The sequence below is a fragment of the Xyrauchen texanus genome, chromosome 16 (assembly GCF_025860055.1).
Source record: "Xyrauchen texanus isolate HMW12.3.18 chromosome 16, RBS_HiC_50CHRs, whole genome shotgun sequence".
NCBI lineage: Eukaryota > Metazoa > Chordata > Actinopteri > Cypriniformes > Catostomidae > Xyrauchen > Xyrauchen texanus.
Genome location: NC_068291.1, coordinates 4,799,359 through 4,871,447, shown reverse-complemented (window position 1 = coordinate 4,871,447; position 72,089 = coordinate 4,799,359). Strand labels below are relative to the sequence as shown.

The 72,089-nt window shown below is 40.4% G+C and overlaps 3 protein-coding genes across 4 annotated transcripts in view; all 3 read right to left on the bottom strand.

The window, feature by feature from the left end:
• LOC127656899 (cytochrome c oxidase subunit 7A2, mitochondrial) overlaps positions 1 to 4,144 on the bottom strand; it is a 6,353-nt gene extending 2,209 nt beyond the window's left edge. Inside the window, exons 1-3 of the mRNA XM_052145431.1 lie at positions 4,004 to 4,144; positions 2,459 to 2,548; positions 544 to 628 (exon numbers count right to left, since the gene is read on the bottom strand). Of these exons, the coding sequence (XP_052001391.1) occupies positions 544 to 628; positions 2,459 to 2,548; positions 4,004 to 4,021 (193 nt within the window). The 5' untranslated portion in view covers positions 4,022 to 4,144. The remainder of the gene's footprint in view (positions 1 to 543; positions 629 to 2,458; positions 2,549 to 4,003) is intronic.
• A 17,885-nt stretch (positions 4,145 to 22,029) lies between these two features.
• tmem30aa (transmembrane protein 30Aa) lies at positions 22,030 to 48,100 on the bottom strand. Its single transcript, XM_052146110.1, has 7 exons — positions 47,642 to 48,100; positions 43,523 to 43,642; positions 39,988 to 40,095; positions 39,160 to 39,247; positions 38,884 to 39,030; positions 38,385 to 38,597; positions 22,030 to 22,838 (listed from the first exon to the last, which is right to left on the bottom strand). Exons 1-7 carry the CDS (start codon positions 47,888 to 47,890, stop codon positions 22,645 to 22,647), a joined length of 1,119 nt encoding a protein of 372 aa, XP_052002070.1. The 5' UTR covers positions 47,891 to 48,100; the 3' UTR covers positions 22,030 to 22,644.
• Positions 48,101 to 63,518: 15,418 nt separating this feature from the next.
• LOC127657220 (filamin-A-interacting protein 1-like) overlaps positions 63,519 to 72,089 on the bottom strand; it is a 36,203-nt gene continuing 27,632 nt past the window's right edge. Inside the window, exons 5-6 of one of the 2 annotated variants that reach the window (XM_052145918.1) lie at positions 65,711 to 68,513; positions 63,519 to 63,733 (exon numbers count right to left, since the gene is read on the bottom strand). In XM_052145918.1, coding sequence (XP_052001878.1) covers positions 63,524 to 63,733; positions 65,711 to 68,513 — 3,013 coding nt within the window. In that variant the 3' untranslated portion in view covers positions 63,519 to 63,523. The remainder of the gene's footprint in view (positions 63,734 to 65,710; positions 68,514 to 72,089) is intronic. The other variant, XM_052145919.1, reaches the window with a different exon arrangement.

Below are 72,089 nucleotides of genomic sequence, written 5' to 3'. Positions count from 1 at the left end.
GATTCCCTCAATGTACAATCACACACACGCAAACATGAGGGACTGTTGATATTTTACAGTTGTGTTTATAAATGGGTATAGTTTATAATGTATGTTCTTTTCCCACTGTACTCTCAGAAATGTTTTGTTGACTTTTTGTTGGGTTCCATCCTATGACGTTTGTTATCCAGTCTGTTCACGCACATGCGCATCTGTTGGAACGCAGCATATGTGTTTACATGACCACATAAGTAGCTTTCTCCAGGAGAAACTTAAGTGTGTTAAACCGCTTTCTCTTAATCCCTTAAACACCATAAAGAAATGGGCGCTCTTGTTTACATGATGTTTCAGAATGGCCACTTTCAGCAAAAACCCTGAAATAAACCGCTTTCTTAAGTGCATGTAAACGTGGTCAATGAGCCAGAAACAGAATATAGAAAACTGTGATATTTACAAAAGATGGTGGTAACAAAGCAATATTGAAGCAATGTAAGAGTATTTAAGTTAACCAAGAAAAACTAAATAAAAGACTGCCAAAGTGGCAATCCAAATGTATAAGCTTACCAAAGACAGTAAGGGCCATTGTTGCCCTATACAAGAGAGCATCTCTAGCGCCTCCCTTCAAATGAACTGGCATACCGTTGTCTTCCTGGAAAACAAAATGAAACAGCATATCAGTGTTTGATACCTCAGCACTTGCTTTATGAGGGCCACAAGTGTAAATTTCCACCAAGCACTTGTGTGTGTGAACATGAGTAAGCGGGAGGGCCTCATTCTTGAAATACGAGCAGAATGAATGTGTAAATAATTCATAATTCGATTGTTGCACTGAACTTACACAAATTAGTTCTGATCATGTTTCATGAATAAGGACGAAGGAAGAAAAAAATCTTCTGTATTTGCAACTTTAAGAAAGTCAGAAAACCCCTAAACTGCCATAGATCTGATTCAGTACTAGATTATACAACTCATTTTTTGGAAAATCATTGAGATGCAGTGCAGGGACAAATTATTTTAATTAAAAGTCTAATTGGTTTTATAGTCTGTTACATAAGACTTAAATGTAAAGTCTGTAGTACTATGGGTAAAAAAAAAAAGAAAAGAAAAATATTTCATGATATTGTGATAATTAGGGATGTCCCAATACAGATACTGGTATCGGGTCTGATACCGTCCTTATGTATTTGTACTCGATAAAAACTCTCTTACGTAAAAATGCAAATTATGAAATTTAGCGCATGAAATTAATATCATGTTATGTCCTTGTGTGATTATTGAACTGCAAAGGCGCGAGAACCACTTAATCACGACCACGAGGCGGCTACCCCATGTGACTCTACTCTCCTTAGCAACCGGGCCAATTGGGTTGCTTAGGAGACCTGGTTGGAGTCACTCAGCACACCCTGGATTCAAACTCACGACTTCAGGGGTGTAGTTAGCGTCAGTACTCGCTAAGCTAGCCAAGCTAAATAATAAAAAAAGAAACTTGTATTAATTTTTCACAAGTTTTTGACTCACTTTTCATGTAAATGTAGGCTATATGCCTATATCTTCATGTATATCTTTATCAACCAAAACTTTTAATAATATCGGTATATATATATATATATATATATATATATATATATATATATATATATTTTTTTTTTTTTTTTTTTGCTTATTGCCCACTGCTATCACATGGATATTTAATAAAACTATTTACTGATTTTTTTTGCATTTCAGACAGAGGCCCAGAGACAGTTTGAAAAAGGTAATTTAGTACTAATGACTGTTTTTGTGCAACAGCCTTAACTGACATTATAAGCATTCATCAAGAAAAATAATTAAATTAAAAAGCATGACATGACTCCTTTAATTGATCTATTTTTATTTAATTAAAGTTTGAATGAATTCATAAATAAAATTAATTAATCGAATTAGACACCATTTTGATGAAAAAATTGAAATAAACTGCTGATATGGAATTCAGAAACAACAAAAAAAAAAAACAGGTGTCAGTGAGTATGAAAAATGGTATCGGGACATCCCTAATGATAATACAGAAAATTATCAAAACAGCCACCCTTAATTTGGCTCCAGACTGCCTTAAGCTGAATATACCATCATCAAAGCTAGTGCTAACGCAGTTACAAAATAAGTGAAGCTTTGCACTAGATGTTTATTTTGATGCTTTTTCTATATGAGCATTACAACACATGCAATGATTAGTAATTACAGCCTATTATTCAAGTGAAACCTAATAGCGTATCATTTCGTACTTATCTGTTCATCCACAATACCAGTCCAGAACCTGGGAACAAATTGCAATCTTTAACATTAACTGTACATTAGCAGTACCATTAGCAAGTGCCAAAAAGAACAAAATGATAGCAGAATATGGCAAAGTGAACTTCGGATTTAGGCCATTAATGATCAAAGGAATTAATTTGACTCAATATCTAATTACATTAGATCAGAACTGGTCTAGAGGACTGACCTGATAAAGCTTCTGCTTTGCCGGGACTTTATTCTCCAGCTGTCTGGGTGTACTACTGGTTATGGTCCGTCTGGTAACCTGGTGCAGGGTCTACAAGACAAAATGGTAACCGTTTTAATGATTTCATGATCACAAGCGTCAGTGTTAATGCCAATGGCATAAATTTTGCCAAAGGTGTGTATTTTGGGGGAATTTTGATATTTCAAGTCAAGTGTCAAGTCAAGTGGTTTTTATTGTCGTTTCAACCATATACAGTTAGTACAGTACACAGCAAAACGAGACAACGTTCCTCCAGGACCATGGTGCTACATAAAAACAACTAAGGACCAACACAGGACCACATGAGACAACACAACGAAATAAAATACCTACATAAAAACAAAAATAAAATACCTATATAAAAACAACCTCAGTTTCAATAATACATCTATAATTTCAACCTCAGTTTCAATAATACATCTATAATACACTGTGTACACAAAATAGTTACAATCTGGAACTTCAGGACAAAAATATCCCCATTAAAACGGCAATATTTGATCCCAGTGCCTTTAAAGAATAAAATTCTGAATTCTATGATATTATGCTTTCATTCCAGAGCCCTGACTTCAAAATTTACATTTTTTATATTTTCCATCAGATGGCACCATTTTTCTCATGTTTAGCCTATGGAGCAAATACATGTTTTTTCATATTTTCTGTTTGCTGTATTATAATGCACTACAGGCCAACTGAATAAATGATGCAACTAAAATTGTGTGGGTGTGTTGGTATGTTTTTTTAGTGTGTGTGTGTAAAACTAACAGTGGCAATATGTAAACAAACTAGCATTTAAAGGGTTAAAATCCTGAAAATTAATGAATATTTGTTAGTTTGAAAACTTTAACACATTGAAAGTGGAAAATACTCTTCATATGTAATATTATTATGGCAGTTTTTTGACACAGACATTTTTGTCCTCCAAGGACCTCTGAGTAACTTTTTTTAAATTGATGCACAAGGGTTTAATCTCCTAAAGAAGCTTAAAAATAACAAAAAACACAATTTGAATAAATAATGAAAGGATAATTTTTTATTTCACTTTTGAGAATTGAAAAACAAACACATCCCAAAGAATGTTTAATGCTAGAACCTTTATCTGGGTCAGAATGACACCTCTGGCATAAAATGTATTATTATCTGACATAAACATAAACCCAATAGACATTCATCTATAATAATAACGACAATATAGTAACGATGGTAAACATCATCGCACTGTCGAGCTCTCAAATAAACGTACTTTAGTTTCACCAGTACCTCTTTAGCTCAATAATTGCATCAACTCGCATATCACAGCAATAATAAAAAAATATATATATTTGTGTGTTTTAATAGTTAAAACTAATAAACAACTTCTGTGTTGAGGAGGTCATCAGAGCAGCTGCTCATAGGCTAACTGTGTTTCTCTGCTTTGAACAGAAATTATCAAGCCGCACTATGAAAACACATTCAACTTCCTCTAAATAAGTGTTATGAGAACAAAAATAAATGCTAAAATCTCACCCTTAAGTGTCTAAACATTGTGATAATTTCTCCTTCAGATCACAATGCTCAAGAAGCTACACCAGCACAAGGACACTGGAAAATGTCACTTCCTTCTGCTCGGTTTGAGGCTGATTAAGCCTCGAGAGGCGCATTACTGCCACCTACTGGTCAATAGCGCGCAACAGTGTGGGAATTTCCAGAGACCATTTAGCAGATAGTCCACATGTATTAAAATTAATGGGAGAAATCGGAAAACCCAACTGCCAACGGATGCAGAAAGGATGTCCCGCCTAAAAGAGCTAATCACCTTTTAGATACAGACATCCCCTGTCAATCAACTCCATAATACGGGAAATTTACGTTTTCCGATGTAAAGAGGCACAATTTATTATACTAGTGTTGTCATATTTTACTGCTAATTTGAAATATGTTCTTTGATCGTAATCTTGGCCAACCGTTTTGGAGATTTCAATCTTTCCCCATTCAAGTAGATAGGAGCTGCACTTTCATGACTGGAAATAGCTTCCCACGGGCGTTCCAAAAATGGGCGCCAGACTTGCTAGAAAGAGCAGTCCTCTCTGAGTGCAGACTTTGGTAACGTAAGCGAGTGCAGACCGATGGGGCGCTAGTCAGCAAGTCCATGAGGGTGCATGAGTGGTAAAAGTGTGCATTTAGTACAGACTTCAATCAGATGACGCATTCTTTACATTAGGTTTTTATATACATAGAGTTTTAAAAAAATATATATTTGAAAAAGTAATGACATTGATAGATAGATGGCAAAAATGTGTTATGCATCGTATGCAATGCATAGGGGCACCATCAATAATACTTTTTAACCCTTATGTGACCTTCGGGACATTTTTGTCTTTTTCATTTGAGTTTTTTTTTTCCCCGATCATTTTGGTGTTAATGCCAATGGCATAACTTTTGCCAAAGGTGTGTATGTTGGGGGGAATTTTGATATTTCAACCTCAGTTCCTATTAGTGTTAACTATTAACAAATTTTTTTTATTTAGTCTTTGTCCTGTGTCAAATGTCCTTGTTAGTTTTTTATCACATTTAGTCAAGCTTATTCAGTTTTTTTTTTTAGTCAAGTTTTAGCAAAGTCTGAGCATTTTAGTCTTATCTTAGTCAAAGAAAACCCTCAGTATTTTAGTCTAGATTTAGTCAATGAAAACTGTTGTCATTTTAGTAATATCTTTGTCACATTTAGACAGGTGAATCCAAGTGCTGCACTATAAGTAAATCATTGCAATGATTTTAATTGAACACAAACCCTGAGTATCCAAAAAATAAAACTGGACAATCAAAACTAGGTGGTACGTTATGCTGGTTATGCAGGCATATTACTGCAGACAACTTTTTGAGGTATATTTTTGTAGGCAATTTATATCATATTCAAATTCATTTTGATGCAAAATCATATTCATTTTGGATGGTAATGTGAAGGACAAATAAACACAGCATTGTCACCACGCCAAATAAGTCATTGGTCTATACTCAATCTTACGTTACCTTTGCCGCTCATTTTCAGCTATTTCACAACAATTTGCTAGCCTATTAGCTTAATGAAAGCTTTAGCTATAAAACACAGCCTACATAATATAATGCCACAGCCTTGTCCTAATATAGTGTATTACGTTGTCTAATATAGTTGTCACTAGTTGTCTTAATATAACTTTAAAAAAAAAAAAAAACAACTGTTAGATAATTTTGTCATCCAATGTATTTCATTTATTTTGTTGATCTGCAATCCCCGTCTCGATACGGCTCAGCTGAGGGAAGAAAGAAATGACACAGACACTCAATGGTATCAAATCCCTCTTCAACGTTTATTGTTCAGCATTCAGTTATATGGTCCAGAAAAACCACATTCCACTGGACCCTCACCAATGAAATAGTTCTTTACCTTATATGGGGGTGACATACATGTTTGATCTACGTGTGAAACGTGAAAGTAGAGTGAAAATACAGATTTCTTAGAACATCTTTAGAACAGGGAGCAGCTGCAGCTACCCAACAAAAGAAGTTTTAAAGAGGCCTTCATTATTCCACATTACATCACCAGAGAAGTTGTTGAGAATCATTAATTATTCCACAACAACAACAACCAAACATTACCACCAAGACGTTAACCTACCTCAATTTCTTTTTGTGGTTAACCTTAATACTATCGTCTCGAACTGTTGCTGTCATTATTTTATCGCAGCGCCGTTTTGTGGTCCGCATTCTGCATAACGCAGTTGCTAATTTTTGCTTATCGCGGCCGATTCCACACGTTTCGCGGCCAACACACCGGCCCGCTCGGTTCTCCCAATGGTCAGTCATATCAAAGCAAATCACTTTATTGTCACACGACCATATACACAAGTGCAACAGTAGGTGAAAGACTTGTGTGCAGTTCCGAGCAACATAGTAGTCATGACAGTGACGAGACATGTACCAATTACAATAAACAACATATTTACACAACTCAATTTACATATCAAATGTACACATACTTACACAACACAATATAATATACAATGTACAGTAAACAATACACACAATATAGAGTGCATATACAAAAAAAATACAAAATAAAAGTATATATATATATATATATATATATATATATATATATATATATATATATATATATATATATATATATATAAACTTATATATATATATATATGCTGTAGTTATATTGTTGAGAATATAATTATGACAGTCCAGAGATAATAGATTAATAAAGTGCAGTGCTGGTGTATTGATCATGAGAGATCAAGTGTTCAGAAGTCTGATTTCTTGGGGGAAGAAACTGTCATGTGATCGGCTGGTGCGGGTCCTGATGCTGCGATATCGCCTGGCTGATGGTAGCAGTGAGAGCAGCCCATGACTCGGGTGGCTGGAGTGTCTGGTGATCCTCTGAGCTTTTTTCACACACCGCCTGTTATAGATGTCCTGGAGGGAGGGAAGCTCACCTCCGATGATGTTTCTGGCAGTTCGCACCACCCTTTGCAGGTCTTTGCGGTTGTGGGCAGTGCTATTGCCATACTAGGCGGTGATGCAGCCAGTCAGGATGCTCTCTACAGTGCTGGTGTAGAACCGTGTGATGTGGTGGTTCATTCCAAACTTCCTCAGCCGTCTCAGGAAGAAGAGGCGCTGGTGAGCATTCTTCACAATGGCCTCAGTGTGGACGGACCATGTGAGTTCCTCAGTGATGTGGACACAGAGGAACTTGAAGCTGCTGACTCTCTCCACCGGTGCTCCATTGATGGTGATGGGGCTGTGTTCTCTGGCTTTCTTCCTGAAGTCCACTACAAGCTCCTTGGTCTTACTGACGTTGAGGGAGAGGTTGTGCTCCTGACACCAGCATGTCAGAGTGTGCACCTCCTCTCTGTAGGCTGTTTTATCATTGTCAGTGATCAGACCTACCACCGTCATATCGTCAGCAAACTTTATGATGGCATTAGAGCTATGTGTTGCTACAGTCACGTGTGTATAGGGAATGCAGGAGTGGGCTGAGAACACAGCCCTACGGGGCTCCAGTGTTGAGGGTCAGTGATGAGATGTTGCTGCCCATACTAACCAACTGATGTCTGCCTGACAGGAAATCCAGGATCCAGCTGCACAGCGAGCTGTTTAAGCCCAGAGCCCGGAGTTTCTCATCAAGCTTGGAGGGCACTATGGTGTTGAATGCTGAGCTGTAGTCTACAAACAGCATTCTCACATATGTGTTCCTTATTTCCAGATGGGAGAGAGCAGTGTGTATTGTAAATGCAATGGCATCATCAGTGGAGCGGTTGTTGCGGTAGGTAAACTGCAATGGGTCCAGAGAGGTGGGCAGCACAGAGAAGATGTGATCTCTGATTAGCCTCTCATAGCATTTGCTGATGATGGGGGTCAGAGCAACATGATGTCAGTCATTTAAACAAGTGATTTTTGATTGCTTTTCTATAGGCACAATGGTGGACATTATGAAGCATGTGGGGACTACAGACAGGGAGAGGGACAGGTTGAAAATGTCCATAAAAACACCAGCCAGTTGGTTCGCGCACGCTCTGATGACGTGGCCCGGAATGCCGTCTGGACCCATGGCTTTACGGATGTTCACCAGTCAGAAGGATTGGGTTACATCCGCAACAGAGACAGAGAGTGAACCATCCTCTGTAGCGTCGGCCGCGAGGGCTCTCTCCACGAGGGTGGTGTTATTTTCCTCAAAACGAGCATAAAATGTATTAAGCTCATCCGGGAGAGAGGCAGCGGTGTTCACGGTGGAGTTTTTATTCCCTTTGTAGTCTGTGATGATGTTAATTCCCTGCCACATACTTCTAGAGTCGGTGGTGTTGAACTGTCCCTTAATTTTGTCCCTGTACTGGCGTTTGACTGCCCTGATAGTGTTACGGAGGGCATAACTGGCTTGTTTATGCTCCTCCGCATTCCCAGAATTAAAAGCGGAGGTCCGCGCATTAAGTGCCGCGCGAACATCACCGTTAACCCATGGTTTCTGGTTGGGGTAGATCCGTATTGTTTTGGTCGGAACAGCGCCCTCTATGCACTTCCTGATGAAACACGTTACGCTATCAGCGTAAACCTCGATGTCCTCATAAGCAGGCAGAAGCAGAACAGATCAGTGATCTGATTTGCCAAATGGTGGGCGGGGGAGGGATTTGTAGTCATCCCGGAAAGGAGAATAGCCATGATCCAAAACCCGGGCCCTTTGCGTGTTGAAGCTGATGTGTTGGTGGTATTTTGGTGCTATTGTTTTAAAATTGGCTTTGTTAAAGTCCCCGGTAACAATGAACGCGGCCTCAGGGTTGCGGTTTCCTGCTCACTTATACTCCCATACAGTTCCTTGAGTGCCTGGTCTGTGTCGACTTGTGGGGGGGGTGGGGGGTGGGGCACAGTGATAATGACCGCTGTGAATTCCCTCGGTAGCCAGAATGGTCGACACAGAAGCATGAGAAATTCCAGATCAGGAGAGCAAAAAGACTTGATAAAATGTACATTCCTCTGATCACACCATGATTTGTTGATCATAAAACATACACCACCACCTCTGATTTTACCTGAGAGGTCTTTCGCTCTGTCCTTTTGGTGCACAGAGAAACCCGCGGGTACGATGGCCGAGTCTGGAATCTCTGCAGACATCCAGGTTTCTGTAAGGCAGATAACGCAGCAATCCCTCGTCTCTCGTTGGAAAGAGATCTGCGCGCTCAGCGCTTGTTGTCCAGAGACTGAACATTTGCCAGTAGTATATTGGGTAGCGGGGGTCGATCTTACTCTGATGAGAAGGAACTTTATGATTAAATCATCCTTGCCTATAGAGCTGCCGGCTTCATGTGCGTGATGCGCAGTTATAGTTGCCACATACACTTTGAGCATTGACGGGGTGAGTCCTGCCCCTAATCACTCTTGAAGATATATGAGAATTTCATGTATGGGGCAGTTTACTAGGACTTTGCCATGTGAGAGACACTAATCAGTGAACACCTTCCATTTAAGTGCAAAGAGGCATACCGTGGACAGCGCTCTGGCCTATAAATGTCTGAACACAGGGCCACACATGCAGGTTCCACATCTGGGGCTGGGGATGCCAGATTGTGTCTTGTGCCTGAGAGAGGAGATCCTTCCTCAGCGGTATTTCCCATGGCGAGCTGATCAGCATTTCGAACATTTCCGGAAACCATGGCTGGTTTGGTGCAACTAATTCCTTGTCCTCTCAGACTTTACATATGACAGAGTGAATCAGGCATACTGGGGGAAATGCATATTTGCATTTCGCTGGCCATTTGTGTACCATTGTGCCCGCTCCCAGCAGGGCTTGGGACTTCAAGTAACAGAGGGGACAGTGGGTATTCTCCACTGAGGCAAATAGATCGATTTCTGCTTTACCAAATATTTTCCAAATCCTCAATACAGTTTGAGGATGAAGTCTCCTGAATTCCGGCTTGGCGGTTTATATATGCCACAACTGTCATGTTGTTTGAGCAAACCAGGACGACAGTTCATTATTTCTGACTGAAAAGCCTTTAAGGCTAGAAATACAGCCGATAGGTCCACGTGCTGCATGACAACTTGCTTACAAAAATCTGTTTCTGAGTAATAATTTTGAATAGGCGCTTTGTGAGTGCATGATTTAAATGTCTCAGATCCAGGATCGTCCAAAGTTCGCAGTCTTTCTTTGGAACAAGTAAATAACGGCTGTAAAAACCTATTTGTGCTAGACTATTTGGCACAATGTCTATCATGTTTTTCATGAAGAGATTGTGTATTTCGGCTCGTAACACTGGAGCGTCTTCGGGTGAAACCGTGGAAGACGGAACGCCATTGAAACGAGGTGGTCAGTGTACAAATTAGATCGTATAACCATGTTCAATCGTTTTTTGCACCCATTCTGAAATACATAGGGCTCACCATGCATCTGTGTAACGGGACAGAGTACAATTGTGTTTGTTTACCATATGATATAATTTGTCACTCACGATAGGGAAGCGGTTGCACATATTGTGTGTGCTTTGAAGAGGAAAAGGGCTCTTTACTGAGAATGTGTGAGCATCTCGGGCATTTGCAATGAATGCTATTTTTTTTTTTTACACTTATTGCATTTATTTGAGTGGAAGACACAGAAACAACATTTTGAACAATATTGTGAACAACAATATTCCTTTCCTGGCAAACTGTAGTGGGTAGACGGGAAACAATGTTTTGTGTCACCAACCAAGCCTTTTTTGGAGCAGACCCGGGGAGAACTTAAAGGGCCAGTGGTGGCTCAGCGGTTAAGACTCTGGGTTACTGACCAAAAGGTCAGGGTTCAAGCACCGCCAAGATACCACTGTTGGGCCCTTGAGCAAGGCCCTTGACCCTATCTGCTCCAGGGGTGCTGTTTCATGGCTGACCCTGCGCTCTGACCCCAGCTTATTTGGGATATGCAAAAACAACTGCATTTCATTGGCTCTGTACCTGTACTCTGCATAATGACAATAAAGTTGAATCTCAATCTTATCTGCTTTCCTCTTCAGAGGGTTGTGCCTGTCAGGAGAGATTTTGCTGTGCGTGCTGATACGCAGGTGCCGGTATGGGGCTTTTAGTCAGGCGCTAACTCGAAACAGAGCAAGGTCGTTCCATGTCTCATAGCTGCTGAATCACGACATAATGCTCAGCAAATTTAATCACAGAGTCGCTAAAGAGGCCGGCTGGAGACACTGGAGCATCCAACAGATTGGCCTTTTCCTTATCACTCATTTCTGTGAGGGTCAGCCATATATGTTGATCCAGAACTACCAGGTTGCCCATGGACTTGCCGATGATGACTTCATTGTATGCACATTGCATCTACTCACCCCCACAGACATTTCTGTGCCACCACAGACTGATCACTTGCCCCTGCCTGGCCACCATTTTGAAAAACTCCTGGCTCCGCCCCTGGGTATGCAGCGCTAAGTCTGTAGCGGGGCGGAACTCTTTGAATCTCTCTGGTTCGAAGCCGTGCTCGTCAATTTGCCTGAGGAGCTTGGCTTGAAACACCTGGAGCACCACCATTGTGTGGAGTGCTGATCCAGCTTGTCCTGCCACTGAGTAAGCTTTTCACTTCGGACACTGATTGGAAGGATGTATGGTGCATGACTTCCACTCCCTGTTACTCGCTGGGCAGAGGTGTGCCGCTACTGCCTCTTCCACAGGGGGTAATTGGGCATAACCGTTTTCTTCAGATTTGCAGGACGCTGCCATTTGACAGCATCTGGACGGCAGGAACCATTTGTTGTGGGGTATGCAGCCCTTTTTTGAAAACATTGCATACCCTTCAACAAATGTGTAGTTGCACCCCTGGGTAAAGGAACACACTGTAAACTCAATATAATAATAATATTATCTTTATTCCGGTTTCTATATCCCAACCTGTCCCAAAACGCACACACTTTTGAATATTGTACATCTGTGTGCCTCTAATCTCCCTGTCCCACATTTTTTCTTTTGCCTCAACCTTACTTACAGTAACGTGAATGGGTGTTGTGATAAAATGTGTCCGCCCATGAAATTGAGTACCCATCTGACTTCATAGTGATTCCATTGTCTCACATAATAGTATATAACCAAAACTATAGATTGTGAAATAAAACATTTCTTGTTCTGTGTTTTTCATTTAGCCTAGAATTTGCAAGCTATCTGCTACAGAATAACTGAACCACAATATTACAAAATATATTACATATTTACACACATTACAATTTATAGGCACACCAGCAATTATGAGGAAAATGCTGTCAATGACATTTCTGTGCAGTCTAAATATATACATATATTAATATTTTCCCCAAAACGGATTATCCTAAACATTACTTGATGAAACATGTATGTTTTGTTCTACAACATAACATACAAACTTTCATACATCAAACATGAATTTTGAAGCCGCTGTGCATTTGAAAGAAAAAAGTATGTAATTCAATACGTCAAATTCAATTTTGAGGTATTGTTTATTTTATGTTATAGAACAAAACATCCATGTATCATCAAGTAATGTTTACCACAGGCCTTATTTTACTCATAAGTTCAAAAACCCCATATTAAATACCCACAGGAAAATCCCAAGGGAACCCATGGTGAATTCTCTTTCAGGTTTTGGACTACAAGCTGAACAGCTCTACAGATGAATTGATATTCAACGACAACTTTTTAAAGACATTTAAAGACAGACCAACCGTAAACTCAGAGGTTGTTCGTCGATGGTATATGCCTTTGTTAAAGCCATCAGTCCATGTTATTTAAACTTTATTGTTTAAAAATCTTGTTTGATTTTTATAGAAACAACTACATTACCCATGGTCCAGCAGAGACAGATCTACTAATCAGAGAACCTGTAACATATTGTAGCTGGCAATGGCAATGATGAAGACGATGATGATGAAATGAAGAACCCAAGTGCAGTTTAATAATCCATGTGAAAACCAAAAACCCTAACTATAAACATGAATAAAACATAACATGAACATGAACTTGGTAGTTGTTTGATGTTAGTTTGTGTAGCAATTTTCAAGTTCATGTCAAGTTTAAGCCTTGCCTACCAAGTTCATGTTCATGTTTATGTTATAAAAGGTAAACATTAAATACATGACATGGGTAGCAAGACAACCAATGAACAGACAGAACTATAAACAAGATAACAAGACAATAAAAGATGAACCAATAACAATAAACACATTTTATTACTAATAAACAGAGTAGGAACCAATGAGAACAAAACACATGAAACATGGCAGGAACAGGATAATCACATGACTAGACAAGGAAGTGAACAAATTTCAAAATAAAAGACATGAAATCAAAACATGGCCTCTGCCCAAGGAAGATGCAGTGTACCAACATGGAAACGTTTCAGTGGACATATGTGTCTCTGGGGCAGCGGTTGCAGATCCCTGAACGGGGTCATGGGAACCTTGGGCATGTAGCCCGGTCGGGGTTAGTCCAACTCCAGACCGAGAAATGAGATGCTCTGAACCGGGAGGAGCTTGCTCTTATCCCAGTCCGACTGAGTTGTGAGAGCACCAGGGCTCTGTGTGCACACAACACATCGCAAGAGTGAGCTAAGATTAGCCAGTCGTTGAAATAGTTGAGGATGCGAATGCCCACTTCCCTTAGCGGGGCAAGAGCTGCCTCTGCGACCTTCGTGAAGATGCAAGGGGACAAGGACTGGCCGAAGGGGAGGACTTTGTACTGGTATGCCCGACCCTCGAATGCAAACTGCAGGAAGGGTCTGTGTTGTGGTATAATTGAGACGTGGAAGTACACGTCCTTCAGGTCTACCGCCGTAAAACAATATTGATGCTGGACGCTCGCTAGAATGTGCCTTTGCGTCAGCATCTTGAACGGGAGACTGTGTAAAGCCCGGTTCAGTACTCGCAGGTCCAAGATTCGCCACAACCCACCGCCTTTTTTTGGTACAATGAAATAGGGGCTGTAAAACCCATTCTTCATGTCGGCCAGAGGGACAGGCTCTATCGCACGCTTCCACAGAAGGGTAGCAATTTCCGCGTCCAAGCTCGTGAATCACCGAGGGTGAAGCCCGGCCGAGGCTTTCGTGTCCGACTGGATGAACCCGCTCTCCGATGCTGCGCTCGAGAGCTCATCACCTTCACGTGCACTGAACAAGAGGTCGAACTCACCCCAAGACACACTAACTTTAGCAAACGAGCATGCCGGGGAATGGGAGGTTCGTGCTAGCCACGCTGGCCTCATACCTGAAGGTAGAAGGACCGAGGCGGGAAGCCGCTTGGGTGGCGTGCTTTCTTACAAAAGTGAGCCGTGTACGCAACGTTGCTATGGTCATGTGCTCGCAAAGAGGACATGACGCATCCACGAAGGATGTCTCTTCGTGGGCAGTGCCCAGCCACGAAAGACAGCGATCGTGGCTGTCTGAAGGTGAGAGATAATGATTGCACCCAGGAATAACACACAAACGGAAGGGCATCTTTAAAAAGACATTTTTAGGAATTATACTCTTTTAGAATATACTTTTAGTTTGTTCTGCCAAAGCACCCAGGGGTGATCTCTGCAGTGCACCAGTGCAGAGAGGGGGAGAAGCCACTGTAATGCACCGTCAGAATCCAGCAGAAGTGAATGGAAGCTTTGGGAATTCAGCTCGCTTATTTCTCAATGAAATAGCGACCGCTAGCCTCCAAAGAGAAAATCTGAATGAGCGGTAGCCACGCCCCTTCTTTATACCCCTATGTTTGGGGGAGTGGCAAGCAAATACCACTCGCCAATTCCCATTGGTCTTTTATATAAGACCAGAAGGTGTCTTGGGCTCCCAAGAGTGACCCCTAATGTCACTACATCGACACAATGTTGAGTGAGTGACAGATAGGGAAACCAGTTTATTCAATTTGATTCTCAAGTGAAATTGTGTAAAACAGGGTTGTTTGCCCTAGTCTAAGTTGTGTTGATATATTCTGTCCATTGTTCCCCATAATAATTTGTGTGTGTGCTTAACCACTAGTTAGTTTCACATCCCACTTAACAAATATTACTTATAACCTCTATCACTGTACTCTTGTTTTCTGTGCAGTACTGCTGATGCTAATCCTTTTCTTATAACATTTTTTGCTGCCCTGTCAGCCATGTTATTCCCATTGCTTTATTGGTGACTACCTAAATATAAATCCACATCACAGCCTGGATCCCTCGACCAGTACAACAGATGTTAAAGGGATAGTTCACCCAAAATGAAAGTTCTCTCATCCTTTACTCACCCTCATACCATCCCAGATGTGTATGACTTACTATCATCTGCAGAACACAAAGAATTTTAAAAGGATGTCTTAGCCCTATAGTTCCAAACAATGCAAGTAAATGGTGACCAAAATTTGGAAGCTCTTAAAAGCACATAAATGCAGCATAAATGTAATCTATAAGACTCTAGTGGTTTAATCCATATCTTGTGAAGTGATCCAATTGGTTTTGGGTCAGAACAGACCAAACTGTAATATTTTTCACTGTGCATCTTGCCATATGAGGAACAGAATCCCATCACGCCAACTACACAACATCATTTCCCAGAGAGGAAACATGGCACCACAGTCATGTGGGATGGCGATGGACATGAGTATGCCGCAGTGAGTGATCCTCATGTTGGCCAGGAGGAGAGCACTCATAACGAATATATGAACATTAGTCACATAGTATGAATTAACTCCTTATGAATCCAGTAGGGAAGGGAGTTTATTTATAATGAAAGTGCTTGTAACTTTATGGTAAACTATAATGGCAGGAATGCAGGCAGTTGTGTAAATGATGGGGAGACAATACTTAAAGGGAAGGGCATAAGTATGTACAGAACTGTGCAAAAGTCTTTTCACATAACATTTTTCACAAAAACATTTGTCTTAAGATGGTTATTTTTATCTGCTACTTTAGTGTGTCAATAGGGAAATATACATTTTCTACTCCAAAACATTATTTTTGCAAATAGAATAGAAGAACAGGGAGCCCTGCAATAGATGGAATGGCCCTCACAGAGCCCCCTACTGACCATCCGGTCAGTCTGGGATTACACGAAGAGACAGAAGTAACTGAGGCAGCCAAAATAAATAAAAGAATGGTGGCGAATTTTCCAAGAAGCTTGGAACATCCTATCTGCCAACAACCAAGAAAAACTGTGTTTAGGTGTAATTAGGAGAATTGGTGCTGTTTTTAAGGCAAGTGTTCCCACAAGTAGCTCTTTTTCTGTTTACTGGACTTTGTATGATGTTAATTGATTAATGAAAACTATTTATGTCATTATTTTTTTAAGAAATCTCCACTTTTTCACAAGTGCCTAAAACTTTTGCACAGTACTGCATATTTGGCTAATGAACAGCAAGTGCTCTAAACAGAGAGGACTTGTGAAGAAAGAGATGATAAATCTAGGTTGAAAAACCTTGCAAATGTGTTTTGAGATGAATATCATGCTGCAAAACATGCCTTGTAAGGACAAACGATTCGTCCATGCACATGAGGCGGCCATGCCTCTAGTTGAGTGTGCTTTAACACCAATTGGGCAAGTCTTACCCTGTGACTGATAAGCCAGTGTAACTGGATTGACAATCCAATGAAAGAGCCTTTTTTCCTCCCCTTTTTTTCCCCAATTTGGAATGCCCAATTCCTAATGCGCTCAAAGTCCTCGTGGTGGCGTAGTGATTCACCTCAATCTGGGTAGCAGAGGATGAATCTCAGCTGCCTCCACGTCTGAGACGTCAATCCGTGCATCTTATCATGTGGCTTGTTGAGCAAGTTACTGCAGACGTGTGTGGAGGCTTCACACTATTCTCCGCAGCATCCACGCACATCTCACCACGCGCACCACCGAGAGCGAACCACATTATAGCAAACACAAGGTGGTTACCCCATGTGAATATACCCTCCCTAACAACCGGGCCAGTTTGGTTGCTTAGGAGACCTGGTGGGAGTCACTCAGCACACCCTGGATTCAAACTCACGACTCCAGAGGTGGTAGTCAGCATCTTTTCTCGCTAAGCTACCCATGCCCCCAGTGAGAGCGCCTTTGCTTGGAGAAGGACATTCCTTTTGTGCATCCTCCATAGCATATAAAGAGCTGATCATCAGAGCCTGAACTGGTAAGTATGCTCAATGTATGCATGTGGTGCCCGCACAGGGCATAACAAATGCAATGATTGTTGCTCATTCATATTTAATGGAGGTGGGAAGAAGGCCTGAAGGTCAACCACCTGCGCTTTGAAGGGTGTGGTTAGGACCTTGGGTACATAGCCTTTCTTGGGTTTGACAGTGGCTCTCGAAAGACCGGGGCCAAACTCCAGACATGAATTGTCGACTAATATTGAATGTAGGTCACCTACTCGTTTTACTGAGTCCAGCGGCAACAGTAGTGTGGTCTTAACGGAGAGCATGCGCAAATCAACAGTGTCTAAAGGCTCGGGGGGCTGTGAGAGCTTTTAGGACTAAAGTTAAGTCCCAAGTCAGAACTGTTTCCGGCTGAGTTGGGTTTAATCGCCTTGCTCCCTTAAGGAACTTTATGATAAAATCATCCTTGCCTATAGCGGCACAGATATAGTTGCCACATACACTTCCGAGCATTGACAGGGTGAGTCCTGCGGCTAATCGATCTTGAAGAAATATTAGAATTTCATGTATGGGGCAGTTTACTAGGTCCTTGCCATGTAAGAGACACAAATCAGTGAACACCTTCCATTTTAATGAATAGAAGCGTACCATGGACAGTGCTCTGGCCTGTCAAAAGGTGTTCATGACTGAACGTGTCAGTTCTTGCACATGTAGTGTTACACAGCTGGGCCTGGGGATGCCAGTTTGTGCCTTGTGCCTGAGAGAGGAGATCCCTCCTCAGTGGTATTTCCCATAGTGAGCTGTACAGCATTTCCAGAACCATGGCTGGTTGGGCCATTTCGGCGCAACTAATAGAACTGTTTCCTTGTCCTCTAGGACTTTGCATATGACAGAGTGAATCAGGCATACCATGGGAAACCCATATTTGCATTTCGCCCTTCATTTGTGTGCCATTGCATCAGTTCCCAGCAGGGCTTGGGACTTTGAGTACCAGAGGGGACAGTGGACATTCTCCACAAATCGATTGATTTCTGCTTTGCCCAATGTTTCCCAAATCCTGAATACAGTTTGAGGATAAAGTCTCCATTAGCCCGGTATCACACCTTGGCATGACAGTATGGACATATGTTGCTCACAGGGAGAGGAGATGATGTTCGCTCCATAGAAGGAGGTGATGTGTCAGTCTCAACAGTGGTGGTGAATGAACAGTAACAGCCAATCATCGAGGTAGTTCAAGATGCGTATGCCACTCAGTCTCAGAGGGGCAAGAACCGCATCGATGCACTTCGTGAATGTGCAAGGAGCCAGAGACAGTCCAAAAGGCAGGACTTTGAATTGATACGCTGTTCCCTCGAATGCGAATCTCAAAAACATCCTGTGATGTCATACAATTTGGATATGAAAATACGCATCCTTCAGATCTATCAACGCAAACCAATTGCGTGGGTGTACATGCGATAAGATCCCTTTCTGAGTAATCATTTTGAATGGGCGCTTTATAAGTGCACGATTTATATGTCTCAGATCCAGGATTGGCCGAAGTCCGCCATCTTTCTTTGGAACAAGAAAATAACTGCTGTAAAACCCTTTTTCTGCTTGACAATTTGGCATAATCTCTATCACATTTTTCCACATGAGATTGTGTCTTTGGCTGAAACCGTGGAAGACTGAAAGGCATTGAAAGGGGTGGCCGGCATTCAAATTGGATCGTGTAACCATGGTCGATCGTTTTTTGCACCAATTCTGAAACACCTGTTAGACCTCGCCATCTATCTGCGTAATGGGACAGAGGGCAATTTGGTTTGATCACCATCTGATATCACTATAGGAGGGCATTTGCACATAATATGTGTACTTTGAAGAGGAAAAGGACTCTTTTTTGAGAATGTATGAGCATCTTGTGCATTTGCAACGAGTGCTGTATTCTTAATTGCATTTTGTATAGCATTTTTTATTTCATAGGACACAGAAACAACATTTTACAAAACATTGACGAACAGCAGTGGGGAGATAATCTAGCCTTCTTCGGAGCACCGGAGGGAACCACAGGCTCCGTTTTCAGCTTCAAAGCATTGCATCCATCAGGAGTGCTTCCGCTGCGTGGGGGAGTTCCTTCCATCGGCGCAAGGCGGGCGCTGGTATGGCTGCGTCCCTCTGGGCAACGGCTTGGTGGGCTCACCGGTGGCTCGGCGGCGGCAGGTGCTGGCACTGAGGTAGTGGACATTTTTTTAGCTGGGCGCTGGCTTGAAATAGAGTGAGGGCAAGCCGTCTGTGCTATGCTCCATTTGGGCATAAAGTGTCTTATAACTTGTAACAGCTGCTGAGTCGCGACGTAACGCTCAGCAAATTACCACACCACAAAAGAGGCTGGCTGGACACACTAGACCATCTCTGTGAGGGTCAGCCATATATGCCACTCCAGAACAACCAGGTTGCCCATGGACTTGCAGATGGCCTGCGCCGTGACTTCCGTGGAGTTCAGCGCTAAGTCCGTAGTGGCCCATAGCTCTTTGAAAGTCTCCGGATCAAAGGTTTGCTCATCCATTTGTTTGAGTTTTATTTTGTTTGAGGAGCTTTGCTTGGAATACCTGGAGCACTGCCATTGCATGGAGTGCTGATCCAGCTTGTCCTGCCACTGAGTAGACTTTTGCCACCAGTGTGGAGGTCTGTCTACATGGCTTACAAAGATGTATAGGGCATGATTTCCGCACCCTGTAAGACAGAGATGTGCCACTAGTGCCTCCTCCACAGGGGGTAATTGGGTAAAGCCTTTCTTTTCCCCGTGGTCCACGTTCATGAGAATGGCGTCACAGTGCATGTTTGCTGAGAGGGGCGCGTCCCAGGACTTACAAAGTTCGCACTGCAGGGAAGCAGAGCATTTCTCGCTGCCGTGAAGATTCCGCCCGCAGACTCATGTATATCGACCGCTAGAAGGTAGAGGGGTTCTAGACAAGAGATGATCACTGTCTTGAAGGAAGAAATTCGGAGGAAATGGTGTCTGTGCACCTGTGTTTAGTTGTTTTAGACAGTTTCGAGCAAAAACAGGCAGGGCTCAAACACCAGCCAATATTCGAATATTGGCATTATTGTAGACAGGTTTCAATTAGGTCTTGTAAGAAGGCTCTCCCCATATGCGTTGATACAAGTATATTGAGTCGTAAGGGAAACACAGACCTGCCAACCATGGGAAAATATTTTGAGTACCACAAAGTGTAACACTAAGTTCACCTGCTTTTGCACCACTTCACATTGCACACGGTCATTTCCCTACTCACCACCATATCATCAAGTTATCGAACATATAAATCGGCTATGAAGAAAACAATAAAATCATATATTCTTGAGAAGAACTCTTTTAATATTTTACAAACTTGCACTGCACTGGGCTACATTATAATATACAGTGAAAGTCAAAAGTTTCAGTACACCTGCTTAAAACAATTTTTTTCATGATTAATATTTAATTGTATGATGAATGCTTATACAAATTGATAACCATAATTGCATTCAATTATTTAATAAAAATGGAAATAATGTATTTTTTTATATTGTAATATATGTTTTCATTTTAAAGTATTTACAAAAACTTGTGTTGTAATGTAAAAAAAACCCCACTGTAAACACTGTCAATTATGAATAAAACCCAAATATCTGTTCAGGATTTATTTAATAATTATATAATTGAATCTGCTTATATAGTCACACATATGTTGGAACAGGCCTAATGGAAAAATATGTAGCCTATTCAATTAAAATCTAGGAATGTAGGACTTTTTAACTTGAGGTTTAGCCAAATTATTACCTGAAGCTCCTTGGATGTCAAAATCGTAATTGCACAATGTGCAAAATGCTTGATTTGGCAGTTTTGAGGGGCGGAGGCATGGCCATTGCTCCTGATTCTTTGTAAGGAACTTCTGAGGAACTTTTGTTTCTTTTTAGGTCTGTTGCTTTATCTCTCCCTGTCAGTGTCCTCCTCATCTGACGTCATAATTATTTTAATTGCAAGGCACACACACACCTCCCGGTAATGTCGTTGGTTAAAAAGTACACCTAGTTTGAGCTTTGTCAGTCTCTTAAAGCATTGGAGGGTGTAAGGAACACCAAAGCAATAAAGACTATAGATTGTTGTAAAGCCTTGAAATATTATCCTTATTAAGGATTTTTGTATTTATTTTGTAATTAGAGATATGATTTTGATTTTAATACCCCCATGTATATAGTTCTTAATTTTGGTGTTGTTTATTTTATTTATTTGTAATATATTGTATTAATATTATTGTAATTTTTACTGATTTTCTTGCAATTATTGTTATTATCATTTTGTATATGATTATTGTGTGATTTTGATACTAAATAAAAAAAATATAAAAAAAACAAACACACCTCCCGGTAACTTTCTAGATAACGTTATTTAAGCGGCACATGCGCTCAGTTTTTTTCATCATGACATGATCTGCTCCTCTCATTACGGTGACGGGTTTGGCTCCTATAAAAATTATGAGTACGGTACTATGGAAAATCAGGGTTAACAATCTGTGACAAACAGACCATATAACTTTACGTTACATTGCCAGCATAAATGCCTAGTGAACAAGCAAGCTAACTTGCAAATGACGTAACGATAGGCTAAAGTTATTAATGTTAAATATTTAAATGTTCTCACCCAAAACAGATTAGATTGCTTCAGAAGACGGATTAAACCACTGGAGTTTTATAGATTACTTTTATGCAGCCTTTGTGCTTTTTGGAGCTTCACAGTTTTAATCAACATTCACTTGCACTGTATGGACCTACAGAGCTGAGATATTCTTCTAAAATGCTTCTTTTGTGTTCTGCAGAAAAAAAGAAAGTCATCACATCTGGGATGGCATGAGGGCAAGTAAATGATGAGAGAATTTTCATTTTTGGGTGAACTATCCCTTTGACAGACCATTTGTATCTCGTGTACATTTTAAAATCACCACAGCACAACCACAGGGTTCATGCTTTTTGTTGTTTATTCTCATGACTTTGGCCCAACAACACACATGTACAGCATTAAGATGGATAAAGAATTTCTTACCAAATACTAAACACACACTTATCTTTTCTTTTTTAAAATACACATTTGGTATAATATTTTCAAAAAATAAACACATTAGCGTTAATCTCCATACATAGACACTCACAGTATAGCATTGCAAACAATACATTCAGATAACCGCTGCTGATTTAAGAGTCAAACTATATATCTTATTATTAAAAACTCATGATTTATGATTGTACCATACCATCAGCAATAATACCCAAATAGAGTTTCTCTGTATGACATCATCATCAAATTGCTCGATAATCATCATACCGTCCTCACCACACAGCACTTCATGTAGAAAGAGCAACTGAGTTAAATATCAAGCTGTAGTGTGGAGGGATTCAATGCTTAAAACGGATCATTAAAATACCAGTGCATAAACAATACATTTGCAAGTAGTCCCTCTGGCTACCTATCTTCCAGCATGAGATATGACAGATTATATATAAACTGTAACTGTGTGACTCATGCTTGTATATCTCACATCAGTGTATAGGTGTAGATTGCAGGGTGCTGATATCTGTTAATTTGGGATGTCAGCATTGTTGTTGCGGTTCCCGTATTTATGGTGAATAATCAGCAGCACCACTCCCAGGAAGAAACACACGGAGCCCACCGTGATGTAGGCGATGCCCAGGAAAGGGTTTTTCCCTCCCATCCAGGAAATCGTGCTGAGAATCATACGCTTGCGGCCATCAAAGCTGCGCACCGGGTAATCTGGGGTCACGTAATTAAAGAAATCTTGAGGTACAGTTTGATGTTGAATTTCAACACACTACTGCTTCTATTGTAAAACATAAACAATGTGCCAAATGATGCTCTAAACACCATGCATTCAGCCATGTAATGTATGAATTTTCAAAGTGTAGTTTAGTCCCAAATGGAACACTTAATGGTTTTTTACTACATGGAAGCATTCGCTATTTAACAGCTGCCAGAAGTGACGTTTCAAACACATGCAATATGTTGCAGCTAGCTTCACCGCGATTCAACCTCAGCTCAACAATTGCATCTCAAACAATGGAAATATTCACAGAGTGTGAGGGGATGTTAAAGCATTCAACTCACATTTGGCGCGCACTTCACTGAAGTTTCGCTAGTTGCTACATTTTTCATAATTAGCGGTGCTTGCAAAGCATCACTATTGTAATCTCACATACTTATTAGTGGTGCTTGCAAAGCATCACTATTGTAATCTCACATACTTATTATACTTTTTATTAGTGGTGCTTGCAAAGCATCACTATTGTAATCTCACATACTTATTAGTGGTGCTTGCAAAGCATCACTATTGTAATCTCACATACTTATTTTTATTTTTCTTTTTTTAGTGGTGCTTGCAAAGCATCACTATTGTAATCTCACATACTTATTTTTATTTTTATTTTTCTTTTTTTTATTATTATTCTATCTCCGTACAAAACTTCGGCACCTAACTCGTCCCGCACCGTTTGGCGTAGACCCACGAATGAAGTATCAAATCGAACGGCCTATTGAGGACACGTGTGCTATGACTTTTATAAGCGATCGGGGGTACGGTATTTGCCCCAGGGGCAAAAAAGCGGCCGAAAAATCCCATAGACTTAACATTGAGACAAACTTTGACGCGTCACAGCTCCAAGCGAGGATTTCGTAGAAACGTGTGATTTGCCACATTTGAAGAGGCTGGCAGGCTCTGTAAGAGCATACCTCAATATGGGGTAAAAGTTGCACCCCTGGGGGGCAGGAGCTGCCCAAAAATGCCCCAATTGACTTATAATGGTGTAGGACGGCCCATGAAATGAAAAGGCATAGGGATTTGTATTGAACATAGCTCTGGATCACAGTGTCATAGAGACGAGGGGGTGGGCTCATTTTACTCAGACAACCAATCAGTCTCTCTGGATCATTGTGAAGCTATCAAGCCACGCCCTAGCAACCATTAAGAGCACCTTAGCAACAAGTCCCATAGACTTCTATTGAAAAAGATCAAAGGGATATCTCCGGATAGAAGTGTCATAGAAACACAAGGGTGGTCTCGTTTGACTCGGGACAGCAAACAGCCAATCATGCATCACTTCAACACTTCCTAGCCCCTCCCTAGCAACCATTGTCGAGCACCTTAACAACCAAAATCCATAGAGGGATATCTTCCATTCTGAATGTCACAGAGGCATGGGAGTTGGTTTATATCATTCATACTGACAAGCAGCCTTTGGAGATTCATGATTGGCAGCTGCCAAGCCACTCCCTAGCAACTACACAGAGTACCCTAGCAACCGTTTAGCAGTAACTATATCTCTGCACCAGAAAATCAGAGAGACTTCTGGGTTGATTTATTTCAATCAGGATGGCAAGGAGACTTGATAAGTATCACTATGTTAACTGCCTAGCAACCAGATGGGGTTACCCTAGCAACCGAGTAACAAATCACATATCTCTGCATCAGAAAAACGTAGAGACTTCCGGGTTGACTTATTTCAATCAGGATGGCAAGGACACTTCATTAGTATCACTATGGTAACTGCCTAGCAACCAGATGGGCTTACCCTAGCAACCGAGTAACAAATCACATATCTCTGCATCACAAAAACATAGAGACTTCCGGGTTGACTTATTTCAATCAGGATGGCAAGGAGACTTCATTAGTATCACTATGGTAACTGCCTAGCAACCAGATGGGCTTACCCTAGCAACCGAGTAACAAATCACATATCTCTGCATCAGAAAAACGTAGAGACTTCCGGGTTGACTTATTTCAATCAGGATGGCAAGGACACTTGATTAGTATCACTATGGTAACTGCCTAGCAACCAGATGGGGTTACCCTAGCAACCGAGTAACAAATCACATATCTCTGCATCACAAAAACGTAGAGACTTCCGGGTTGACTTATTTCAATCAGGATGGCAAGGAGACTTCATTAGTATCACTATGGTAACTGCCTAGCAACCAGATGGGGTTACCCTAGCAACCGAGTAACAAATCACATATCTCTGCATCAGAAAAACGTAGAGACTTCCGGGTTGACTTATTTCAATCAGGATGGCAAGGACACTTGATTAGTATCACTATGGTAACTGCCTAGCAACCAGATGGGGTTACCCTAGCAACCGAGTAAACAAATCACATATCTCTGCATCACAAAAACAGTAGAGACTTCCGGGTTGATTTATTTCAATCAGGATGGCAAGGACACTTGATTAGTATCACTATGGTAACTGCCTAGCAACCAGATGGAGTTACCCTAGCAACCGAGCAACAAATCACATATCTCTGCACCAGAACACACTACAGACTTCCGGGTTGACTTATTTCACTCAGGATGGAAAGGAGCCATGTATTGTATTACCTTGGTAACTGCATAGCAACCACACGGGCTTACCCTAGCAACCGAGTAACAAATCACATATTTCTGCACCAGAAAATCGTACAGACTTCTGGGTTCATTTATTTATGACCATAATTTTTGTTCTTTTCCAGTTACAACATGCTGTTTCACGAGTTTTGCCACGGCAAGCACCACTCACATTTTCTTCAGGAAATGTACCTATCTAGTTAGTGGTGCTTGCAAAGCATCACTATTGTAATCTCACATACTTATTTTTATTTTTATACTTTTTATTATTCTATCTCCAGTACAAAACTTCGGCACCTAACTCGTCCCGCACCGTTTGGCGTAGACCCACGAATGAGGTGTCAAATCGAACGGCCTATTGAGGACACGTGTGCTATGACTTTTATAAGCGTATCGGGGTACAGTAATTGCCCCAGGGGCAAAAAAGCGCCGAAAAATCCCATAGACTTAACATTGCGACAAACTTTGACGCGTCACAGCTCCGAGCGAGGATTTCGCAGAAACGTGTGATTTGCCATATTTGAAGAGGCTGGCAGGCTCTGTAAGAGCATACCTCAAAATGGGGTAAAAGTTGCACCCCTGGGGGGCAGGAGCTGCCCAAAAATGCCCCAATAGACTTATAATGGTGTAGGACGGCCCATGAAATGAAAAGGCATAGGGATTTGTATTGAACATAGCTCTGGATCACAGTGTCATAGAGACGAGGGGTGGGCTCATTTTACTCAGACAACCAATCAGTCTCTCTGGATCATTGTGAAGCTATCAAGCCACGCCCTAGCAACCATTAAGAGCACCTTAGCAACAAGTCCCATAGACTTCTATTGAAAAAGATCAAAGGGATATCTCCGGATAGAAGTGTCATAGAAACACAAGGGTGGTCTCGTTTGACTCGGGACAGCAAACAGCCAATCATGCATCACTTCAACACTTCCTAGCCCCTCCCTAGCAACCATTGTCGAGCACCTTAACAACCAAAATCCATAGAGGGATATCTTCCATTCTGAATGTCACAGAGGCATGGGAGTTGGTTTATATCATTCATACTGACAAGCAGCCTTTGGAGATTCATGATTGCCAGCTGCCATGCCACTCCCTAGCAACTACATAGAGTACCCTAGCAACCGAGTAACAAATCACATATCTCTGCACCAGAAAATCAGTACAGACTTCTGGGTTGATTTATTTCAACCAGGATGGCAAGGAGACTTCATTAGTATCACTATGGTAACTGCCTAGCAACCAGATGGGGTTACCCTAGCAACCGAGTAACAAATCACATATCTCTGCACCAGAAAATACTACAGACTTCCGGGTTGACTTATTTCACTCAGGATGGAAAGGAGCCATGTATTGTATTACCTTGGTAACTGCATAGCAACCACATGGGCTTACCCTAGCAACCGAGTAACAAATCACATATTTCTGCACCAGAAATTCGTACAGACTTTTGGGTTGATTTATTTATGACCATAATTTTTGTTCTTTTCAAGCATGCTATTTGACGAGTTTTGCCACGGCAAGCACCACTCACATTTTCTTCAGGAAATGTACCTATCTAGTTTTTATTTTTATTATTCTTATCTCTCGTACAAAACTTCGGCACCTAACTCGTCCCGCACCGTTTGGCGTAGACCCACGAATGAGGTGTCAAATCGAACGGCCTATTGAGGACACGTGTGCTATGACTTTTATAAGCGATCGGGGTACGGTAATTGCCCCAGGGGCAAAAAAGCGGCCGAAAAATCCCATAGACTTAACATTGCGACAAACTTTGACGCGTCACAGCTCCGAGCGAGGATTTCGCAGAAACGTGTGATTTGCCATATTTGAAGAGGCTGGCAGGCTCTGTAAGAGCATACCTCAAAATGGGGTAAAAGTTGCACCCCTGGGGGCAGGAGCTGCCCAAAAATGCCCCAATTGACTTACAATGGTGTAGGACGGCCCATGAAATGAAATGGCATTGGGATTTGTATTCAACATAGCTCTGGATCACAGTGTCATAGAGACAATGGGGCGGGCTCATTTTACTCAGACGACCAATCAGTATCTCAGGATCATTTTGCATCTATCAAGCCACGCCCTAGCAACAATTTAGAGCACCTTAGCAACAAGTCCCATAGACTTCTAATGAAAGACATCAAAGGGATATCTCCGGATAGAAGTGTCATAGAAACACAAGGGTGGTCTCGTTTCACTCGGGGCAGCAAACAGCCAATCATGAATCACCTCAACACTTCCTAGCCCCTCCCTAGCAACCATTGTCGAGCACCTTAGCAACCAAAATCCATAGAGGATATCTTCCATTCTGAATGTCACAGAGGCATGGGAGTTGGTTTATATCATTCATACTGACAAGCAGCCTTTGGAGATTAATGATTGGCAGCTGCCAAGCCACTCCCTAGCAACTAAACAGAGTACCCTAGCAACCATTTAGCAGTAACTATATCTCTGCACCAGAAAATCAGAGAAACTTCTGGGTTGATTTATTTCAATCAGGATGGCAAGGAGACTTCATTAGTATCACTAAGGTAACTGCCTAGCAACCAGATGGGGTTACCCTAGCAACCGAGTAACAAATCACATATCTCTGCATCAGAAAAACGTAGAGACTTCCGGGTTGACTTATTTCAATCAGGATGGCAAGGACACTTGATTACTATCACTATGATTACTGCCTAGCAACCAGATGGGGTTACCCTAGCAACCGAGTAACAAATCACATATCTCTGCACCAGAAAATAGTACTGACTTCCGGGTTGATTTATTTCACTCAGGATGGCAAGGACACTTGATTACTATCACTATGGTAACTGCCTAGCAACCAGATGGGGTTACCCTAGCAACCGAGAAACAAATCACATATCTCGGCACCAGAAAAGAGTACAGACTTCCAGGTTGATTTATTTCAATCAGGATGGCAAGGAGACTTCATTAGTATCACTAAGGTAACTGCCTAGCAACCAGATGGGGTTACCCTAGCAACCGAGTAACAAATCACATATCTCTGCATCAGAAAAACGTAGAGACTTCCGGGTTGACTTATTTCAATCAGGATGGCAAGGACACTTGATTACTATCACTATGATTACTGCCTAGCAACCAGATGGGGTTACCCTAGCAACCGAGTAACAAATCACATATCTCTGCACCAGAAAATAGTACTGACTTCCGGGTTGATTTATTTCACTCAGGATGGCAAGGACACTTGATTACTATCACTATGGTAACTGCCTAGCAACCAGATGGGGTTACCCTAGCAACCGAGAAACAAATCACATATCTCGGCACCAGAAAAGAGTACAGACTTCCAGGTTGATTTATTTCAACCAGGATGGCAAGGACACTTCATTAGTATCAATATGGTAACTGCCTAGCAACCACATGGGGTTACCCTAGCAACCGAGTAACAAATCACATATCTCTGCATCAGAAAAACGTAGATACTTCTGGGTTGACTTATTTCAATCAGGATGGCAAGGACACTTGATTACTATCACTATGGTAACTGCCTAGCAACCAGATGGGGTTACCCTAGCAACCGAGTAACAAATCACATATCTCTGCACCAGAAAACAGTACTGACTTCCGGGTTGATTTATTTCACTCAGGATCGCAAGGACACTTGATTACTATCACTATGGTAACTGCCTAGCAACCAGATGGGGTTACCCTAGCAACCGAGAAACAAATCACATATCTCGGCACCAGAAAAGAGTACAGACTTCCGGGTTGATTTATTTCAACCAGGATGGCAAGGACACTTCATTAGTATCAATATGGTAACTGCCTAGCAACCAGATGGGGTTACCCTAGCAACCGAGTAACAAATCACATATCTCTGCACCAGAAAACAGTAGTGACTTCCGGGTTGACTTATTTCACTCAGGATGGCAAGGAGACTTCATTAGTATCACTATGGTAACTGCCTAGCAACCATATGGGGTTACCCTAGCAACCGAGTAACAAATCACATATCTCTGCATCACAAAAACGTAGAGACTTCCGGGTTGACTTATTTCAATCAGGATGGCAAGGAGACTTCATTAGTATCACTATGGTAACTGCCTAGCAACCAGATGGGGTTACCCTAGCAACCGACTAGCAAATCACATATCTCTTAATCACAATAACGTAGAGAGTTCCGGGTTGACTTATTTCAATCAGGATGGCAAGGAGACTTCATAAGTATCACTATGGTAACTGCCTAGCAACCAGATGGGGTTACCCTAGCAACCGACTAACAAATAACATATCTCTGCATCACAAAAACGTAGAGACTTCCGGGTTGACTTATTTCACTCAGGATGGAAAGGAGCCATGTATTGTATTACCTTGGTAACTGCATAGCAACCACATGGGCTTACCCTAGCAACCGAGTAACAAATCACATATTTCTGCACCAGAAAATCATACAGACTTCTGGGTTGATTTATTCATGACCATAATTTTTGCTCTTTTCAAGTTACAACATGCTGTTTGACGAGTTTTGCCACGGCAAGCACCACTCACATTTTCTTCAGGAAATGTCCCCATCTAGTTATACTTTTTATTTTTATTTTTATTTTTATATCTCTTAACAAAACTTCGGCACCTAACTCGTCCCGCACCGTTTGGCGTAGACCCACGAATGAGGTGTCAAATCGAACGGCCTATTGAGGACACGTGTGCTATGACTTTTATAAGCGATCGGGGTACGGTATTTGCCCCAGGGGCAAAAAAGCGGCCGAAAAATCCCATAGACTTAACATTGAGACAAACTTTGACGCGTCACAGCTCCAAGCGAGGATTTCGTAGAAACGTGTGATTTGCCACATTTGAAGAGGCTGGCAGGCTCTGTAAGAGCATACCTCAATATGGGGTAAAAGTTGCACCCCTGGGGGGCAGGAGCTGCCCAAAAATGCCCCAATTGACTTATAATGGTGTAGGACGGCCCATGAAATGAAAAGGCATAGGGATTTGTATTGAACATAGCTCTGGATCACAGTGTCATAGAGACGAGGGGGTGGGCTCATTTTACTCAGACAACCAATCAGTCTCTCAGGATCATTGTGAAGCTATCAAGCCACGCCCTAGCAACCATTAAGAGCACCTTAGCAACAAGTCCCATAGACTTCTATTGAAACAGATCAAAGGGATATCTCCGGATAGAAGTGTCATAGAAACACAAGGGTGGTCTCGTTTGACTCGGGACAGCAAACAGCCAATCATGCATCACATCAACACTTCCTAGCCCCTCCCTAGCAACCATTGTCGAGCACCTTAACAACCAAAATCCATAGAGGGATATCTTCCATTCTGAATGTCACAGAGGCATGGGAGTTGGTTTATATCATTCATACTGACAAGCAGCCTTTGGAGATTCATGATTGGCAGCTGCCAAGCCACTCCCTAGCAACTACACAGAGTACCCTAGCAACCGTTTAGCAGTAACTATATCTCTGCACCAGAAAATCAGAGAGACTTCTGGGTTGATTTATTTCAATCAGGATGGCAAGGAGACTTGATTAGTATCACTATGGTAACTGCCTAGCAACCAGATGGGGTTACCCTAGCAACCGAGTAACAAATCACATATCTCTGCACTAGAAAACAGTAGAGACTTCCGGGTTGACTTATTTTACTCAGGATGGCAAGGAGACTTCATTAGTATCACTATGGTAACTGCCTAGCAACCATATGGGGTTACCCTAGCAACCAAGTAACAAATCACATATCTCTGCATCAGAAAAACGTAGAGACTTCTGGGTTGGTTTATTTCAATCAGGATGGCAAGGACACTTGATTAGTATCACTATGGTAACTGCCTAACAACCACATGGGGTTACCCTAGCAACCGAATAACAAATCACATATCTCTGCATCAGAAAAACGTACAGACTTCTGGGTTGATTTATTTCAATCAGGATGGCAAGGACACTTGATAAGTATCACTATGGTAACTGCCTAGCAACCAGATGGGGTTACCCTAGCAACCGAGCAACAAATCACATATCTCTGCACCAGAAAACACTACAGACTTCCGGGTTGACTTATTTCACTCAGGATGGAAAGGAGCCATGTATTGTATTACCTTGGTAACTGCATAGCAACCACATGGGCTTACCCTAGCAACCGAGTAACAAATCACATATTTCTGCACCAGAAAATCGTACAGACTTCTGGGTTGATTTATTTATGACCATAATTTTTGTTCTTTTCAAGTTACAACATGCTGTTTCGACGAGTTTTGCCACGGCAAGCACCACTCACATTTTCTTCAGGAAATGTACCTATCTAGTTTTTATTTTTATTATATCTCTTAACAAAACTTCGGCACCTAACTCGTCCCGCACCGTTTGGCGTAGACCCACGAATGAGGTATCAAATCGAACGGCCTATTGAGGACACGTGTGCTATGACTTTTATAAGCTGATCGGGGTACGGTATTTGCCCCAGGGGCAAAAAAGCGGCCGAAAAATCCCATAGACTTAACATTGAGACAAACTTTGACGCGTCACAGCTCCAAGCGAGGATTTCGTAGAAACGTGTGATTTGCCACATTTGAAGAGGCTGGCAGGCTCTGTAAGAGCATACCTCAATATGGGGTAAAAGTTGCACCCCTGGGGGGCAGGAGCTGCCCAAAAATGCCCCAATTGACTTATAATGGTGTAGGACGGCCCATGAAATGAAAAGGCATAGGGATTTGTATTGAACATAGCTCTGGATCACAGTGTCATAGAGACGAGGGGGTGGGCTCATTTTACTCAGACAACCAATCAGTCTCTCTGGATCATTGTGAAGCTATCAAGCCACGCCCTAGCAACCATTAAGAGCACCTTAGCAACAAGTCCCATAGACTTCTAATGAAAGAGATCAAAGGGATATCTCCGGATAGAAGTGTCATAGAAACACAAGGGTGGTCTCGTTTGACTCGGGACAGCAAACAGCCAATCATGCATCACTTCAACACTTCCTAGCCCCTCCCTAGCAACCATTGTCGAGCACCTTAACAACCAAAATCCATAGAGGGATATCTTCCATTCTGAATGTCACAGAGGCATGGGAGTTGGTTTATATCATTCATACTGACAAGCAGCCTTTGGAGATTCATGATTGGCAGCTGCCAAGCCACTCCCTAGCAACTACACAGAGTACCCTAGCAACCGTTTAGCAGTAACTATATCTCTGCACCAGAAAATCAGAGAGACTTCTGGGTTGATTTATTTCAATCAGGATGGCAAGGACACTTGATAAGTATCACTATGGTAACTGCCTAGCAACCAGATGGGGTTACCCTAGCAACCGAGTAACAAATCACATATCTCTGCATCAGAAAAACGTAGAGACTTCCGGGTTGACTTATTTCAATCAGGATGGCAAGGACACTTCATTAGTATCACTATGGTAACTGCCTAGCAACCAGATGGGCTTACCCTAGCAACCGAGTAACAAATCACATATCTCTGCATCACAAAAACATAGAGACTTCCGGGCTTGACTTATTTCAATCAGGATGGCAAGGAGACTTGATTAGTATCACTATGGTAACTGCCTAGCAACCACATGGGGTTACCCTAGCAACCAAGTAACAAATCACATATCTCTGCACCAGAACATCATACAGACTTCTGGTTGACTGATTTATTCAGGTATAAGGACCTTGACAAATATTACTATGGTAACTGCTAGCAACCAGATGGGTTACCTAGCAGCAGTAGAAACACATATTTCAGCAGTTATAAATGCTATTTGCCAGTCTTGTCAGCAAGCACCACTCACATTTTCTTCAGGAAATGTACCTATCTAGTTATTTTTATTTTTATTTTTATATCTCCGTACAAAACTTCGGCACCTAACTCGTCCCGCACCGTTTGGCGTAGACCCACGAATGAGGTGTCAAATCGAACGGCCTATTGAGGACACGTGTGCTATGACTTTTATAAGCTATCGGGGGTACGGTATTTGCCCCAGGGGCAAAAAAGCAGCCGAAAAATCCCATAGACTTAACATTGCGTCAAACTTTGACGCATCACAGCTCCGAGCGAGGATTTAGCAGAAACGTGTGATTTGCTACATTTGAAGAGGCTGGCAGGCTCTGTGGGGGCACCCCTGGGGGGCAGGAGCTGCCCAAAGTTGCCCCCATTGACTTACAATGGTGTAGGACGGCCCATGAAATGAAATTGCATGGTGATTTTGTATTGAACATAGCTCTGGATCACAGTGTCATAGAGACAAGGGGGCAGGATCATTTTACTCAGACGACCAATCAGTCAATCAGGATCATTGTGAAGCTATCAAGCCACGCCCTAGCAACAATTTAAAGCACCTTAGCAACAAGTCCCATAGACTTCTAATGAAACACATCCAAGGAATATCTCCGGATAAAAGTGTCATAGAAACACAAGGGTGGTCTCGTTTGACTCGGGGCAGCAAACAGCCAATCATGAATCACCTCAACACTTCCTAGCCCCTCCCTAGCAACCATTGTCCAGCACCTTAGCAACCAAAATCCATACAGGGATATCTTCCATTCTGAATGTCACAGAGGCATGGGAGTTGGTTTATATCATTCATACTGACAAGCAGCCTTTGGAGATTCATGATTGGCAGCTGCCAAGCCACTCCCTAGCAACTAAACACAGTACCCTAGCAACAGAGTAACAAATCACATATCTCTGCATCAGAAAAACATAGAGACTTCCGGGTTGACTTATTTCAATCAGGATGGCAAGGACACTTGATTATTATCAACTATGGTAACTGCCTAGCAACCAGATGGGGTTACCCTAGCAACCGAGTAACAAATCACATATCTCTGCATCACAAAAACGTAGAGACTTCCGGGTTGACTTATTTCAATCAGGATGGCAAGGAGACTTCATTAGTATCACTATGGTAACTGCCTAGCAACCAGATGGAGTTACCCTAGCAACCAAGTAACAAATCACATATCTCTGCATCACAAAAACGTAGAGACTTCCGGGTTGACTTATTTCAATCAGGATGGCAAGGAGACTTCATTAGTATCACTATGGTAACTGCCTAGCAACCAGATGGGGTTACCCTAGCAACCCACTAACAAATCACATATCTCTGCATCACAAAAACGTAGAGACTTCCGGGTTGACTTATTACAATCAGGATGGCAAAGAGACTTGATTAGTATCACTATGGTAACTGCCTAGCAACCAGATGGGGTTACCCTAGCAACCGAGTAACTAATCACATATCTCTGCATCAGAAAAACATAGAGGCTTCCGGGTTGACTTAATTCAATCAGGATGGCAAGGACACTTCATTTGTATCACTATGGTAACTGCCTAGCAACCAGATGGGCTTACCCTAGCAACCGAGTAGCAAATCACATATCTCTGCATCACAAAAACATAGAGACTTCCGGGTTGACTTATTTCAATCAGCATGGCAAGGAGACTTCATTAGTATCACTATGGTAACTGCCTAGCAACCAGATGGGGTTACCCTAGCAACCAAGTAACAAATCACATATCTCTGCATCAGAAAAACGTAGAGATTTCTGGGTTGGTTTATTTCACTCAGGATGGCAAGGAGACTTCATAAGTATCACTATGGTAACTGCCTAGCAACCACATGGGGTTACCCTTGCAACCGAGTAACAAATCACATATCTCTGCATCAGAAAAACATAGGGATTTCTGGGTTGGTTTATTTCAATCAGGATGGCAAAGACACTTGATTATAATCACTATGGTAACTGCCTAGCAACAAGGAGGGGTTACCCTAGCAACCAAATAACAAATCACATATCTCTGGATCAGAACATCGTAGAGACTTCCTGGTTGACTGATTTTACTCTGGATAGCAAGGACACTTGATAAGTATCACTATGGTAACTGCCTAGCAACCACATGGGGTTACCCTAGCAACCGAGTAACAAATCACATATCTCTGCATCAGAAAAACATAGGGACTTCTGGGTTGGTTTATTTCAATCAGGATGGCAAAGACACTTCTTTATAATCACTATGGTAACTGCCTAGCAACAAGGAGGGGTTACCCTAGCAACAGAGTAACATATCACATATCTCTGCAACAGAAAAACGTAGAGACTTCCGGGTTGATGGAAGGATGGAAAGGAGCCATGTATTGTATTACCTTGGTAACTGCATGGCAACCACATGGGCTTACCCTAGCAACCGAGTAACAAATCACATATTTCTGCACCAGAAAATCGTACAGACTTCTGGATTGATTTATTTATGACCATAATTTTTGTTCTTTTCAAGCATGCTATTTTACGAGTTTTGCCACGGCAAGCACCACTCACATTTTCTTCAGGAAATGTACCTATCTAGTTTACAATTGTTTTGTCAGACCAGCATTGCACCCAGGTAACTCCGCCATTTCCGCTATGTACAGCAAGGCGCAAGTGCGGAGTACATGATGTGCCAAACATTCCACACTCCATTTTGTCAGTTGAAGAAGTGCATCATCCACATACTCAGAGAATACTTCTTTCTGTTGCATTTTAATTTTTAACATACTACTCGCACTACATTGTGCGAATCACTACTTAATGACGCAGATTCAGTTTTCCTTTCAACGTCTGTTTATATAAAGAATAATCAAATTAAATTTGATATTTTCGAAAACAATTCAGCATCATAACTATCATAATTATCCAAATGAAAAAACAAAGATGGAGATTTTTTTTACTTCTTAATTATAAAAAGAGAGTGATATACAGAAGTGAAAGTCAGAAACTGGGTTGGAGAGTTGAGTGGAAAAAATATTTATGCTCATTGTGGGAACAATTTAGTGGCAGTTTTAATCTTTAATTCTTGTAGATATCAACCAGAATCATCTTGTTTTGGATTTACTGGATATTCTGCACAAGAAGTTAAATGAAATATATACAGTACATTACAATGTACATTTCAAAAGTCCACTTATGAAAATGCATATATTTTGCATGAAAGTTTTTGCTTGAAAATATGCACTCAAGCTTGCATGGACTCCACAGACTTGCACAGACTGTGCAAAACCTAATGCACCAAGTTATCCCAGCATGATTTACAAATTTTGATGAGCATTCTGTGTGCTTCAATGGATGCAAGGAAGTCTGACATTTAGTACAAGGGAGTTATAATCCTGTGCTAACCAACTGGCCCCCATCTTCACACACATCTTCAATAGATCAATGGAGCAGTGTGAAGTCCCATGCTGCTTCAAACACTCAATTATTATCCCTGTCCCTAAGAAACCAAAAATCACAGGACTTAATGACTACAGACCTGTTGCCCTTACATCTGTGGTCATGAAGTCATTTGAGAGACTGGTGTTGGCCCACCTGAAGGACATCACTGGACCCTTTCTGGATCCCCTTCAATTTGCTTAACGAGCAAACAGGTCTGTGGATGATGCAGTCAACATGGGATTGCATCATGCCCTGCAACATCTGGACAGACCGGGGACATACGCAAGGATCCGTTTTGTGGACTTCAGTTTGGCTTTCAACACAATCATCCCAGCTATTCTCCGGACTAAGTTAAACCAACTCCCTGTTCCCATGTCTACTTGTTAGTGGATTACCAGCTTTCTGACAGACAGGCAGCAGCTTTTGAGGCAGGGAAAATTCACCTCCACCACCTGTACCATCAGCACTGGTGCCCCCCAGGGATGTGTGCTCTCCCCACTACTCTTCTCCCTCTACACCAATGAATGCACCACCAAGGATCCCTCTGTCAAGCTCCTGAAGTTTGCAGACGACACCACTGTCATCGGCCTCATCCGAGATGACGATGAGTCTGCATATAGAAAGGAGGTTGAATGGCTGGCTGTCTGGTGCAGTCAAAACAACCTGGAGCTGAACACGCTCAAAACGGTGGAGATGATTGTGGACTTTAGGAGGAACACCCCAACATTGTCCCCCCTCACCATTCTAAACAGCACTGTGGCAGCAGTGGAGTCATTCAGGTTCCTGGGCACTACCATCTCACAGGACCTGAAGTGGAAGACCCACATTGACTCCACTGTGAAAAAGGCCCAGCAGAGGTTGTACATCCTTCACCATCTGAGGAAGTTCAACCTGCCACAGGCGCTGCTGAAACAGTTCTACTCAGCAGTCATTGAGTCTGTGCTCTGCACTTCACTAACTGTCTGGTTTGGTTCAGCTACGAAATCAGACATCAGAAGACTACAGAGGACAGTTCGGAGTGCTTTGGTTGCCAAAGCAAATTATTGGTTGCCCCCTGCCCCCCCTTCAAGAACTTCCAGAGTGAGGAAAAAGGCTGTAATAATCACTCTGGACCCCAATCACCCAGCCCATTACTTTTTGAACTGTTGCCTTCTGGCCGACGCTTCAGACGCTCTCGTTGTCACTATAATGTGGTTCGTTCTCGGTGGGGCACGTGGTGAGTTGAGCGTGGATGCGGCGTGAAGCCATCCACACACGCTATGTCTCCGTGGCAACGTGCTCAACAAGCCACGTGAAAAGATGCGGGGGTTGACGTTCTCAGATGCGGAGGCAGCTGGGATTCACCCTCCGCCACCCGGATTGAGGTGAGTTACTACACCACCACAAGGACTTAAAAGTGCACTGGGAATTGGGCATTCCAAATTGGCAGAATAAGGGGGAATTTTTCACTATCTGTCCAATTTGATGACATTTTTTCTCCAGAGTAACTGAATCATCTCCATCTTACATTAGTGCATCCTGACCTCGTACATGGTCAAACCGTTAATCTAACGACTCTGTTCATACATAGCATCAAAACTTGAACAATTAAATTTTCAGGTAATGAATGGAGCTTTAAAGGGTGCAGTAAGTATTTTTTTGTAGTTTCACTATGATTTATTAATTTGCCTGACAACTAGTTTTCAAAGCAAGTTGACAAATCCATCTTCCCTAACACCCAGAGATAAACCACCCAACTTATACATGGCTAAAAAACTCTTCCCAAGGATACTGTAGGTCACTTCCAGGCTGTAGTTTCCTGGTTGTAACGTTGGGGTCATGTTGTCCTTCTTCTTCTGAATGATACGGTAGAGTTTTCTAAAGGTGGGTAGGGCAGCTGTTCTCATCCATACAATAAAATCCTCATTGATGAAGCCATTGTTCTCAGAATCAATGGGGTCCAGCTCATAAACGGTCTTGTGCCAGTTCACAGGTTTGCTTGTATCTGTAATGACAAATAACAGATGCTTGTAAGGCTGCTGTCAAATAGTCCTGGAAGCGGGCCTTTAAAAATTTATGTTTAATTCAGAAACATTATTTCAGAGCTAAACCTTGTATCACAAATATGTCAGTATTAAAAATACATACATAAACATACAAAATTATAAACATTGTCATATTATTCCGACCACTGTCCTGCTGTTGAGCATTGCTCATTGTAATATAAATTAAATCACCCTTGGAGATCAATTAATGGTATCCATGAGTCTGAAATCTGAAGTTTTAGTTACCTTGGAACACTACAGAAAGGTTGTTATTGTTTCCTCCAGGGTTTCTGAACTTCACATGCTTATCAGTCCACCAAGCGATGCCCGTCTTTACGAGATGAATATGTATTCTGCTTCCATTTGGATGGATATAAAAGAGCTCCAAAGTATCTAAAAATATTAAAAGAATTCATTAGAAAACAAGTTAGATCTATTTCTAAAAATGATCCTAAGTTTAACGCAGTCAATTTCCTATACAATCTTATGGTGGCAATGGTCACAAGTTCAATGGTTTGTTACCATTGAAGAGACTGTTAGCAATAGCACCACAGGGAGCTATGGGCTTCTTGTCACTTATTCGATAAGGCTCACACTCTTTACTTGGATTCTGTGGAGAAAAAAAAAAAAAGAGTTTATAAATGATACTTGAAATACTTGAAAACAAATGTCTTGAATTATAGTTGGCCTATATCATAATCAGCATTGATTGAATTTATTGATATACTGTACTTTCATGGCAGGATGATGACATTCAAGCTCTAAAAATGGAAATCTGTTTTACAGAAAACCATCTAAAAGTGAAATAAAAATTAATATGATGGATCTTCATAAAATTTAGCAAACCATGTGGCGAATTCACAAAATTAACCTGCATTACATCTCCTTTCTATGCAAATTAAGGCTTATTCACAGCAAGACCAAATTTACTGTGCAAACGTTTGTTGCACACAGGCTTTAGAATAGAAACAAAGGATTACTAAAGTGCTGAAAGGTTTTTTGTATTTTTTTACTTTGAAGAGTCTGTTCTTTTCTGTGGCCTGAGACACTGCAGCTACAAAATCCAGCTGATTGCACCAATGCACCAAAAGTTACTTAGCAAACAGACATTAAATACCTAAACAACTAGAAAAAAAGGAGTTAAAGATTGCATAATAAACAGGCCGCTAAAAGAGCACAGACAGCTCATGCAAATAAATGGGGTTTTCAGTGGGTACAATACTTATTGAATTCCAGCCTATTACTTTATTGAAAATAAAATGAAATCAATCTAAATTCCAGGACCAATTTTAACCAAGCTTTTTTCAGTCATCAGAAGGATATTAAAAGGCATCATTTCAAATGACTTACCAGTAAAGAGCTTTTATCTCCATTCAACTGACTATCATCTCTTGATTTGACATAACGTCTATGGTTTTGATAGAAGTTGGAGAGTCCATAATACATGAAAACATTACTCTATAAAAGAAAAGACACAAGTCATAGCATAAAAACCATTCAGTTATGACGTACAAAAAAATAACTTTTTCCTGGGGCTACTTTAGTGCGTCTAGTGGGCTTTTCCACTGCACGGTATAACTCGACTAAACTCGACTCTGCTCGCTTTTTTGAGGGTTTTCCACTGTGGATAGTACCTGGTACCCGATACTTTTTAGTACCACCTCGGTCGAGGTTCCAAGCAAGCCGAGCCAATACTAAATGTGACGTCAAAATCCTGCAGATCACTGATTGGTCAGGGAGAATCATCACTACCAGCATCACTGGATTTCTGACATGTGACATCAACCCGCTAGTTTTAAAGTCAGCAACAGCGATAACAGTATCATTTGTTCACGCGACTCTCAAATTGTGAAAAAATCAATGGCTGTGTGCAAAACCATGCCGTGGTCAATAAACGAGGTGCAGATGGTCCACTCGTTAGCAATGAGCGAAACGAAAAAGTCTCTCAGGAAATGTCTCTGCTGTTGGCCGCACACGGCTACCACCGGATCTACCAACAGTGAAGGGAAAAGTTAAAAACACTTAAAAGTGTCTACAGAACTGTGGCAGGGCGGAGGGCGGGGCAGGGCCGGGATCATACACACCCGGTCCCTTATCAGGCTAATCAAGCCTCCGAGAGGGATAAAGGCCGACTGCGGAGGATTGTGCGGGAGAGAGAGAGATCGTTTAAGGACATGTCCGTCATGTGTGTGTTTGTCTTTTAAGTTTCTCATTAAAATATTATTTATATTGTAAAGCCGGTTCTCGCCTCCTCCTTTCCATTGAACTACGTTACAAGAACCATCAAAGAAAAGTGGAAGTGGTTCGACCAAACGGACGCTCTCTAAACCAGAGAGCAATGGGAGGGAGCGTGCTGGACACGATGGAGGATGTTGTGTTTTGTTCCGTTAACTCTATACTCTGCTTGAAAGCATCACTTTATTTAGATAACCAGCTACTGGAAAGCTTGCTTCTAAAACAACCAGGCCAATTTAACTGTTACACTTGTGTAAAATCACCATGCAACAACTGCTTTATGCAGCACAATGAGCTAGTAGCTAACAGCTAGCGGTCGTGTTATTGTTTTGGTCAGTTTGTGTCCTGTTTAAGATTATGTCACGGCAGTAGAGGCGGCACAACTACGAAGATCAGCCTATAATCACACCCATGCTGAGGAGGCACTAAACTGCAGTGGAAATGCAAGCTCCGAAAAGTAAAGCGAGTAGAGTTGAGGCGAGTCAAACCGAAATGTGCAGTGGAAAAGTGCCATATATAGATCTGCTAATGCACTATTTTCAACCAATGCACACTCACAGGCCTTTATAATTTATGTGAAATCTGTTATTTTATGTGTGGGGAAACAATTGTATTTCTACCTCTTAAGAGGCATGATCAATAAAATGCACTCTGAAATACTATTGCATAATGCATGAGTACCAAGGTTATTTTAGGGAACATTTATTTGATCAATACATTTCTAAAATGAGATTTCAAAGGATGGATTCATTGGATGGATTAATGGAGTAAAGAAACTATTTGAAATCGTCCTCAAGACTCAGTCACTTTTTTAATTTTTTTTGCATGTCAATTTATGACCAGACATTTAAAAAGAAAAAGACCCAAATTACATAATAATAATATATTTAAAAAGCAGTTCCATCCACATTTTTCATTTTGTCTCTATATTTGACAGTACATAAAAAGGATGGTAATGCCACAAGTAATTTTCACAAAATTACTATTAAAGTTTATTAATGATGTCTAATGCTGAAATCTTTCTATCATGCAGAGGTTTCACATCTCTGGGCTGAATAAATAAATATGGAAGTAGTTCCACATAAACATAATTAATACGTTTAAAAATACTGTATTAATTAAAACGTAATCTCTTATGCACTTCCCAGCTTGACATTTTTTTTTTAACTTACTTTTGGTGTCTAAAAGATGGATCCCCAAGAGATTGCACATTTAGAAATGTATTTTGTGAGTCACCCCCCAAGACTCACCAAGATTGCATAGACTTTTTTACATGTAAATTCATGACCAGACATTTTTTTTTAAATAGACCCCAATTAGATAATGTCAATATATGTATACACTGATGAGCCAAAACATTATGACCACTCACAGGTGAAGCAAATAATGTTGATCATCTCCTAACAAGGCATCATGTCAATGTCTGGGTAGAATAGATTGTAAGCGAACAATCAGTTCTCGTAGTCAGCGTGTTGAATGAAGGAGAAATGGGTGGAAGTAAAGACCTGAGTGACTTTGACAAGGGCCAGATTGTTATGGCCAGACGACAAGGTCAGAGCATCTCTGAAATGGCAAGGCTTGTGGGGTGTTCCCACTCAGCAGTGGTGAGTACCTACCAGCAGTGGTCCACGAAGGGACAAACCACAAACTGGCAACAGAGTGTTGAGTGCCCAAGGCTCATCGATGTGTGAGGGCAATGATGCCTATCCCGTCTGGTCTGAACCGACAGAAGGTCTACTGTGGCTCAAGTAACAGAAAATTGTAATGATGTTACAAGAGCAATGTGTCACAACACAGTGCATTGCACCCTGCTATGCATGGGACTGCGTAGCCGCAGACTGGTCAGAGTGCCCATGATTACACCTGTCCACCGTCTAAAGCACCTTCAATGGGCATGCGAACATCGGACCTTAGAGCAGTGCAAAGTTGCCTGGTCCAATGAGCCCCGTGTTCTTTTACATCACATGGACGGCCGTGTACGTGTGCACCATTTACCTTGAGAAGTGATAGCACCAGGATGCACGGTGCGAAGACCACAAGCCGGTGGAGGGAGAATGATGCTCTGGGCAATATTCTGCTGGGAAACCCTGGGTCCGGCCATTCACGTGGACATCAATTTTACACGTGCAACCTACATAAACGTTGTTGCAGACCATGTACACCCCTTCATGGCAATGGTATTCCCTGATGGCATTGGCCTCTTTCAGCAGGATAATGCACCCTGCCACACTGCACACATTGTTCGGGAATGGTTTGAGGAACATGATGAAGTGTTTAATGTGTTGCCTTAGCCTCCAAATTCCCCAGATCTCAATCCAATTAAGCATCTGTTGGATGTGCTGGACCAACAAGTCCGATCCATGGTGGCTCCACCTACCAACTTACAGGACTTGAAGGATCTGCTGCTAATGTCTTGGTGCCAGATACCACAGGATTTGTGAGGACAAGGATTTCCTTGTAGAGTCCAGGCCACAGGGGGTCGGCACTGTTTTGGCAGCACATGGACGACCAACAGCATATTAGGCAGGTGCTCATAATGTTGTGGCTCATCAGTGCATGTAGACACAGGCACTTAGCGGTTAGGGTGGATTGATATGATTGCTTAAACAGCAAGTCGAATTTGTTAATGAATAGAAGAAAGCATATTTACCTCGAAAGGCTGGTCTAGATTGAAGGGCACAGAACAAGTACAGGCACTTGTACTGTTCCAGTTATAGTTGTGCGAGCAGTTGAAACAGGGACTGGACATGTCAACACCAGTATAGTCAATCTAGAACAGAACCAACATGTACCAATACAACACTACACAACTCAACATGGTAATGTAATTCAATGTAAAATAAATCAAAATAACATATTATAAAACATATTAAAACATAGCAACAAATAGTGCTCATAGGATCAGCGCAAGACTTTTTTTAAATCGGTCGCAGAAGCTAATTTAACACCGCAACGCACATCAGCATGTTCCAGAGACAACAAACCCAGAGGCCGAATGTATAAAACTTGAAATGCTCTACAGAATACTTAAATGTAGGAGCTTTTTATAAAGATGCTGATTCTTAAGTGCTCACTGAGGTGACCCTTAAGTGTTGTGAAATAAAGACTACAGTGATGTCAACCCAAAATGGCAACTCTCCAACACAGAATCAGCCAGTAGTGAGCCTGCAAGAGAATTACGTCAGAGCGGAATGACACCATTCATTCATACATACATAATTAAATACTAGAGATGTCATAAAATATTGATATATTGATGTTGATTGGCAAATTATTTTATTGATATATTTTTGAGGCATTGATTTATTAAAATTAGCCGACATTTAAATCAGAAGCCTAGTTTGCATGCTTTCCAATTCACTCAGTTGGCCTCTGTTTAACAGTCTAGCGTACCGGTAATAGTGTTGGGAGACCTCTACTGATCTGGGCACGATCACACACTCCAGACGAGCTGACGCAGTGCAACAGATGACAGTCCAACGTTATGAAAGTTTTTGTACTTATTCAAGAATTAACAATGTGACGCTGATGAGTTTACAGGTTAGTGAAACTGGTGCAAATGCGCAAACTGAACGATTAGAAATGGCGATGTTTATTAAACAATTTCTCTGTAGCCTTGAACAGGTCTTTCATTCAAGCTGTCAAACCACAAAACACTTGTAACTGAAATAAATTTGTGTAAGCTATATGAAAGACACAGTATATCATCCAGCAATGGCTAGAGTAAATAATCTTTGTCCTTTCATCATTATCATAATGATTTGGGTTGAATTTAATGGAAAATTATGCAAGTTGCGATCCGTTGTACTTCAGAATTTTATGCTGAACGATGGCTGTGTCTGTTTTAAATTTTAGAATACGCCATGTCATCCACCACATATATCCGGTGCACGACTCTCTTTAATTTGACCATGCCGCTCACACTTTAGTTGAGTTTAGTTGAGCTGTGCTGAGAAATATGTTTGAAAAGATAAAGACTATTGTGCAACGAGCAGCCCAATTTATATCTGAAAAAAACAAAACCCTGATATATATCGATAATCATTAGGAAAATCTTCCAATTATTGATTAGTGAAAAAGGCAATAAAACAATATTTTGATAATGGGTTATTTTCTGGTGATTAATTCTTTGATTTTAAAACAATATTCCACATCTTGTCAAATGTTGTCCTCAAACAATGTGCAACTTAATGCTACAAAAATTCTAAATGTCTGTGTATGATATGCATTGTGTGTAAATTTGATGTTCAAATGTCAACAATATTTGATAAAAATCAATATTTTAGTCAAAATGATTGCAGTCCATTTCTATGTCGATGCACACATGTGCTCACTAGCTCTGTGAAGTAAGCCTATTTAAGTAAGTAATAATGACTCTCTTGCTGTTTTGGACTAGTTGTTTTACAAATATAAATGGAAATTTGCCTGCCTTTGAGATAATAAATTTTATAAATAAGAATAAATCAATAAAATGTTAGTCCTCAAGCCCATTTAAGCTGCAGAAGGAATCTGTGAAAGTACCTGACACCCCACAGGAAACAATTAGCTTTTATTAAACAATTTATAAAGTGCTTGGGTTGGTTTTCAAAAGTCTTTTTTTTTTTTTTACATAGAAACACATTTGCGAATGTACACATTCACTACTGTAAAGTGACATCACTGGAGGTTTGTTGTGCTAGAACAACTAATTGAGATTAAATTAATTGTGTTGATAAAATTGTATTATTTTTTATAATTTAAGTGATATTTCGATTTGGATTAATTGTTGCAGCCATCTGAAAATTTAGACATGTAGCCCATCACATTTTGAAATTCTTAATTCACACAAACGAGTTTCAATGTATTTATTACAATGAAAACCTGTGCTGCAATTAATAAAAATGTTCACTCACCTAAGAATCATGTTTTACTCCACTATCATGTAAGTCTAACACACTCATGAATTGTTGGAGAGTACGTGGTTTTAACATAACACAGTCATCCTGCTACTAACTAGGCTAGCATACCTCTCTTAAATATTCTAGGAGCTAAGACCAAGTCTTAACACTTATGGAGATTTATGTATCATACTTACTCTTAAGTCTAGGAATAAGAGCAAAATGACATCATTCTTAGAATTTTGACACACTTAAGACTAACATTTTACTCTTAGCGGCTTTATGCATATGGCCCCTGAGCTCTGGGGTAGCAGAACAATTACGTGACTCAACCTTTCACTCGATATCTTGGCGGAAACACAAAACCTATGCACCCCATTTGAATTGTACAAAGAATCTTCTATTTAAAGTGCTGTGGAAGAATTTGAAATATCTCAAACTGCCCTGACATTATAAACAGCACTGAAAAGTTAAAGAGACAACAAATGCATCAATATCAATTACAAGGCTTTTTAAAATTGCACGTACAAAAAACACACACCGATCAGCCATAACATTAAAACCACCTGCCTAATATTGAGTGTAATGATCGCCCTCATGCTGCCAAAACAGCGCCAACCCGCATCTCAGAATAGCATTGTGAGATGATATTCTTCTCACCACAATTGTACAGCGTGGTTTTCTGAGTAACCGTAGACTTTGTCAGTTCAAACCAGTCTGACCATTCTCTATTCACCTCTCTCATCAACAAGGCATTTCCGTCCGCAGAACAGCCACTCACTGGATGTTTATTGGTTTCTGGCACCATTCTGAGAAAATTCTAGAGACTGTTGTGTGTGTGAAAATCCCAGGAGATCAGCAGTTACAGAAATACTCAAACCAGCGCATCTGGCACCAACAATCATGCCAAGGTCCAAATCTTTGAGACCATTTGTTTCCCTATTCTGATGGTTGATGTTAACATTAACTGAAGCTCTTGACCCATATCCACATGACTTTATGCACAGCACTGCTGTCACGTGATTGGCTGATTAGATAATCGCATGGATGATGGTTGGTGCCAGATGGGCTGGTTTGAGTATTTCTGGGATTTTCACACACAACAGTCTCTAGAATTTACTCTGAATGGTGCCAGAAAAAAAAAAAACATCCAGTGAGTGGCAGTTGGAAATGCCTTGTTGATGAGAGAGAAAAAAATGACCAGACTGGTTCGAACTCACAAAGTCTACGGTAACACAGATAATAACTCTGTACAATTGTGGTCAGAAGAATATCATGTCAGAATGCTATTCTGAGATGCGGGTTGGTGCTGTTTTGGCAGCACGAGGGACCTACACAACATTAGGCAGGTGGTTTTAATGTTGTGGCTTATCGGTGAATACATTATAATGAAAAAACCTTCATCATGTTTATTCTGTATAACACAGTGACAGAAAAGTTATAGTTATATATTAAATATATTAGGGGGAATCCATTCTTAGGCTTCATTTTTATATTATTTTTCTATCTTATGCATCTTGTGTAAATGTGTTTAGGCTATTTGATTTTCATAACAAATAATATTGGCTAGTTTATTTTTTAATGAGGAGCCATTCATTGTGATTATAGCCCTGTTACTACAAATGGGAAGAACTATGGCAGGCTAAATATTCATAAGGGCAAATACAATGTAGAATGAAGGGATAAATGTCTGGATCTCCATGAATATTAGACAAATTATAGACCAAGTTTTCCTCCTGTTTTAATGATGGCTGATACTGAACAAACTGACCATGCCTTCAGATATATAAATCGCACAAGCGCACTTATTTTGATATATATGAGGAACATGTTTAAAAAAAAAAAAAAAAACTCTATGTTTGATATCACGATTTCATGTTCGCCTTACGTACCTCAAACTCTTTGATGTTGTTGGAGGTGACGAAGAGTCCGATCCCAATGGGGATGAAGATTAATCCGATTATGAAGAAGGCTGGTAGGACGGTGCCGGCGGTCAGGATGGGTTGCCATGCGGGCAATCGCTGCTGTTTAAAGGCAGTGTTATCGGGCTTCTTGCTTTTGACAGAGCCCGGGCCGCCGGAGCCGACTGATCCAGGATGATGGCCATCCTCATCCTTCGCGTTATAGCTGGACGCCATCATCGCTCTTTAATGCTCTAAAGGCAAACGGACAACGACCAGACACTTTAATGTACCTTCAAATATTTTGTATAATTTGATATGAAAGGATGTCGTGTGTATGATATCGCTGATATCATTGATATGTGTGTGTGTTAACGCCTCATGAAAGCACCATTAACAGAAACGACGATTACTCCCGTAGCACAGACGCTCATGACAGGACGGTAAACAAGAAAGCACAGCAGCCAATAGACAGAAAAAGGCGTCATGACGTCACTCCATTCGCTGACGTACAGAAATTTGATTGGTTCCTGGTCTTTTAACGCTCCATGGTTCCTGCAAAGGACAAGCTTGTCAACATTTCAAATAAATAAATGTCATACATTTTTCACACAAAAAAGGACTTTAGCACGTTAATTTAGCACTTTTGTTTATTTATTTCTGTACTTATTCTTACATTAAATTATTCTTGCGTTTTATTCTTTTGGTGAGGTGCTTGGTAAGTTTGAATTTAGTTGAGCCAACATTGGATTTTTGGTACCACAAAGGTGGGTCGGTTTTAACGGGGTTTATTACCATTGTAACATACAGAACACCTTGTGTATCCACATTTCTCTTTTAAGTCGGTCACTTCAATGCTGCGTCAGTAGCTGACACTATGGGAGCTCCTCGCAGGAATGACGATCTCTGAAACCCTGTCACAGCAATTCTTATTGGCAAATGCCACCAGGTTTATGAGGCTTTCCCTAAGTGTACGCCATCGCGGGCATTTAAACTGGAGCACAGCACCATTTTGCCAACATTTTTCTATTCAGGGTAACGATTACACCTCTCATGCTCTTGAACCCAACTCAATGATTCATCATTTGTATTTTCACCCTTCAACAGCGAGTGGATTATCGTCTTCACACTCTGTGTGCTCATGTAATGGGAGCCAGCTGGTAGGTAGCTATGCTGTATGTAAATCTCACTCCCCTGGCCTCAAGAGGCACATTAGCGACTGACGCTTGAGGCTGTAGCCTTTAGCCTCCTCATTAGCGTGCCCGCCTCCCATGCTGGAGATGCTGGTTCAAATCAAGTTTCAAGTCTTTGGTCACAATTCCAAGTCAAGTCTTAGTTATTTCTTTCTTTTCTTTTTGTAATTATTATCTGCAGCTGGTTAGTTTAATAAACCCTGTATAAGGCTAATTAAATTTTAAATATTAAAACTGACTACTTAATGGGATTGCCTTGTTTATTTATTTAAACTTATCTAATAAAGTACATAAGGTTGTACTTTAACCATGGGTTTTATTTTATACAGTAAACAATTAATAAACTATTATTTTTTACATTAAAAGAGCAGATATTTTACAGAGAAGGAAAACTAGCATCCATAATTCTTTAGGGCTTTAAGCCCTTTATACTATTTTTTATTTGCCCTAATGAAAAAAAAAAATAGTTTTTGTAGTTAATACAGTAGAATTTATTTGTAACAAGACCATGGTAACCTCAAGTAAAACCAAGCATGGATCATCACTACCATGGTAAAATGTAACATGATTTCTATAAAACAAACTTTGGCATTTTTGTAAAGAAAAACCTATCCTTAACACGTTTAAAACTATAAATACAAGATCTAAACATTTATAAACTGCCACAGTTGTAACAAAAATGAATGATATTCATTTACTCCCCTAATATAGACTACTATAAATTTAATAGAGCTTTAGTAGTTATATGATATTTATTATGAATATATTTCTGCCTAAAATACTACAGTTAATACAGTTATTGTTACTATAGTAACTTCATGATAAAGGTGGTGATGTGTGAAAAGTCTGCTAAATTATGGCTGTGCATGTTACATTGTTTTCTCAGGGTCAGTGCTGTTTTGTCATATAACAAGGGAGTAGTGGTGGCATAGTGGCTAAAGCACAGGGCTGTTAATCAGAAGGTCACAGGTTCTAACCCCACTGCCACCACCATTGTGTCCTTGATCAAGGCACTTAACTCCAGGTTGCTCCAGGGGGGATTGTCCCTGTAATAATTGCGCTATAAGTCGCTTTGGATAAAAGTGTCTGCCAAATGCATAAATGTAAATATAAATAACATGGTTTAAAACTAGTTTGCTCACTGAGAGGTTTGCACCAGATAATTCTGTGCTGAATTCAAATGTTTCCATTACTTGTGCCATGTTTCTCTTGAAGCACTGTAATGATTACACTAATCATTACAGTTGAAAGCTCAAGATCGGTCTGTGAGCTGTGCAAACACACTGGTTTTGTGCTTTTTTTGTCCATTGAATCAGGTAGCAAATAACACTGACATTTTATTCCACTTTTCATTCCACTTTTGATGTGTTTGCCATTTGATATTGCTTAACAGAAAATGGCAGCGCATAAACTGAGAAAGAGAGAGAGTTGGCCAATTCTGTAGTCCCAACAACGGGAAAAATATTTGCAAAATGTCTTTTGTTTTTCAAAAGTCTATAATTTAGAGTCCCAGTCAAGTCCCAAGTCAAATAAATCCAAGTCATTTTTATTTGTACAGTGCTTTTCACAACACAAACCTTTTCAAAGCAGCTGTTGGGTGCTTCGTTCAGGAGCAGATTTGGTTACTAGCAATAATTAATAATTATAATAATTATCAAAGATAATTATTAAGTTAAAATCAATAGAACACTGATTAGAAACAACATTAGCTTTTTAATCCTTTAAATCAACAATAATCAAAGCTGGCCATCAATTATCAAATTCAATAGGATATTAATTATTATCAAAGATAATTATTAAAATCAATAGGAAATTGATTAGAATTAACATTAGCTTATTAATTCTTCAAATCAAGAATCATCAAAGACAATTATCAATTATTAAAATCAATAGGACATTGATTAGAATCAATATTAGCTCATTAATCCTTGAAATTAACAATCATCAAAGATAACTATCAATTATCAAAATCAATAGAATATAAATTAGCATTAATATCGCCGGGGCACCACCCTGGAATCAGGGACTAACAACCAGACAGTATAACAATGCAGTTGATAAACTTCCGACTTCCAACTACAAACTAATCAGTAACATGATTAGATATGGTAACAAAAACCATAACTGGGAGCAGCCGGACTGCAACTTGACAAGGCACATACTGTCACTGGAAGCAAATCATAGAAGGAATTTCCGAGATTTTATACTCTCGATGACATCATGGCTGAGGTGCGTGTTCTGTCGTGCGCTTCATGATTATATATGCAGAAGAATTGAAACAACATGTATCTGGATTTAGGGAAAAACCAGCCTTTCAGTTTGGAATGTTTCACCGTCATAAATCAAATGGCCAGGCGTCCTTATTGGTCAGAAAGGCCACTCTGCAACCTGATCTTCAACACACAGTTAAAGCAGACTACTCTTTTGTAAGGTTACAAGGACCACTAAGAACTCTAAGACATTTCATCTTAATCTAGCCTTGCTAGATAATTCTGAAAATCACTTTGAACTGTGGTAAAGTTTGTACCTGACAAATGAATGATTATAGACTGATGGAACTCTTTAAAATTTGTGTAGCGATGTGCAATCACCTATAATTGATAAATATAATCTTTAATTTTGTATGATTTATAAAAATTTTACTAAGAATGGTATCTATAAGGTTTAACTTGATAAAATGATGTGTAAAACCAATATGATTTTGTAACCAGAGATTTTAATGTTTTATTACCTACAAGTATAACATCCATAAAAAGATGTCAAGTTTAGAATGTAAACATTTGTTTGTCTATGAAGAAAAATCAAATGACAATGAATATCATGTCTCTTGTACCATTCTCAAGATAGATAAGCTCATGAATAAATATGCACTATTTTTGAGCAGGAAATGTTTAAGAGTCTAAAACAAAGGACCATAACTCAACTGTCGGAAAGGACAGCCCAGCTGACCATGTGACTCTAAAAAGTCACTTCTGATTGGCGCTGGACACCTTTGGGGGATGCGGCCAATCTCAGTTCAAATAGTTCCAAACAGGAAGAACACGCTCTCTTGACTCTTGTCCTCTTGCTCTCCTTCGGCCTGCACGTGCTTCGTCTTGTCACTCCGCTGATGACCAGGTCCTCCCATGTGAGATGGCCTCGATTCACAGCTAACCTCACCATTCATACAGACAATAAATTCAGTCACAACGAGATCAAAACATCGACGGAACGAACTTTAAAGCTAATTCCTTACAGTGGAAATTGTGAGCTGATAGAATTAGATGTTGTATTACGTTTTCAATGGTGGAGAATCTATTAAGACAAATAATCTAGTTATTTGTAATTTATCTAATTTATAATGGTTGTCAAACTTGACTAATTCCATTATACATTTCCGTACCTAATAAGGACAGTTTAATTTAGTTCATAGCTCACATATTTCGAGACCCTAAATACCCTCCTACATTTAACATGCATGCAAATTACCCAATTTATAATGATGGTAAAATGTGTGCAAAATACCCATTTTAAGTGATTGAGTCCACATCTCTAAATTATATATGTAATAACCATATACATATAATAGGAGTTGGGAGTTCAATCCTTCAGAATTTCATACATAGGTGTAAAGTGAGCAAGGCTTCATGGGATCTATAGTCTGTTTTGGCAAGGCAAGTTTATTTATATAGCACATTTCATACACAATGGTAATTCAAAGTGCTTTACATAGAAGATATTAAAATAAGAATAAAAAATAAAAAATAAGAATAATTGAAACAGTTTAGAATATAAAATAAAATAAAATACAGTACAAACAGTCGGACACACAGTGGCACAGTGCTCATTCAGTAAATGCACAGCTAAACAGATGTGTTTTGGTCTGGATTTGAATGTGACTACTGTAGGAGCACATCTGATCTCTTCTGGAAGCTGGTTCCAGCTGCGGCTGGCATAATAGCTAAAAGCAGACTCTCCTTGCTTAGAGTGAACCCTTGGTATTTCTAGCTGATGTGATCCTAATGATCTGAGTGATCTGTTGGGTTTATATTCAGTGAGCATATCTGCAATATATTGAGGTCCTAGCCCATTGAGTGATTTATATACCAGTAATAATACTTTAAAATCAATCCTAAATGTAACTGGGAGCCAGTGTAAAGACCTGAGGACTGGTGTGATATGTTCATATTTTCTGGTTCTGCTCAGAATCCTGGCAGCAGCGTTCTGTATGAGCTGCAACTGTCTTATGGTCTTTTGGGAAGGCCAGTGAGGAGTCCATTACAATAATCCACCCTGCTGGTGATGAAAGCATGCACAAGTTTCTCTAGGTCTTGACTGGAAACAAAGCATCTCATTCTTGCAATATTTTTCAGATGATAGTATGCTGATTTAGTTATTGCTTTGACATGACTACTGAAACTAAGATCTGACTCTAGAGACACACCAAGATTCCTGACTTGATTTTTAGTTGTTTGACCCCTAGCGTCAAGGTATGCATTCACCTTGAGAACTTCATCTTTGTTTCCAAACACAATGACTTCAGTTTTGTCTTTGTTTAACTGAAGAAAGTTTTGGCACATCCAACTGTTAACTTCATCAATGCATTGGCACAGGAAGTCAATGGGGCTGTAATCGTTAGGTGATAGGGCTAAGTAGATCTGTGTGTCGTCTGCATAGCTGTGGTAAGCAATTTGGTTCTTTCTCATTATTTGGCTCATTGGGAGCATATACAGGTTGAACAGGAGTGGCGCAAGAATTGAGCCTTGAGGGACTCTGCATGTCATGGACGTCCACTCAGACTTATGGTCTCCTATACTCACATAATAACCTCTCCCTTCTAAGTATGACTTGAAACATTTTAGGACCATCCCAGAAAGCCCCACCCAGTTTTCCAGCCTGTCAAGAAGTATGTTGTGATCAACAGTGTCAAATGCAGCACTGAGGTCGAGTAGTACCAGTACTGATAATTTGCCTGTATCAGTATTTAAGCGAATATCGTTTATTATCTTTATGAGCGCTGTTTCTGTGCTGTGATGCGATCGGAAACCAGATTGAAAATTGTCAAAGTATCCATTCGAGTTCAAGAATTTGTTCAGCTGATTGAAGACAACTTTTTCAATGATCTTGCCTATGAAAGGAAGATTTGAGATCGGTCTATAGTTGCTTAATATGGTCTTATCCAGATTGCTCTTTTTCAAGAGGGGCTTGACAACTGCAGTTTTCAGGGAGTTTGGAAAACTCCCAGAGAGAAGTGAGGAGTTTATCAGGAGTTTTGGACTCCCTTTGTTTGATTTGGGTGCCATTGTTGTGGCTGTGAGTTTTCTCGTGTTCCTACAGGCCGCAGTTAGACTTTGTGACTGTGTGTAGGCCTGCCTTTGTCTCTTATCTGCGTACATGAGGCCCAACACAGCTTTACAGAAAATCATGCTTTAACACAAAATTAAACTGAAATATCTATAAAGTCTTAGAGTCAGCATTGTGTAATTGTAAATTGTGTATAAAAATAAATGATTAAATATTGAAATAATAATTGTATTTAGAACCCCAGTGAGCAAGCCGAAGGCGACTGTGGCAAGGAACACAAAACACCATAAAATGTTGGTTAATGGAGAAAAATAACCTTGGGAGAAACCAGGATCATTGTGGGTGCCAGTTGCCATCTGGCTAAACAGCATGAATATAATTCCAATATTAGTTATTTGTGTGCAGTGCAAGTCATGTTTTAAAATGTGTAAAATATGTAAGTGTTAAGGGCCAGTGTTTAAACAAAGATTTTGTATGAACTTTAAGATTAATGACTAATGTCTTTGAAGTCCATCCAGGATTAACTGCAGAAGTTCACATAGATGCATTGTCCTTTGTTAGTTGACTGATGAAGGCTTTTGTTGGCAATTAATTGATAGTCTATGTTTTCAATTTCAAGAGTGTAGTCCATCAATAAACAAAGGTGATGTAGGCAGAGATCAATGAGGTGCATCGCAGTTCAACTGGCAGATCTTTTCGGTGAGGTTCAGTGGGGTCCATCCTAAATCCAAGGTTCAGGAAGTGGCATATGATGTATCCGGTGTCTTACATTTGGAGTTGGCATCAGTTCATCCTTTGAAGTTTGTCATAAAAGACAGAAGTGATGTCTGGCAATCACTGGCTGTAGTTTGTCATCATCACACCAAGCAGGAACGGAGCTGGATCTGGCTGGCTCTGGTAGCCTCGGGATGTGAATACCGAGGGTGAGACAGGGAAACAAATAGAATAATATTAGCGTAGATGCCATTCAATTTATTGTAGAATGATCGATTATGAGAAATGTTTCTGAGGAATGTTTTTGGTTCCGGCAGACCTAACTAAAGCAGCTTAATTGTTAAAAGAGTTGATGGATAAATTAGGTGTATGCCTGGCTAAATAGATTAGGTGTATGCCTGGCTCTTTAGTCTAAACTTAAACTGAGTGAGTGCGTCTGCTTCCCCGAATCATAATGTGATCGTAATGAACGTGATGGAATATTGTGTGGTAGAAGTACTGTGGAGCTAGACCATTCAAAGCTTTGTATGTAGTTAACAGAATTTTTAAATTAATACAAAATTAGCAAAAACAAAAATACAAAAGGTAGCCAATGTAATGATGATCAAATTTGGCTAATATGATCATATTTCTTGGTTCTAGTCAGCACTATGGCAGCTGCATTTTGAACCAATTGAAGTTTTTTATTGAAACTGCAGTTCATCCTCCCAGTAATGCAGTACAATAATCTAGTCTTGAGGTCATGAACGCATTAACTAGTTTTTCGGCATCAGCAACAGAGAGCATGTGTCGTAACTTAGCAATAGCGGAAGAATAATGTTCTACAAACAATGGAAATTAGATTTTCAAAGGACAGATTGGTATCAAATAAAACACATAAGTTCCCTCGCTGTAGAAGAAGACGTAACAGCGCGTCCTTATCTCTTCGAGATAATTTAGCGGCTCATTTTTTTGAGATTTTTGGTCCAATAATTAGTACCTCTATTTTGTCTGAATTGTGTAGAAGGAAATTTCTGGCCATCCAATCTGATTTTAAATATACTCTCTGCTAATTTGGAGAATTGTGATCGTCGGGTTTAGAAGAAATATAAAGTTGGGTATCGTTGGCATAACAGTGGAAACTTATTCCACGATTCCTGATAATATCACCCAGGGGAAGCATATATAAGGTAGAGATTGGCGATACCACAAATTTTCGTTTCGATACGATACCAAGTACTTTTAGGCCAGTGTGGCCAATATCGATACCAATAATGATTTTAGATTTATGAATTCTTTGGAAAAAATTTATAACTTTTAATACTTATATTTTCTGTATATTTATGGGCCTAAACAGAAAATTATTAGGCTGCTTTGTTTACCTTTAATAATTAGTTAGTATAAGCCGCATATAAAACCTTAAAATTAACCATAGATAAGTTTTAGTATCTATATGGATACTACAGTAATTTTATCAAAACCTTTGGTTACTGCAAAACAAAAAACAACAAAATAACATGGTTACTACAGTCGTGGTTACAAATACAATATTACTACATTAAAGCCATGGTAAGTTTTCATAAGAGTATCATTTATTAAATTGGATTACAGATCATTATTAATGTTTTAACAACTCTGAATTTAAATAAACCTATTGTCGAACAAGCTCATTATAATGCATGTCACATCTAGGTTTGTCATTACTTGGTGTGAATAACTCCAGATGCTGTTTTTCTGTCATTACCTCAGGAAAGCACTGTTCCCTCTTTACTACTACTGTAACTGAAACGGTAAGCGTTGTCTGTTGGTGTATTTTAGCGTTTCTGTGCATCAAGATGAGCGGGAGAAAAAATAGTTCCGGTGCCATGCAACAATTCGCTAGTATAATTTTTTTTCCACTTCAACTATTATGAGATGCATTAATATTCATGTTATCTAAATAATGAAATAACTAGTTAAAAAAATACTTCAGAATCGATATTTTCATGTGAGAATCGATATTCTTGATACCACGTCAGTATCTGAAGTATCGATATTTATATCCCTAATATAAGGAGAAAAGCAGAGGCTCTAAAACTGATCCCTGTGGCCCCAAATTTAATTTGACAATTCCTCGTTTGCACATACAAAGTAGTAGTGGTCTGATAAATAGGGAATGCTAATGCCAGTCCACTAATGCCAACATACGTAGTTATCCAGCCTATTCAAGTGAATGTTGTGATCTATGGTGTCGATGGCAGCACTAAGATCTAAAAGCTCTAGAAGAGAAATTAAGCCACGATCAGATGATAAGAGCAAGGCATTTATAACTCTGATAACTACAGTATCTGTACTGTGATGGGGCCTAAATCCTGACTGAAATTGCTCATATATACTGTATCATTTCTCTGTAGAAATGAACATAGTTGGGAGGACATTACCTTTTCTAGAATTTTTGACATAAATGGGAGATTTGAAATCAGTCCTAGCCAATTCGCCAGGATCGTTTGGCTTCTTAATATGAATCTGATAACGGCCATTTTAAAGTTTCTTGGGACATATCCTAAGGATTGCAAGGAGTTAATAATATTAAGAAGAGGTTATGAGATTATAGGGAATACCCTGGTATTGGATCTAACATACATGTTGTGGCTTTTGATTTGTGAAGTTTGATGAAGTTTTGTTAGCTCCTCATGAGCCAACTCCTCAAGTTGCTTGTGAGGAAAATTATGAGACATTGTTTTCTGAGGAGCTCTGAGAGTTGTTTGCATAATTCCAATTTTATTTCTGATGATTTCTATTGTGCTGTGACAGAATATCTGGTTCAGTCAAGGCTTTATTCCTAACCAATTTAGCCACAGTACTGAATAAACACCTAGGATTGTTGTGGTTAGTTTCAATGAGTTTGCTAAAATATGCTGTCCTGGCAGCTTTTAGTGCCTGTCTGTAGCTGCAGACACTATCCTTCCATGCACCGCGGAATACCTCTAATTTTGTACTCTTCCACTTGCGCTCCATTTTCCAAGCTGCTCTTTTGGGAGCATGAGTGGGATCATTGTATCATGGTGCAGGGCTTTTTTCTTTACTTTTCTTTAATCGAAGGGGGCGACACTATCAAGAGTGCTAGAGAAGACTTTTTTATATTTTCTGTTATTACATCAAGTTCTTCTAGACGTTTTGGCTTACTGAGTATGTGACCATTCTGGAAGATTATTAGTGAAGCTATCTTTAACGTTCGAAAGAATAATTCTATCTTAACGATAGCATGGTGTAGATTGAGTGACATTATCTGATTGCAGCAAACAAGAGACGAGGTTATGATCTGAGATGTAATTTCTTTGCGGTAGAATTTCTATAGTATCAACACCAACTCCATATTAAAGAATTAAATCTAGCGTATGATTATTTGAGTTGGTCCTGTCACATTATGTCTACTGCAAGAGAGTTGAGAATATCAATAAATGCTAATCCCAGTGAGTCATGTTGAAGTCACCTACAATTAAAGCTCTATCTACAGGAACTACTAGATCTGATAGAAAATTAGCAAATTCACCAAGGAATCAGAATATGGCCCGGGTGATATTTATACTGTAGCAAGGGCAAAATATGTCAGATTTTATATTTATAACTGATGGTGTCACATTAAGCATTATTAGTTCAAAAGACTTAAACTGATATCCTGTCCTCTGAGTAACACCAAAAACTTCACTGTAAATTGTAGTAACACCTCCTCCTTGACCCTTCAGACTTGGCTTATAACATGCAAGTGTAGATTCATTTAAACTAATATATTCATCTGGTTTATGCCAGGTTTCAGTAAAACAGAGTGCATACAAACCATGATCTGTAATAATTTAATTTAAAATTAGTGCTTTGGTTGAAGGAGATCTAATGTTTAGTAGCCCTAACTTTATATGATGTTTATCTTAATTTTTTTTTTAAATGTCCTTAATGATTTAGTGAGGGGTTTGTGTTTGGTAGTTTGGGGAACAGACACTCTATAGGATATCTAGGTGATACAGTCTTTATGTGTTGTAGTTTATGTGACCTGTGTGATGTCTCAAGGCAGATAGCAGATGTTCGGATTAATCAGCTTGTCTGCTTCCTGACCTGAGCCCCAGTTAGTCATATACTATCACTATTAAGACTTAGTCAAATTATTAGAGAGGAGAGCGGAACCTTCCCTTGAGGGATGGAGTCCATCTCTCTTTAGCAGTTCAGGTCTACCCAAAAAATTCTTCCAATTGTCTATAAAGCCTATGCTACTCTTCGGACACCACTCAGACATCCAGCCATTCACAGCTGTGGCTCAGGTTGTAGAGCGGGTTGTCCACTAATCGCAGGGTTGGTGGTTTGATTCCTGGCCCACATGACTCCACATTCTGAAGTGTCCTTGGGCAAGACATTGAACCCCAAGTTGCTCCTAATGGCAGGCTAGCACCTTGAATGGCAGCTCTGCCATCATTGGTGTGTGATCGTGTGTATGAATGGGTGAATGAGACACAGTGTAAATTGCTTTGAATACCGCTAAGGTTAAAAAGGTGCTATATAAGTGCAGATCATTTACCATTCATCTATTACTAATCTATTACAAACCTTGTCAAAATGATGAGCAGGGAGGAGGCCAGAACATATTACAGTGTCTGACATAGTTTTTGCAAGTTCACACACCTCCTTAACTCTTTTCCCGCCAAACACAGAATTTTCCGGGTTTTATGAAAAAACGCTTCCACGCCAAACATGGAATTTTCCGGGTATCCGTGTTTTAGGTGGTATACGGTAAGGAAGACCCGCACGCATGTTTTGAAAGAGTACGCAACTCTTTGATCAAAGAAACAGACTGCGATCGTCTCAAACGTGAAGTGGAACACCATACTAATACTAAAGCACTTGTTTGATAAAAATGCCTTTTTCTCAGCTTTTTGTCCGAAATGTTGTTTTTGACAAAACCTACCTCTGTTCAAATGGCAATAAAAAAAGAACAAATGAAGATAAAATAAAATCGTTTTTTTTTTTGCCTAAAAGCAGAAGCTCAGATCTTTATTTTGATATATAGCATCTTCATATATTCATGGAAGAAAATATTCTGCAGGCCATTAAATTTTAGCGAAAATCGTCAAAAACCCTGGCGGTGGCTGGCAACTTTTTTTTAAAAACGCTGGAGGGGAAAGAGTTAACTGCTGGACATCATTAGTGCTGACATGAATAACAATTTTATAAATCTACATTTAGCATTAGCCAGCACTTGTAAATTTGATCTGATGCCAGACCTCTGAGCCCCTGAAATGCATTTAACAATTGTGGGTGGAGTCTATTTCCACATTCCTTACAATAGAATCACCTATTACTAAGGCTTTTTTAACATGATTATCAGTGGATGCATCACTAAGAGGGGAGAATCAATTGGAGAACATAACAGGAACGGGAGAGTGGTGTTGCTCTACTGAGCGAGTATACCGCTGAGACATCATCCAAACACCCTGCTGTGGGGGCTCTAAAGCCGGAACAGTAGTGTGTGTGTTGTTGCTTTACTACCTGCATCCGAAACAGTATTTACTGACACACTGACCTTCACTAGCATTCGGATGTGTGTCTCAAACTCATTAATCTTCTCTGTCAGCCTGACTAATTCCTTACATTTATCACATCTAAATCCCTCACTGCTGATAGAAGAAGCTATAGTAAACATGTGGCATGCAATGCAGGAAGAAATAGCATGAGCGGTTGTCATGACTTACTGCAATTGATTGTTGTTGTTGATATGGTTGTTCTTGAGTGGCGAGGGATTGAGATCGATCTTTTCTGGTCAGCAGATGTTGAGATTGGTGCAATAATCCATGTAAAACACAGAGTAGAAAACAAAAGCACGCAGTTGAGACGTGAGATGTAGATATGCGGGGGAAAAAAGTAAAAAAAGAGAAACAGGTGCGCGCGGTAAAATACATTCTTATGAGAATGCATAGGGATTCTTTGCTTTTGTCCAGTGGCATGTCCAGACTTTTTGACTGGGGTGGCCCATGTGGGGCACAAACTCATTCAAGGGTGGCATGAAGTGTAACTCAACATCCCTGATATGAATAATAATAATACTAATAAGATATGTACATTTTCTCTCCGTGATCCTTTCAGGCCTTCAAAGGCCTCTCTTCGAGCCGCTAGAATCAGTCGATCTCAGAGCCCTCTCCTTGAAGACGGCCCTCCTGATCACGCTTGTCTCCATCAAGAGGGTTGGGGACCTGCAAACGTTCTCTGTCAGCAACACTTGCCTGGAGTTTGGTCCGGCAGACACCCATGTGCCCAAGGTTCCTAAGACCCTCTTCAGGGACCAGATAGTGAACTTGCAAGCGCTGCCCCAGGAGGATGCAGACCCAGCCTTTTCGTTGCTGTATCCAGTGCATGCTTTGTGTACCTATGTGGACTGCACGCAGAGCTTTAGATGTTCTCCAAACAGAGGCTATCCCACTGGGTCCTTGACGTCATCGCTTTGGCCTATAATACCCATGCCGTGCCCACCCCCTTGCGGGTTCGAGCACACTTGACGAGAAGTGTGGCATCCTCATGGGCAATGGCCAACGGCACCTCCCTAGCAGACATCTGCAGAGCAGTGGGCTGGGCAACACAATACCTTTACAAGATTTAACAATCTCAGGGTTGAGTCGGTCTCGTCCTGTGTTCTCTGAGGTCTGAGCACGTAGAACTTGGGAATACGGAATGCCTGACCGGGTGTTCCGCTTGCACATAGCGCCTTTCCCCTCCACTGAAGTGATCATGTGCGCTCTTTCACCCAGGATAGTCCACTAAACTCACGTTCCCTGGATGTTCTTCCTCCCTAGCCCTCTGGTCTACGATTTCAGCTGTGGAATTCCCTGACCAGACCCACTACGGTTACGAATTACTCTGTACTGGAATAGGTGCTCCACAGGATGGGCCTTCATGGATTAATCCCCCTTTGTGTATTTTCCGCGGTATGGTCCCCCTACTGGCTGACCTGCGTCTACTTTCGGCATTCCCTGCTGTCCCCGGTCGCCGTGTTTGTAGCAACTCCTCCCTCGCAGTGCGTAGGCTGTACGGCTGGCACAGCCTGCTCCCATGCTTGGCACGTCACTTTGTTCCCCCCCCTTCGGAATGCCGGGAACCTAAAAGGCTTATGACATTTTTTATGGGATGTTGGAAAAGTGTACATGCAGTCTGAGGCAGCCTGTTGCTTTGGCACACAACTGCCTGCCCGCACCTGTATCAGCAGCACACGTACACGGTTCAGCACATGGCGTGATTGAATAGGGGCCCCTAGTGTCACTTCATTCGACACAACGTTGAGTGATCGACAGACGGGGAACGTCTAGGTTATTGTTGTAACCTCTGTTCCCTGATGGAGGGAACGAGACGTTGTGTCCCCTCGGCCACGACGCTGAACCGAGCCACTGTAACAGCCGAACCTTATTCTCGGCTCCACAGTGCAAAACCCGAATGAACAGATGCACGATTCCCTCCTATTATACCCGTTTGTCCGGGGGATGGAAAATTCTGTCTGCCAAATTCTCATTGGCCTTTTCTCAAGTTTAGAGGTAACCAAGGCCTTCAAGAAAGACCCCTAGTGTTGCTTCATTCGACACAACGTCTCGTTCCCTCCATCAGGGAACGGAGGTTACAACTGTAACCTAGACGATTTATGTATTACATTTTAAGAGTGTAGTCATTCATTTAAGAGTATGATATTCAGCATAGTAGAAGATACAGGCTGTCATTTCTCTTAGGATGCAGTCTTTCCTTTCTCTTTATATTTCTATCTTTACTGCTCTAAATTGATTACAGGAATTGTGGGAGTGATTGGGAGCCAGTTGATTGGGTGATATGGTCAGTCACCCTCTGGCCCCAGGTCTAAAAGAATAAGAGTCCTCTCAGATTTACGATTACCTTTGACCCTTCTGACCAACTGAGTCTTTGTGGTTCCAGCTAATCAACCTTATGTTTTTAAATAACATCTTTGCATAGTTTACCATGTTTGGATAGTTTCTGTAAAAATCTGTATGGTTAACCTATCAGAAGCCTGTAAAGATGACATCAACTCTGACTGACCATTTGCATTTGCCAATAATTGTTAGCCATTTTTATTGTAAGTTAGTTTTGAGGTTATATCCTCAGCTCATTTTCTATTTGTCTTCTGCCTTTGGAAATGGGGAGAACTTTGTCTTCATTAAACTCTCTCTCAACTGACTGAAACTCAACTTGCTCCTGGTCCTCATTGTTCATAATGGTCTCTCTCTAATGCAGGGGTTTAGAACTTTTTCTACAGGGGACCAAATGCAAAAAGCAATACAGTGTTGTGGACTGCATCATCGTAATGATGAAAAAAAAAGGCTTAATGCCTTTTGCATCATCTTTATATTGTATGCTAAATATTATCCATATACTGTATGTGTTAAAGTATATTTCTCTCACTAAAAAAGCGTGTAATAGAACAGTGATGCATGGTCAGAAATTAAGGAAATTACGAAATTACAAATATGCCCAAGAAAAGTGTAAAAAAATATCCTAAAGTTTGAAATGTGTGGCCAAAAAATGTCTGTGTTCTGTGTCATTTTCAGTGGCATTTTAAAGCAAAAGTAATGGAGAGTAATGGAGAGAGCCACATTACATAACATTTGCAGAAATTGGCAATCAAAGATAATTTATTTTCTTTGGTGGTAGTCTTTAATGTAAATTTGGTGTTATTTGCTCGGTCCTTTTATCCCTTCCCTCCACCCTGAAAAGCTGCATTGCTGAGAGTTGACTTTTTCAGCTCAATGTGCATGGCCTGGGTCTCTGCATTTGTTTCCATTTTAACACCTGTGGTGATGCCCAGAGCACCCAGCACTGCTTTACCAGTTTTCATCCCTCGAGACATGGGAATACGAGTGAACCCTGATTTCACCGATGGGACATCCAGTACAGGCTGCTGTTGGGTAATGGTGAGAAAAGAAACAAAGTTAAGAATGTGAATGTATCATTACCACAAACATAAGGAGGTGTGTAGAATCATGTTGCTTCACAGACTTTGAAGAAATTGTTTTATATAATGCATATAGTATGTGCTCCATTCTTAACATTGCCACAAGGGGTCAGTTTTCTCTTTCAGGTAAACCACTGTTATGGTAGAGCAAATGTTTGAAGAGAATCTTACTTGTCAAGTTGTATCTTTATTTATAGATTTTGTTTATAGCTAGCTACATGAATAATAACACATCCAGTTTTATGGCACAGACATAAGTCTATCACCTCTTTTAGTACTAATTTTGTAACCACCACAGTAGCGCAAGACATGTTTTTTATTCATGTCAAACACCCCTTTTCTGAAGATTCTATTAAAGGTGTATTTCACCCAAAAATTGTAATTCTCTTAACATTTACCCACTCTCATGCCATCCCAGATGTGTATGACTTTCTGTGTATGACATTTTTGGAACTACACCACTTCATGTTGCCCGAAAAAAATTAACCATATGCTTTGAACGTGAAGGAAACTGCTGCATCACACATTTCTTTGTATAATTGTACATTGTAGATGTCGTTTTCTGTGAATGAAGACCATTTTAACAACTATACAACATATACATGAACGGCTAATTCAGATGCAAGGAAACTTTATTACTGTGTATATAAAAAGTACTTTTCTAGGTAGTTTCCAAGTCTTCACTGAATTATTGTTAGATATGATGCATTAATACATATTTTATTCTGCCGGGTTTTGACACAGAAGCAGATCTTTAATTTAACTTTTAATTAACTGTATGCTTGTTACAATTTCCATTGTGATAAATCACTTATTTGTTGTTTTATTTTTTAGGCAAGTGGCTTATTTTGAGATTGTTTTTCCAGACCAGATTGCTTGCTTCTCTTGTGAGATCTGGCAACGCTGCATCTGTATTTCACCCACCACTTAGTTCATAGTACTCTCATTTTAAAAAGAATGTTAACTGTTCTTTTATTTTGTTCTAACCGGTAACCATTTGGAAAGGAGGCTGCGGAACCTTTGAACCATTTTGAAAACAAAAATTATTTTTGACCTTTGAAATATAATGTTTTTGCTCAGAACAAACTGAAATAAAAATCTATCTTGTTTTCAGTCCCTGATTTGAAGCTCCAAAAAGATCAGCAGTCAGCATAACCGTTATCCAAATGACTCCACTGGTTAAATTAATGTCTTCTAATGTGAAATGATTGCTTTTGGTGTGAAAGAGATCAAAATATAAGTACTTTTTAGCTATAAATCCTCGTTTCCGGTCAGCAGCAGTATACAAATTCTCAAGCGGGCGAAGTTCACATGGTCTGCCATGTGATGGATTCGCGTTGGCATGTTCGGACGTAATCTCACTTTTTTCTCTCGGTTGAGACATCCAGAAAGAGCACAGAAATGTACCATTGTGAGTAAGCATACAGATACAAATAGAGATCCAAATCATAGCCAACGGAGCTTCTGTACAACATTCCTCCTACTCAGTTGTAAACAACATCACTCTTCCTGGTGTGACACACATGTATCCGTTCTTGTGTGAATGTGTTAATGCGATTATGTCACACGTGCATACTGCTGCTTTAGAAGACATACATTTTTCGAGTGGAGTCATATGGATGATGTTTATGCTGACTGTCTCTGTTCTTTTTGGAGCTTCAAAAGGTTGTATAACCACCCACTTGCATTTTAAGGACCTACTGAGCTAAGATATGTGTTCTATTTTTCTTAAAATGAGTTCTGCTGAAAAAAGAAAGTCATACTTACCTGGGATGATGGCATGAGGGTGAGTAAATGATGAAAGAATAAAAATGTTTGTGTGAACTAACCCTTTAACTTGGTAAAATCATTGTAGCATATGGCCTTTTTTGGCTTGTCATTCAATCATTTTCCTACATGATATGGTTTATACGAGACACTCACCACTGAGAGTGTAGGTCTGGCTGGTGCTTTAGTGACCTGTGTGATGGTGATGTTGCTTGTCAATTTATTCGATGTGGATTTGGTGGCAGTAACATTGTGTGGTGAGCGTAGCACAGTTCCAGTAGAAGGTTCCTTACTCTCAGCTGATGTGGGAGTAGATTTGATCCTGACAACTGAGCCATGATTTTCAGTGGGCTTCTTGAACTGTGAGCCTAAGTGAATGTGAAATTTATTGTCTTCTGTGGTGATGATACTAGCAGGTGAGTTGCATTTCTTAACTGGCATGGGAACCATTCGTTTCTCCGGAGTCACCTTAAAGACAGCTCTGCCTGTTATCATGTCCACAGTCTCTGGGAAGCTGTCTGGGGACAAAGCAGAGATGCCGTTGGACACAATGGATACAGGTGATAAAGATCTATCTAAAGAAGGTAACCTAACAATCTGTGGACTCTTTAGTCTTGATATGGTGGCAATGGTCATTGGGGATAAAGCTCTCTCTAGTTTTGTTGGCTCTATGGTTCTTTCATTTGCAGGTAAAATGGCAAGCTGAGGCTTCCGAGTCTCTTTTGAGGGTGTGGCAGCATCTCTTTTCATCAAACCCTCAGAAGAGGATCTGCTGATCTGTATCTCATTTGATGGTGTGGCAGCATCTCTTTTCATCAAGCCCTCAGAAGAGGATCTGCTGATCTGTACGGTTGATTCACTATTCTGAAGATCTGAAATACTTTGAATGTGCATTGGCTGGCCATGTTTTTGGGACATGTTGACTTCAGTAGGTGCAGCATCCTCACTGGTGTCTAAAGATATTTCGGAAGCACTGCTATCTTTCTTCTTCATCCAAAGTATTGAGGACTTCTTCACAGTAAAGTCACTGACTGTTGGTGGATAGAGTTCACGCACTGTCGGTCTCTGCACAGACTTCTTAAAAGTCCTCGGATGAAGACTACTCATGATACGATTCTCCTCTTTAACAGATTTCTTGATGAATGCTGCAGGAGTGTCATTGTCAGCTTTCCTGTTTTCAATCAAATCAGTCTGTACTCCATTTGATGTCATTGGAACATTCATAATTCGGGTTCCTTTGGTGAATGGACGTAGGGTGCTGCTGTATCGCTTGGTGACCTCAAGTTCTCTAGTGAGGTTTACAACTTCATTGATAACGTTCTTTTTCTTGTCCTCCTCTTCCAGGAACCTCTGTTGCAGCATAGTGTAGTCTACCTGTAGCTGGGAAAGCTTGTCTTCTTTGTTCATGAGCTCATGAATCTTTTCCTTCAGGGATTGCACATCTGCTTGAAGTTCTCTGGATTTGGCCTCCTCCAACAAGAAGCGATGCCGTAGTTTAGCCTCCTGACTACCTGACTCACTTCGCTCTACTGCCTTACTCAATGCAGTTGGACTTCTTATTTCCTTCACTTGCTGTGACAGAAAATTAGCCTTTTCTTGCTCAGACGGAAAGTTATTTTCCAACATATCAAACTTGTCCTCTGATTTGATTAGGTCACTCTCAAGAACTTCAAGCTGTTGAAGACGATTCTTTAATCTTTCAATCTCCAAAGTCAGCTCCTTAACCTTAATTTCATCTGGTGCATATGCATTTGAGACATTGTTTTCTTTGTCTTCTTTTATTCCATCTGTACTGTGCTTATTCACACCAAGCATGGAGCTTAGATCGTTATACTTGTCTTCTGAATTGGTAAGTTTTCCTTTCATCTCATCTTTCTCCTTGACAAGGGCAGCTATCTTCAACTCCATCTCTGATTTTAGTTTCATATGTTTCTTGCTCTCCTCTATTAGCCTCTCAGTAACCTCCGTAACTTTCTCCTGCTCTGTTTTATACAGTATTTTCAGTTCCTCTTTCTTCTTTTCCTCAGACCTAATTCTGTCCACCATGGTCTTATGTTCATTAACCATTATTACAGTGACCGATTTGAGTTTCATAAGATCCTCTTTTAAATCAAGTTCATCCTTTTCTAGTTTCAGCTCAGATGACTCAAGCTCTTTCATACGAATTTTAACCATCACTAGTTCATCAGTCAAGTCTTTTGACAGGCTTTTCTCTTTCTCCAAAGCTGCCTGCAACTGGGCATATTCTGTCCTGCCTATATTGAAGGTCACCTCTTGTTTTTCCAATTGTGTCATTCTTTGTTGCAGTTTTTCCACCTCCCGCCTCAGCTCCTTATTGTGAGTTTCCTCAGCAAGAAGCTTCTTCTTCAACTCACTGCAATTGTTCTCAGTTTTAGCAATCTCTTCGTCATTACCTTCCACTACCAGAATTCTCTTGTGTAATGATTCAAGTTCTGCCATTATGGTAGAGTTACCAAACTCGCCCTTGCTAATCTTGTCCCTCAACTTCTTGAGCTCCTCTTCTGATTTCTGAACAACTTCATTGGTCTCCTTTAGCTCCTTATGTTTGTATAACAATTCCCCCTGTTCCTGGGACAGCTGTTTGTGTTGAGATTCCTGACTGGACAGTTTTGCAGCCATCTCTTCTTGCTCTTTTGCAAACCTAGAAGTTATTACCTCCAACTCAACTTCAAGATCCAGGATATTCTGGCTGTCCTCCTTAGCTTTTCTCTCTGACTTACAGAGTTTCTGCTCCTTTTCCTGGAGTTGTTGAAGAAGATCTTGTATTTTGTTGCTCTGTTTGTCAATCTTTTCCAAGTGGAGTTCTCGCTCATCAACCATCATAAGTGCAAATGACTTCAACTTGACTAGCTCTCCAGCGGTTCTTTGGATGTGCTTAGAAAATTCTTTTTCCTTCCGCATTTGGTATGCTTTCTCTTGTTTTAGCAATCGCTTTAACCTATTGAACAAGAAAGGTCAAACATGACTAAATGTTGGGTATCTTATTCTCTCTTGGTTAAAAGTAAAATTCACAATTATCCAGATTTATTTACGTAACAGTTCAATATTTCAAGTTAAAATTAGGATGACAATCAGGGTATATTTTGCATCACTTATTTGAATTAGTATCAATTAGGCTGTGTTTACACAGTCACAAAAAATCTTTTGATTATTTTTTACTCACATCTGACACAGATTAGATATTGTTGCACACGTGTAAACAGAAAAATCAGATCTGATCTGAGCCACTTCCCAATGTGGTTTTAAATCAGATACATATCCGATATCTGGACATATGACCTACGTCTAAACACGCATATCCGATTCCCCTTGTCTTTTCTTAATAGTGTGTCCTTATGAAGCAGACATGTCTGTAGGCACTCGCACAAAAAGCTTCTCTTGTTGAGGTAGAATTTTTTTACCCACTCCCTGTTGTCAAACATGTGGACTTGGTCCCACCACTCCTGACGTCTAGCCCTATTCAGACGTGATTAGTCTTATATGGGGATGTGGGTTAATGTAATAATTACTAGAGCTTCTCAGTCAATTACCAGGACTGTGTGTTTCAGTGCTGTTCAAAATTACAGCATGTTTAACTTCTATAAAACGGCCTGTAAAAATAACCCCTGGTAGTATTAAAGGGGTCATATTTTGCCATTTTTGTACAAGTTAATATGAATCTTTAGGGTCTAAATGAAAACTTTGTAATATACTTTTATTAAAAATTCTCATTAGTATTTTAAAAAAACACTAATTTTACCTGCTCAAAAACAGCTCTGTTTTCAGCACGCCGTTTCAGAGCATATGACTTTAAATGATAATGAGCTTTGGTCACCCCGCCCCTCCGTTCTGGAGTTATTTTCCGTATAACTGTTTTTTTGACATTACTTCTTAAATCAGTAACATACAAGTAAACCAGGTGTAACTTAGTGTTACCATGTTAACTGTAACACCTGTGTACACAGTTTTTAATAACACAATAACCATAACGCGTTGTTCATTATAAACGTGGGATTATGAATTATATTGAGAGTGTCGTAACGTTATGGAAAACATGCCGTAATGTACCCTGAGTGTAAACATTAGCCACATTCATTGTGAAGTGTGCAAGCGATTTGCAAAGATTAATATAAAGGTTAATAAAACGTTACACTTACTTCTTCTGGAGGTGCAGAGGGAATATAAATAGTTGGTACCGAATCTTTTTTCAGCAGCAACTTCTTAGCAAAACCAGCTTTATACTGACCCTCGTTTATAAAGCAGTCTGGTGAAAAATGATTCGCGCAAACACGAACGCATTGACGTTGCTCATGGGGAATATTCCCATCGTAAACAAAACTCAGCCACTGCGTCTTCAGCGGTTCAGATTTAGGAACATCAAAATGACTGCTGTGTTCGTTATTACACTGAAGAACAGAACACCACAATGGCTTAGGCGCCATTCTGCTCCAGTGTATCAACAATGATGACGGACTATGATTCTGTGTTGAAACGCTGCTGTCAATCAACAATCCTGGGAGGGGCGTCCGAACGGCTCGATTTGAGGCAGGGGAAAATATATAAGGAGATTAAAACAAAAACACTGGATGGATTTTTATCATAAATGCCTGTACACAATCATAGGATAGTTGTGTACAGGCACAGCCAACACACATTTCAGTACAATCAACTTGAAAAAGTGCATGTACCATTATATGACCCCTTTAATTTAAAATCCTAATATTACGTTTTTGATTATGATTTGAGCAGAGTGAGCACGGTAAATTGTGTTGAGCCCCGTGTTTCGGAACATAAAATTACAAAATGTAATATTTCCTGCATAATTAATCAGCACAGTGTCGAATAGGTCAGTTACACATGACAGCAGTGTGTAAAGGCTGTAGACACACCCATCTCTGCAATTTTTACAAACATAGCTTACCTGTGCGAATATTACAGACATCTGCTGTAATAATTACTTTCTGGACATATGTCCAGAAAACAAATCCCATCCAAATATGTCTTTAGCCACACTCTGAACGATAGTGAAATCATTAAAGTGGTGCTTAACATGGCTGCAGTGAAAAGTCTATTTTGCTTTCGCCTTTTTTACCTAATTAATTGCAATCGTGTGCAATTTTGCCTATTTGCCTACTTTAGGTAATTCAAAACCCGAGGGTGAACAGTGGTGCTTATAATTGAAGGTGATCAGCAATGGAATCATTTGAGTTTGGGGAGAGATTCATGTAAACACAAATATCAGATACGCGTTGTGTCTTTAGTGAATGTAAACAGGCAGGACAAGAAATCGGATACGGTCAAAAGATTGGATCTGTGCATTTAGCCTTGCCGTGTAAATGCACCCTTAGTTACAAAGGTTATGTCTGTAATATTGTATTGTAGCCCTTCAGAACAATAACATTCAAATCTGAGATTCTATTGGCAAACAGACAGTACAAAACTCTGATTAAATCTGCTTCCACTGCACGTTATGGTTCAACTCACCTCAACTCTACTCACTTTACTTTTCTTAGCTTGCATTTCCACTGCAGTTTAGTGCCACCTCAACGTGGGTGGGATTATAGGCTGATCGTCATAGTTCCGCCGCCTCTACTGACGTGGCATCATCTTAAACACTACACAAACTGACCAAAACAATAACACGACCGCTAACTGTTAGCTACTAGCTCATTGTGCTGCATAAAGCAGTTGTTGCATGGTGATTTTACACAAGTGTAACAGTTAAATTGTCCTGGTTGTTTAAGAAGCAAGCTTCCAGTAGCTGGTCAACTAAATAAAGTGAAGCTTTCAAGCAGAGTATAGAGTTAACGTAACAAAACATAACATCCTCCATCGTAGATCAACGGAAGCCCAGGGCACTCTCCCTCCCATTGCACGCCGGTTTAGATAGCGTCCATTTGGTCGAACCACTTCCACTTTTCCTTGATGGTTCTGTAGTCACTTTTACTTTTTTTTACTTTTCCTTGCACTGTTGGTAGATCCGGTGGTAGCGCTGTGCGGCCAACAGCTGAGACATTTCCTGATAGACTTTTTCATTTCGCTCATCGCTAATGAGTGGACCGTCTGCACCTCGTTTATTGACCAGGGCGTGGTTTTGCACACAGCCATTTCTTTTTTCACAATTTGAAAGTCACCTGAACAAATGATACTGTTATTGGTATTGCTAACTTTAGAACTAGCGGTTTGATGTTGCATGTCGGAAATACAGTGATTCTGGTTGTGACAATTCTCCCTGACCAGTCAGTGATCTGCAGGATTTTGACATCACATTTAGTATTGGCTCGGCTCGCTTGGAACCTCGACCGAGGTGGTACTAAAAAAAGTCAGGTACCAGTTACTATTCACAGTGGAAAACCCCAAAAAAGCGAGTCGAGTTGAGTTTAGTCGAGTTGTACTGTGCAGTGGAAAAGCCCCTTAATTCTGGTTAGAGCTGTTTGGTGCTGGTATAGCTGGTAGACCAGCCATGCTTTTCACCAGCAAAAACTAGCTGGTAAAGCTGGTTAACCAGCATGATCTTTATGATGAAGCTGGTTAC

Excerpts from the sequence above, each read along its gene's own strand:
- tmem30aa (XM_052146110.1), bottom strand. The coding sequence starts at position 47,890 with ATGATGGCGTCCAGCTATAACGCGAAGGATGAGGATGGCCATCATCCT. Across the intron at positions 43,643-47,641 it reads ACAACATCAAAGAGTTTGAG|ATTGACTATACTGGTGTTGA; the intron begins GTACGTAAGGCG and ends GTTCTGTTCTAG. Across the intron at positions 39,031-39,159 it reads TGCTAACAGTCTCTTCAATG|ATACTTTGGAGCTCTTTTAT; the intron begins GTAACAAACCAT and ends TAATATTTTTAG.